Source organism: Centroberyx affinis, unplaced genomic scaffold (assembly GCF_046629955.1).
Source record: "Centroberyx affinis isolate AG114_WGS23_722 - 3 ecotype Tasmania unplaced genomic scaffold, CSIRO-AGI_Caff_v1 ptg004389l_1, whole genome shotgun sequence".
Lineage (NCBI taxonomy): Eukaryota > Metazoa > Chordata > Actinopteri > Beryciformes > Berycidae > Centroberyx > Centroberyx affinis.
In genome coordinates, this window is record NW_027282079.1 from 11,032 (window position 1) to 71,979 (window position 60,948).

At 40.8% G+C, this 60,948-nt stretch overlaps 1 protein-coding gene across 1 annotated transcript; it reads left to right on the forward strand.

Annotated features, from left to right (window-relative positions):
* Positions 1-32,030: 32,030 nt before the first annotated feature.
* Positions 32,031-59,726, forward strand: LOC139664882 (collagen alpha-1(II) chain). The gene is made up of 35 exons (XM_071543865.1): positions 32,031-32,086; positions 32,186-32,239; positions 34,391-34,444; positions 35,513-35,557; positions 36,607-36,660; positions 37,901-37,957; positions 41,174-41,227; positions 41,419-41,526; positions 42,260-42,313; positions 43,211-43,255; positions 43,371-43,416; positions 43,529-43,573; positions 44,728-44,781; positions 46,275-46,319; positions 47,268-47,375; positions 47,522-47,575; positions 48,088-48,141; positions 48,337-48,444; positions 48,820-48,927; positions 49,659-49,712; positions 51,234-51,287; positions 51,994-52,047; positions 52,232-52,329; positions 53,207-53,260; positions 53,392-53,445; positions 55,140-55,193; positions 55,313-55,340; positions 55,640-55,693; positions 55,798-55,851; positions 55,958-55,975; positions 56,228-56,290; positions 57,107-57,272; positions 58,295-58,311; positions 58,431-58,613; positions 59,571-59,726. The coding sequence occupies exons 1-35, from the start codon at positions 32,031-32,033 to the stop codon at positions 59,724-59,726; spliced, it is 2,364 nt and encodes a 787-aa protein (XP_071399966.1).
* Positions 59,727-60,948: the final 1,222 nt, after the last annotated feature.

A 60,948-nucleotide genomic window follows, 5' to 3' on the forward strand; every position in this document is an offset into this window, starting at 1 on the left:
ACGTGGGGTCCGGGGACCAACAGGGGTCCTTGAGGGGGTTCCAGGGGGTCCCCAGCAAATTGATGAATTGTTAAACTTCAGCATTATTTCATTTCCAAGAAGTTAACACAATTATAGAATGTAGAAGAATGACTGTTTTGATCATAGTTTCACTGTCTCATCTCTCTACCTGCAATACAGATAGTCATGGAATTCTGGACAAAATCATATCTAACAATACAAATATTCTGAGATTTGGGTAACTTTGCACGTAGCCGGCCCCAAATGGCAGTGAAAGGGTTTGGATTGTGAGGACTTCACTACCCAGAAATCCTGTAAGGTGACGTCAGCAATGTGTCTGGTGGGGCAGAGGTGGCGCTCACTCACTGCTGTTTTGGAGACTCTTTTGGATTTCGCTCTTCAGTTTGGATTGGTCACTTCCCAACAGTGACCGTACCTGACACCAGAAATTAATCTGGGCAAATCTACTCTATCTATCTAACTTTTGTTATCACCACCTCTAAGTATCAGATTGAAGCTGAATTACCCCAAAACGACAGTATATCCACACACATTTTTTTTTTTTTTTTAAGATTTATTTTAAGCATTTTTATGCTTTATTGGACAGAGATAGTGTGAGAGAGAGACAGGAAGGTATGGGAGAGAGAGAGGGGAGGACATGCAGCAAATAACTGCGGGCCGGATTCAAATCCGGTTTTTCGAATCCGGTTTTTAATCATATTTATTCATCTGTCTCTTTCAGTTGATGCAGGCACACTCTGAGCAAGATGAAAGATGAAAAAATGGTAGAAAAGTTGACATTCTGTCGATGGAGGTATTCCTAGTACTTTGATGAGAAATGGAAGAAAAGCTGACTTCATCTTGGTGGAAGTATTCCCACTACTTGGCGTTTATCAGCTAAAACTCTAACCACTAGCTGCCTACTTATTCAATATTATCTGCATATGAAACGAGTCCTCTGCTGATCTAAGGCTGTACCAATTTGGGTCAACTCACTTCCAGTTCACTCAGTTCAAAAAGTAAACTTAAACTGCAATAATAATAGAGACTGAGCCTTCATTCCCATTGGTTTCTAAGGAGATATAAGGTTTTCATACGGCAAAAGTTTGTAGTTTCTGAATTCTGAAGAAACTTAATGTCCTAAATTTAATGAATTGAGAATGAGTAAACCCCAACCCAGGTTTTTCCACTGTGTCAGACTGGCCAACAGGAAAACTTGCCTGCGGTTGCACTGACTGCACAATGCACTGTATGTATTTCTCACATGTATTTTAGAATGCGAAGCACAGATTCTTGAGAGTATTTCTGAATTAGGAGCTTTATGTGACACATCAGACTTTGCAAAGTCAGGTACGGCCATTTCTAAACCTATAATATCCTAGAAGTGTTGGGTTACTGTCACCTTGGGTCACCCCTTCGTACTTCAATATTATTCTTCTGGGAAGGGGGGAAATGAGGAAATATTTTAGGGTCACACTTAGTGAAGGTAGAGAATGCAGAGAATTTGAAACCAAATGCTCTTGTACCTGTATACGGGCCACGGGGTTAAACCTCTTGTCCAGTCTGAGTGAATTCGAAGGGCCTATAGGAAAGAAACTCCCCTGAACTTCAATATATTTAAATTATATATAATCAAATCTGCAAAAGCGCTACCATTTATCAAGTGGGGGACATCTCATTTTAGGAGAAAACTCTTATATCCATCAGGATGTTGACTGCAAATCTAAACACCGCAATCATACATGTAATACTTGATGTAGTGTAATCACAGAGTGAGGTTACCTGACTATCATTTTGCATGTTCTTCCACAAAGAGCTTTATGTGTAGCCTACAATATGTTTTCCCCAAGCAACGATGAGTAACAATTATGTCCTCAAGAGATAAGGCTATGCATAAGCTTACAGTGCTACATGACACTGAAAATACAGAACACGTCTTTAAGTTTGGAGTAGATGATTGTCCTTGTGACCGGCCGCCCTGTAAGTGTCTGTTTCCTTAATCTATGTTTGATTACCTTTATAGCCACAATTAGAGGTGGGAAAGAAAACAGCAGAGGAGTTTTATTCCCCTTTTATTTCCCAGGTCTATGTAATCACTCCCACTAGACTGAACCTCAGTTAGCTCCTCGTGTAAATGTAACACTAACTAGGGCAGGGGGGGCTAATTGTTCATTAAAAATAGAAACCTAACCCTAACGCTAACCCTAACCCTCTGCACCCGAGACACTGAACCCAAAAGGTTTGCTCAACCTCTTCACCTCAAATGGGAAGACATCACAGCTTGGTGCTAAACACTAACGGGAGCATATCTATGTTCCCAGGGTCCTATGTTCCCCAGATTTATATGGGACATAATGGGAACATGACAAAGGGTCCTATGTTCCCAGGGTCCTATGTTTAACCCTAACCCTAACCCTAAACCCTAACCCTAAATAACCATATTAAGCGAATACAGAGCTGGGGAACATCTTTTTCAGGTTCCCATGATGTGCGAGCTGGGGAACATAGGATCCTGGGAACATAGGACCCTGGGAGAGCACATATGTAGAACTGGGGAACATAGGACCCTGGGAACATAGGAATGACTCCACACTAATTTAGGGCTAATGCTGTATTCCATTTAAAGTTAAAGTTGGAAATGGGAAATTTGTAACTACAACCTGTGTTTCCAGTGGTCCAGTTCAGAAAAGCTAGGGAAGAAACATGAACGGACGCAAGATTTAATTTGCCCAACATAAAATATTGTTTCCGGTGCAACAGCTAATGTTATGTCAGTGATACTGTATATAGTAACGTTAGCTAGCTAGTTAGCATAGAACTTTAGCAACTGTAAGTGCAACTTTGCATTTCAAATTCATATGTTTAACCATTTACCTCACAGGTGTTTTGATAGATTTAAGGTCATGTGGTGTATTTTGAGGAAACTTGTTAAATGTAAGGCTGTGTTTACAGTGTAGGGCGCCATGTTGACGTGACGTCAGACTACTAAATCTTGTAAACCTCGGGGTTGACAAATCTTGCCTGAGTTTCCTACATGGAATTCTGACTTGAAGGGACGTTCCACTGCATTTCTCCTATTAGGAAATGGGAATTTGTGACTTTCCAACATCTCCGGAACACAGTTTAAGTATTTCCAACAATTAGCAACTCCAGAAGATACACTATGTTTTACTCAGCCATACTGCTACAGCCTTGGCCGTGGTTGACAAGACAGCTGAAGCGTCTGTATATGAGGGCCAGTGGTGGCGTAAATGTAAGAGAGGTAGACTTGTTACTGGCTCAAATTCCCTACCTGCTGGAAAACCTGGGATTTGGAACTTGAATAATAAACTAAGTTCTCCCTTCCCTCAACAACAATCATCAAAAGTGCCCTTTAGTAAGGTAGGTGGCAAATAACATCAGATCAGATGCAGGGACTTACCTGACTATCATATTTGCCATAACTTGAGGTTTAGTGAATCCACATTCAGAATGAAAACATGGAGAAATACCTTTATGTATTGCCTGCTTATTGCTGTTTTTAAACTTTATTTATCCACAGAATGTTCCCTGAGCAGTTGACTGAACTGTTTCACATTCACACCTGGGAGCTTCCTATAGTGCAAACAGTGTTCTACTGTTGACCACCGGGAGCTGGCCAGTACAAGACTGGCAGCTCCCACATGTGAATGTGAAACAGAGCGTTGCTGAGAATCAACACACATTCTCAGCCAGCCTTCCCTGGATGAATGAAGGTTAAAAATCAAGCAACAAGTAAGACATACTGGTATTTCTCCATGTGTTCTGTCTGCACTTCTATCAGCAGTAGAGGATTGCATTTGAATACACTGATAATGTTGCCTTCTGGCAGCTGCAGACGCACTTAGTCATGAAACTGTTGGGCCTTGGCTCTGTTACTGGGAGCGAGTTAAGTCAGAATTTACCTCTCATCTTCTCTTCTCTCAACACATGGACTCAAGATGCCTGTCTCTCTGTTTCCACCTGGATACATCAAGTCAGTCCGTCTGCTTTGAAGAGAAAAAGAACACCTCTCCATCTCTGTTTCTGTCTCTCTCTCTTTCTCAGTGTACACTATAACGGGGATTCTCAAACATTTTTGTGTCCCGGACCCCCAAATACACCCACATGGAACTGTCTACACCAGTGATTCTCAACCTTTTTCATATCAAGGACCCTACTTTAGTCCACATTAGAGCCACAGACCTCCATTTGATGAGATTTTGTCTCTCGGACCCAAATCTGAGAATATTTTTTTCATTAGATATGATTTTGTCCAGAATTCCATGACTATCTGTATTGTCGGTAGAGAGATAACAGTGAAACTATGATCAGAACAGTCATTCTTCTACATTCTCTAATTGTGATAACTTCTTGTAAATGAAATAAAAGTGAAGTTTAACAATTCATCAGTTTGCTGGGGACCCCCTGGAACCCCCTCAAGGACCCCTGGTGGTCCCCGGACCCCACGTTGAGAACCACTGGTCTACACTGTACATGGGGAGATAGTAGTGGTGAAAGTGAAACCTAGGATTTCACTAGGGTATGACATGAATGCCTCCATATAGGAATGCCACAGCCTCTTTTCAGCACTTCACTCAAGCTCACGCTGTAAAATATACAGCCCGCTGACTAGTGGAATGCAGTTCATGGTTCGTGGCCGGACCTTTCATCGCATTATCAGAGCTCAGTCATGTGCGACTGGAGGTCCAGTAGTGGAGGAAGAGAGGAAGGATGGGAAGGACAAGAGGACTGAGTGATGAAGTCGGTGTACAGCTAGACAGGTAGACAGGTAGACAGCCTGGTCTTTCACCACACATATGCAGAAAACCCCCCCCCAAAAAACGGCCTCATAGGAATGGGTCCCCTAAGCCGTATGAGCTCCTGGTAATGCATCCTGTAGGCACCAATACTAGACTAGATTAGATTAGATTAGATGAAAGTTTAATGATCCACATGGGGAAAATTGGGTCCTGGCAGTAGCAGAGAAGAGGATCCGGATTAGAATAAGACAAATAGAGATTACTGAAGATAATAGAGCAAGTAAATGGAAAAGTTATCACCATCACAACTTCGCTCGAGTCCCAAGTCAGTCTCAAGTCTTGAGGCAAAAGTGTCAAGTCAAGTCCTAAGTCTAAATGTAGATTACCAAGTCAAATCCATGTCATTAACGTCAAGTCTCAAGTCTAAATGTAGAACAGCAAGTCAACTTTTCAATGCAATATGGTTTTAATAGGATAAAAACTTGGTAAGAGCATCATGAGTTTGATTTCTAGAATCAGTTTCAACTTCAATAAATTCAATCATTCCATACAAATTCAGAAAACAGAATTTAAATTCAGTCGTCTCCTGGAACAAATCTCATCACTTTCAATCTAAGTCATTTACACAAACACAAGATCTCAAGTCAAGACTTTAGAAACCTTTTCAAGTCATCAAAGTACAAGTCAAAGTCAAGTCCCAAGTCACCAGACCCCAAGTCAAGTCTCAAGTCTTCTCTATGCATCAAGTCTCAAGTCTTCTCTATGCATCAAGTCTCAAGCAATTAAAATTGTGACTTGAATCTGACTCGAGTCCAAGTCATGTGACTCGAGTCCCCACCTCTCCAAACAACTCATTTCAGCTGAATTGTATCATCAGTCATGTTGTCTGCCCAGTCACTGCAATGAATGGTCAGCACAAAAAGCTAATCAGGAAGGTCACAACCCTGGCTATATGATAAATGAATTGTGTCACAGGAATTTCCCTTCATAACCATCCGTTATGATCCTGGCAGCAAGGTGAGGAAGATAGAAAGTAGCATGGTCAGGACAGAATAGAGATGTACACAAGGTCAGCTTATGGCTGATAGGCCTATTGTCTCTATATATATATATATATATATATATAGTGTTTTGAATAAAATTTGACACCACACACTTTGTAGATGCTTCACCAACCTAAATGATAGTGCCAGATACATGCTTGCCACTATCCAACACTAGCTTGTATGTGACAGAGCTGAGACTGCTGTACTACCTCGGTGGTGATGGTGCATGTGTTCCCTCCTGATCCTTCATCCACGGCTGTTACAATGCTGCCGAGCTCCAGCCCAACGAATGAGCGCTATTAGGACCCTCCACCCCCACTGTGGGAGTTGGGTTTCACTGCCGTACCGTGCCAAATGACTGCGTCGGCTTTGGCTGCGGCATGTTAAGGAAAGTTCAAGGGTTGGGTCAGGGGTCAAGGGAGGTGAGCTAACGGTGAGGCATTCTTGTAGCTCCTACCACAAACTCATGGCATTGTGAGATTGTATTCAGGTGCATTGGAGCATTTATTGCAGTCAAAAGTATGCACTACTGCTGTATTCTTTATATATTACATTATATCTTTTATTAGCTGCTTTAATTCAAAACACCATGGACCATGAGTGCATACATTTTTCATGTGTGTGGCTTCAGTGGGAATCAATACCCTAACCGCGCCACCAGTTTTCGCCTTATGGAGCTATTTTTCCCCCAAAACAAATCGTATATAAACCCAAGATTGTGAAATGGTTCAAGTCATAGAAAAGTAACTTGAAAACCAAAAGTCAGTTCTGTAAATCAGTCATTCTCAACGTGGGGTCCGGGGACCACCAGGGGTCCTTGAGGGAGTTCCCGAGGGTCCCCAGCAAATTGATGAAATGTTAAACTTCACCATTATCTCATTTACAAGAAGTTAACACCATTAGAGAATGTAGAAGAATGACTGTTTTGATCATAGTTTCTCTGTTATCTCTCTACCTACAATACAGATAGTCATGGGATTCTGGACAAAATCATATGGAACAGTAACAATATTGTCAGATTTGGGTCCGAGAGACAAAATCTCATCAAATGGGGGTCCATGGCCCTAAATTAGGGGTCCTTGATATGAGAAAGGTTGAGAATCACTGCTGTAAATCTATACACAGGAGTGTATATTTTGCTAATTCAATCCTACGAATAACTGTTTATGCTTTCAGTTCTCATTTTGCATCTCCATCCGTAAGTTGCCAAAATATTTGATTCTGTTCAGACTTTTGACTGTATCCTTGTAAAGCACCTAAAAGTGCCTTACATGTTACGTTTCTCTTTTGGCTGAGATATACCCGCTGAAATGTAATTGAGTGTTGAGTTGTAAAACACAATCTGTCTCTGGTCTGTCTTTATAGATGTAAATCAGGATTTGTAATCATGAGGACTGTACAAAATGTGGATTACAGTACTGTTTATAGATTACAGAACTGACTGGTTTTCAAATCACTTTTTCATGCTTGAAGCATTTCACAATGTTGAGCTTATGTACGATTTGTTTTGGGGGAAATATAACTCCATACCATTTAAAAAAAAAACATGCTATTGAGGTATGATATGGTATCCCATATTGACTTTTGGCATGAAGGTTAAGCACATTGTGGGATAGTATTGAAGTTATAGTGTGATTTTAAGACCTTTGCTTCTAACACAGTTCATTTTTTGAGGACAGAATCTTTTGTTTTTCAGATATTGCCAGGTGAAGTCCAGGTATCACAATTTTGGAATTAAACCTTTCTATTACAAGGGACCATAAGGTTCCAGCCTCTTAAGGACTGTCCATGCAGTCCTGTAACCCTGACAAAAGCTATTGGGTTCAAAACATGTTGGTTGTCAATATTAAAGCTGTGTCAATTGCAGATTGTCGTTTTAGTTCTACAAACATTTCTAGGAGCCAGAGCTGCTCTGGAGCAGTGATTCTCAATCTTTTTCTTATCAAGGACCCTAATTTAGTACACATTAGAGCCACGGACCCGAATTTGATGAGATTTTGTCTCTTGGACCCAAATCTGAGAATATTTTTATTGTCAGATAAGATTTTGTCCAGAACTCCATGACTATCTGTATTGTAAGTAGAGAGATAACAGTGAAACTATGATCAAAACAGTCATTATTCTACATTCTCTAATTGTGTTCACTTCTTGTAAATGAAATAATGCTGAAGTTTAACAATTCATCAGTTTGCTGGGGACCCACTGGAACTCCCTCAAGGACCCTTGGTGGTCCCGGACCCCACGTTGAGAACCACTGCTCTGGAGACAAACATAATCTCATTGGTTGAGCTAACACTCACAGCCAAAGAACCACAGTTTTTCTGTCTGAGAAACGTTAGGCTGAGGCCCAGTGAAAAAGGCAATTGGTAAGAGGAGGTAGCTAATATTACTAGCTCATACCTAGATAGCTAGCTAGTATGGCTAGTTTTCTAGCTTTGCTATTCAAGTTTACCAGTTAGCTAACTTGCGCTCTGAAAAACTGTGGTTCTTTGGCTCTGCCCAGTAAGGAGATTATTTCTGCCTTCGAGAAATGCTTGTAGAACTAAAACTAAAACTCTATCTGCTTGTCAATTGTTTTCCAAGAGTAGCTGTTTTTGTGCACCTTAGAGGAGCTGCAAGGTTTTTGTTCACCCTTTCTACCCATTGAGCTATGGGAGCATATCTATGTTCCCAGGGTCCTATGTTTAACCCTAACCCTATCTACAAGCAACCAACCTAACCCGAAGCCTAAACCCTAACCCTAACCCTAACTAAACATATTAAGCGAATACAGAGCTGGGGAACATCTTTTTCAGGTTCCCATTATGTGCTATATAGAGCTGGGGAACATAGGACCCTGGTAACATAGGATCTTGGGAACATAGGACCCTGGGAGAGCAGGACCCTGGGAACATAGGACGCTTTGTCATGTTCCCATTATGTGCCATATAAATCTGGGGAACATAGGACCCTGGGAACATAGGACCCTGGGAACATAGTACCATGGGAACATAGGACCATGGGAACATAGGACCCTGGGAACATAGGACCATGGGAACATAGGACCCTGGGAACATAGGAATGACTTCTGAGCAACGGCACCACTAACCCTGGCAGTGTTAGTGCCATGCTCTACCCACTGAACCACAGTTCACAGCTTCACAGAATCACAGCATTGTCTTAACTTTCTCCACAGAGAAGGTGGATCTGCTGCAGCATTTCTCCCAGATGGCAGTCGACTCCACCAACGTGTCCTTATCAGCGGACAGCCGGAGGTGTTCCACGCTCCATATCGGCCTTTATGCCAGCCTGACGATGGCCACAGAACAAGCATTTGGACCCAAGTACTATGTTTTTTTTTTTTTTTTATCATTTTGAATGCATGGATGTTTTTTTGAGTAAGTCTTGATGTATGTGTTGTACATGCATTTTTGTGTGGGTGTGTGTGTCTTTCCCTGCAGGTTTGCAGAGGAGTTCAGCGTGCTGATGGAGCTGCGCAGCTCTCAGGAGGAGGACAGCAGCCTGGTGACTCTGTTAGACTCCCAGCATCACATCCACCTGCAGCTCCGCCTCGGCCCCCATTCACTCACCTTCATCTCCACCCAGCACAGAGACTATGAGTACGTCCGACGCCCCAGAATACAGCTCTCTACTGTTCATGATAAACCACAGTTCATGCTTTAGACCAGGAGGGTCCAAACTATTGACATGGGCTTTTTAAATATAATCTTAACAATTTAGCTATACTTTTGGGTAGTCTAATCTATAACAATGCTATTTTATAGTTATTTTATAAAGATGATCAAATGTTCTGAAAAGTAACTAGTAACTATAGCTGTGAAATAAATGTAATGGAGTAAAAAGTACAATATTTCCCTCTAAAATGTAGTGGAGTATAAGTACAAAGTAACATAAAATGGAAATACTCAAGTAAAGTACAAGTACCTCAAAATTGTACTTCAGTACAGTACTTGAGTAAATGTACTTAGTTACTTTCCACCACTGCCCATATTTATGGAACCCCTTTTAGACATTGATAATTTAGAAAATGCCACATGAAAGCATTAACTTCTTAAGTCAAGAATGTAGTGGATGGTAAACCCACCTCCACTCAGTTTGCCCACCTTTTTATTTGCAGAGCAGAGTTTACCGCCTTTTTAGCCAGAAATAAATCTTCTTGACATAAAGTAGACATCCTTGTAAGTAGTTTTAAACAGATGTAAGACATATAAGGAAAGTCTGTTTTAGGGGGTATCCACCTTAGTTCAAACGGAACATTCATTCCCTCTCTTCCCTCAAACGCAGGTTTCCGGTGAGCTCCCTGTGTGACGGCCGGTGGCACCAGGTATCGGTGGGCGTCTCCCCGTTCTGGCTGGAGGTGTATGTGGACTGCGTTCTGGTGGAGAGGGTGGACTGGGCCCATCCCGGGCAGGACATCACCACTGAGGGCCTGCTGATGATGGGGGGCATCCTGGAGGGCTTTGAGACTCCTTTTGAAGTAAGGGTTTAACAGCGTAGTTTAATGTTTGCCTTGTAGTCAGTTAGCTGGTAAACTGCTGCAGATGGCTGGATTCACTTCACAGATGTTTCTGCCACTTGGTGGCAGTAGAGAGAGGTTGATTGTATCCTCTGTTTACCTCATTTCAGCTGTAAATAGTGGAATTGACTGTGTACACATTAGTTTCATTGTTTTCTATGGCACTGATTCTCAACCTTTTTCATATCAAGGACCCCTAATTTAGTCCACATTAGGGCCACGGACCCCCATTTGATAAGATTTTGTCTCTTCAACCCAAATAAACCCTTTTATTGTCCCATGACTATCTGTATTGTAGGTAGAGAGATAACAGTGAAACTATGATCAAAATAATCATTCTTCTTCAGTCTCTAATTGCGTTAACTTCTTGGAAATTAAATAACGCTGAAGTTTAACGATTCATCAATTTGCTGGGGACCCCCTGGAACCCCCTCAAGGACCCCTGGTGGTCCCCGGACCCCACGCTGAGAACCACGGTTTTATGGAAGATGGTTGATTCTTTACACTTTTTTTTTTTTTTTTACACTTTTACATTATATTTAAGGAATTTAGTCGACAATGAACAATGAGTGAGCAGGTAGAGGTTCAGTGTTTTGCTCAAGGACTGTTGGTTTGGGAATGCACCGCGACAATACACTTTTCTTTGTTTTTTCATTGCCATTGAATTGTGTTACAGAGACAAAATCTGTGACCTTTTGCTTAGGGGACAATCTCTCTAACCGCTAGGCCACTCACACTGAAAAATGTACCTGAGAGATGAGTCATTGAACAGATATAGTCCTGGGTTATCTTGCCACCCGCACCTCATGCTCATAAATCCTCCCCTGCAGTGATGACGGACTGCTCCTCTGCACCTTAATTGAATCCAGAGCGACTAACCCGAATGTTGCTTCAACAGTGACGGACAATCTGGACGCCACCCTCTGTCTTATTGGCTGAATCATGTCATATCCGTGAAATGTCTGTGGCAGAACAAAGTATGCCGCTTTTTCAGGCTCCAGGGTAAGACTTCAGGTCAAGACCATGGGAACGGAGTGGGAAGATCATCACAACAGTAGGGAATTTGCATGGGGACGGATCTATTTCCTTGTCAAGGGGAGATAAGAGTCTATATGATAGGAGGGGTGAAAGGTGGAGTTTCCTGCGGTTGACCTTTGACCTTTCGGCGGTGGCTCACCTTCCTGTCGGTGTCCCCAGGGTGCGGTGAGGCAGATGACCTTTGTGATGGGTGACCCAGACGCTGCCAGAGAACACTGTACGCTCCACCTGCCTGCCTGCAGTCTATCGGCCTCGGACACCTTCAGGGTAAGAGAGTTAGACTGAGTTACCGGTTTTGACAATTATCGATTAGTGTTGTATTTTTATCTGGGTTTCAGTGGAGAGTTTCCGTGTCCCATGATGTCTAAATGATGTTTCAGAAGCTTTTTTCACTCAAGTTCTGGGGGGAAACCTGGAATAGTTGTAAATATTTGGCAAGAAAATCAAACACTGAATTTCCAAAAACATCGGCATCAGCCTTCAAAAGCCTGTATCGGTCGAATCCAACAGACTAACACATTCACATCTGGCATAAAAGATGTACTCAAACACTCAGGATTGATTTTATAAAACAATTTTAATTTGTTTTATACTAGTTATAGTACTATAGTTTAAGGTTGTGGTTGTATTTGGTAGCACTTTACAACAGCTGTATTCCTGTGTTTTAACTGTTGTATTTTTCATATACTTTTTTAGGTGCTTTTTTTAGTGCTTTGTGTGGTCGTACCCTTGTAAATACAATATGTACTGTATTGGGAAGATTTTCAGGATGTACTTATGCAATATATTTTTCATACTCAGTACTCAGTGCCAGGATATTTCTAGGGATGTGATGAATCCACCTAAAATGAGTTAATCCATCTTTTTAGGTATGTAAATGATATAAATCTGTAGGACATTAATTCATAGAAAAAACTAGTAGTATCAAACTGATGTAAGGTAAATGAGAATAGGGCCTTTTCTGAGGGTATGATTGATTTTTGTTTATATTGGTGGTTGTTTATCTTATTATGGCTGGAGGTAATAGTTTACCCACATTTTCATTTACCACTCCATCACTGAGGATAAAATACACTGCAAGGGTTACCAGATATTTCCGTTATCTCCAGTCTTTTACTAAATACTACCAAATAATCTGAGGTTGGACGTGCTTCATTCATTGCTTCTTCTTCTCTCTTTTGGTTTAGAATTTAGACTCGTCTGCTGGCACGGGGGCCGAAGACGAGTCCAACAATGCAGAAGGATCCGCAGATGAGGAGGACGTCCATATGGTGAGTCCACAGTGAGGAGACTGTGTACTGTTACACTGCTGACAAGCGGTTGATGTAATGGATGTTTGGACTTCCTCCACATTTAGTCCAAAGACACTGATTTAGGTTGGAATTCTGTTATCCTGTCTGAGTGATGGCTCATATGGGGATAGCGGTGCTGTGTTTGCTCACATCGTGTGCGCTACAGTGTGGTAAAAATGGCTACATAATTGTTGTAACACAGTGTAGGTACAGAAGTGACGAATGGAGGGAGCTGATGAATGGCCTGAAGTGTCTGGGAAGTATATTAATGGAGGTGAAAGGGATTCTACGGATTTGTTGTTTGTCCTGATGAAGCTTTGTTTTTTATGGAAGCCCATTTCCGCCAATGTGATGAAAAAAAAAGATCGTGTAAGTCATTATAATGAGAAACTTTCTCAAAATAATGAGTTAGTTTCTCAAAATAATGAGTTAGTATCTCAAAATAATGACTTTTCTCATTATAATGACTTAGTTTCTCAAAATAATGAGTTAGTTTCTCAAAATAATGAGTTAGTATCTCAAAATAATGACTTTGTATCTCAAAATAATGAGTTAGTATCTCAAAATAATGACTTTTCTCATTATAATGACTTAGTTTCTCAAAATAATGAGTTAGTTTCTCAAAATAATGAATTAGTATCTCAAAATAATGACTTAGTATCTCAAAATAATGAGAAACTTTCTCAAAATAATGACTTGGTATCTCAAAATAATGACTTAGTATCTCAAAATAATGACTTAGTATCTCAAAATAATGAGAAACTTTCTCAAAATAATGACTTGGTATCTCAAAATAATGACTTGGTATCTCAAAATAATGACTTGGTATCTCAAAATAATGAGAAACTTTCTCAAAATAATGACTTAGTATCTCAAAATAATGAGAAACGTTCTCAAAATAATGACTTAGTATCTCAAAGATACTAACTCATTATTTTGAGAAAGTTTTTCATCACACTGGTGGAAATGGGCTTCCATAGTTTTTGTTAATGGGGAAGGACAGTGTTTTCTTAGCAGCATGGAAACAGGCATGTATCAGCGCTCACCACATCACAGCAGCATGTAGAGTGTGTGTCCACGTGTGTGTGTGTGTGTGTGTGTGTGTGTGTGCAAGCGCTGAAAGATGTGCTGGCTCTGATAAACGCCCCCCTTAGGGACCATTACGGTTTGGCCCGGGATTCATTCATTACAGCTCGTTAGCTGCATCCTCAGCGCTGCTACCATCCGGCCTGAAATGATATTAGCCAACTTTCCGTGCATAACAGTGGATCAACTCTTCAGGGTGGTGGTAGCCTAAAAGGTTAGCGGTTCGAATCCCTACGTGGTTTGGGAAAATCGGCACGGAAAAAGTGAAATTGAGAGACTTTTTTTTTTTTTTTTGTCGAAACAGCGCTTCTTTAACCGCAGTTTATGCTGATAATTTGAGAAAGCGGGTTATGCCAGAACAAGCAGCTGCCACCATACTGATGTCCAACTGTCAGACACTTAGAAACTCCACAACACAGCCAATGTGCTCCATACTGACTCTTTATGATCAGTCACAACCAAGGGTGGAAGTAACTAATTACATTTACTCACACTACTGTAAATGAATAGCTTTTTTGTGTACTTGCACTTTTTTCAGTATTTTTTAAAGTCAGCAATTTTATTTTTACTGAAGTATGTTTTTACTGACGTACTGTACTTCACTACATTTTAAATCACATCCGTTATAGAGTACAAATTTTGTGGCTCTCCATAAGCAATGGAAACTGGACAGCCGCAAATTGGCCAATTGTGGAGCCATTCACAGTGAACAGTCAGTCGCAAAGAAGAGTAATCTGGCCTTTATTCATGCACTTTATTTTGTAATATCCAATTTTTCCAGTTAAAAGAATCGAGTTTGAACTCTGTCCTCTTGTCCTTTCAGAATTGCATGGGAAAGATCACATCTAACAACATTCTCTTTTCCAAAAATGAACTCAGTAACTTTTACTCTGAGTACATTTTAAATGAGCTACTTTTTACTTTTACTCAAGTAGATTCATACACTAATACTTTTACTTCTACTTAAGTAAAATGTCAGTAAAGTAACAGTACTTCTTCTTGAGTAGGATGTTTTGGTACTCTGAAACCCCGCCTCTTCTTCCATGTGATTGGCCAGCTCACAAAAAAGCTCTTCCCATCATGTGGTCTCCTCTACAAAGTTATAAACATATTTAAATTGACTGATTTCATGTTGAGTTGAAGGCATATTCTATTTAGACCGGAATCCAAGCTCCACACTTTAAACCATGGTGTTTTGTTTTGTTTTTTCTGTACAGAAAATAAAAAAGGATGAGTATTTCCAGTAGTTTCTGTGATATACAGTATGCTTAATGTATTATTGTTATGTATGACTCTTTCTTTATGGGAGGTAGTTGTAAAAATTTGAATTTTGCAATGTCTTTAGTGCATCATCTGCTGCAAACACATACAACTCCGCAAGCCACTGCAGAATCAAGCACTTTTACTTGCAATAACCACTAAAATTGGTAATAAAAATCCTGGAGAAAGTAAAATTTACTCTTAAGTAGCATCAGAGCTTATGAGGGGTCAAGGTGCATGACCTATGTTTAGTGGTCTACATCCGTATCCTTGGTCCTGATTTGTGTCTCTAGAGTGTTGAGACTTGCACTAGCGCCCCTGGGCTCCACCCCACCTGCTCTTGAGGTCAGGCACAGTGTGACCGATCTGTTGTCAGGTCAGATCCTCCGGGCCACAGGATGTTTCTGACCGTCCCGTTCCAAGAGATTACGGCCTGGAGAAGAACCGACACATGCACAGCTGAGCACCCAGGGGTTCCTGCATAGCTCCAGAAATCCTCAAAAGCATGGGAAATAATCTGAATCATTTTCAGGTGTTGGTAAACTTTGGGAATTGTGACCTTACATCTTTTGAAGTTGCTGACTTTACTGGCATTTCCCATTAAGATATTTGTTGCTGTTCAGAACTATTTTCACATTCAAAAGAATGTGAAAAAATCATGAAATGGAACCAACACAAATGTGTTTGGTTTAATATCAACTAGTAATATCAACTAATATCAATGGAAACAGATAAAAGAACTGAAATTGCATTTTTCACTGTTATTGATCTATGTAACCCCATAACCTAAAATTGTATTATTTCAGTTTGATGGAAAGGTATTATTCAGATTCTAATAAGACACATTCAAATGCATTAGCACAATGTGCACAAATTGCACAAATTCAAATTCATTCCATTTATTTTAGCTCTACTTGAGTCAGTTTCATAAATGATATTGATGAAAATCTGTCTTACAATTGAGCAGAGCTATAAAGCGATAGCCTGTAATTTAACAGTCAAGTTAACAGTCATATTTCCCAACCACTGCCAGCATACATCATACTTAACATTGACCAGAAATCTTCAGATCTAGTCAAGAAGTTAAAGTCTGGAAAAAGAGTGGAATTTAAAAATGGAGAGTGTGTAGGAACCCTGGATAAGCAGCCGCTCCAGCTGTTAACATTAATTAAACCCATTTACTGTATGCTGAAGCGCCGTTGAAAAACACTGAACCATGATGCAATGTTCCAGCTGTCACTGACACACATTTGAACCCTGTGATGATGTGTTGGGGGTGGAGGGGCGATAGTATACACATTTAGGTGGGAGGTCAGAGTGGGGCTGTTTGCTGCGAGTTGAGGCGAATCTGCATCAAACATCAGCCCTCCAGATGTAGCCTTTCACAACAGCAACCCGTTTCATATCCAACGTAACTGTGAATGTGTTTCATTAACTGCAAAAATTGATTGTCTTGTCTCTCATGATTCTGTGGTCGAATTCATTCAGTCATTCAGGTGCAATTATCATCTATCATTCATGTTGCAAAGAGCTACCTTGCAATGTCTTAGGCTATTTTCACACTGCAGCTGAAAGTGTCCCATGTCTTTTTTCACTCACTTGTGACACAGATCTGATGTTTTTCTAATCTTTGTTAACCGCAAAAAGCTCCATGGAATCACAGTTTTTCAATTCCAATCTGAACCACATGTGGTATAAAATCGGCAGCGCAAATGTGTATGTATCTGCATCAGTTGTACCTAGTGTCCGAAATGAATTTAATTTTACCAGCCAAAATAATTTATATGCATTTTTCATAGAAATATGTCACCCTACCTCTTTTCAATGCCATTTCATGTACAGAGTCAGGTACTGTGTTAACTTGCTTACTCGGATACAACGGATTAAGTTTATAATTCATCATGAAGTGCAACAATTCAGACAGGGGCGGTCTTACCATTAGGCAAAGGTAGGCGACTGCTTTGGGCCCCGGGAGCCAGAGGGCCCCCAAAAACGACAAGTATAGAACTAATGTAAACTTACTTTTAATCAATATAGAATAAATGTACTTTTTGTTACAATAAATTATTTCGATCTTCAGTCATGGTCACCCACCCTAATCAGTCAGGCTATAGTGGGTTATTCGACTTCTAGTGCGATTTTGCTACTTACTATTTTGTTACTATTTCGGTACTTAAGCAAATTTTTCTTGCCACTGCATCAGTAGCTGAGAGAGAAGTAACACCCAAAACAAAAAAAGCAAGCTACACAAATAGGGCAGAAAAACAACAAAAAGTGCCCTTGCATGCATAGTTTTCTCAGCCCCAACTTGATGGGAATATGTAGAAAGGATGGATTAAAAAGGGAGGGTTGGGATTCAGGGGGCCCCATGCTTGCCTTTGCCTAGGGCTCCCAAATCACTAAGTCCGCCCCTGGATTCAGATGATAAAAGAGCATTTTGCTTTGGGAGTCAACACATGAACATTATTTCCCATGGTCCAAAAACATTGCTAGATTTGTTGCTAGTCAGGTTTTTAGATACAAAGTCCCTGGGCGGAATGAAAGCAGGTGATTGGTCAGTGTTACCATGCTGACAATACACAAATCTGAAGTCATTTGCTTCAGACAGTTATAATTTTGGCACCCATGGCAGCTTGACTGACCCAGCATTAGCATGGGGAGACGCTTCAATTCAGTCAAAACCGTTAACTGAGATGTGTTCAAAACGAGTATACATCTGAGAATAGATATGAACATACCCCCCCCAAAAAAAATCACAATTGAGCAGGAAGGTCTGCAGTGTGAACGTAGCCAAAGATCACAGAAATGTAAAAAAAAAAAAAAAACCCTGAGAGAAACCCCATGCACGTCTGCGAGCGTATACACACTGTAGCATGAGTCAAGTCTCCGGGCCTGGCTGCTTGTCACTGCTTGGCAGGGGGAGACAGGCAACAGAGCGTGGGTTTAAAGTGGGGCTTGTGCTCTGTACTTGTACCATATCCCAGATGTCTGTGCTCTTGTCTATTGGCAGCGCCTATCTATCATCTCTGACCTCAAGCCCATTTGAAATCATACTCTCTGGCCTGTAATTTACTGTAACCAACCTCAGCTGACTACAGAATACAGCGAAGAGGACAAGCAGTACGACCATGTTAGACATTCACCAATACACAGGATCTTACTGTAGCTGTGTCCTTTTCACACCCAACGCAAACCTTCCCTGAGAAAACCTATCATGTCTTGACCCCGTGTTGTAATAGAAACCACATGGCAGATATATTGGCCTTCCTATGGCTAGTGTTGACAGATATCCTATAGTCCAAGTTGGCTCTGTCATGGTTAGACTGTGTATATTTGCGATGGGACTTACATCTGCTTATTTGCTAAGGGATTTTCCCCTTTAGCACAACATATAGCCGAGTGATGAAAGCCCGGAGGAGATTTTTTCCCACTGTGTCAAGCGCTGAAAAAAAAGAGAGACTCTTAATGTGCTGGACCCCCACCCCAGCAGATGATGTTTGGTTTCTCCTTATTACCCATGATCCCACTGTTTAATGCCCCCTGAGGTTCCCCCCGCCACTCCTCGTGCTTTGATCCAGGCTGCTGTAGGTCTCCTCTGTAATTCTTCCATTTAAATCAAATTACCCTCAGTGAGATCATTAGCAGATCGTTGCTGCGGTTTTATGCTCGGAAGCCCCGTATTACATGAATGGGTACGGCTTCTGTGGGCCGTTCGCTATCACTCTGAAGTTGCATTTCCATGGTAATTGTCTTATTCTGTTTGACAACAGCCGATGCGGTGAAACCGGCTTAAAGCTTACAGCTGCAGCGTGGTTTGCAGCGATCCTGGGCAGGACTGGAAAATGAATGGAGGCTGAACTTGATCATTTACAGGTCTTGGGAAGTTTGGGAATTGCATCAAAAATGTCTGAAAATGTACACACTGTTCTCATGTTGTGATATTTGTTGCTGTGAAGACCAATGTGTAAACTATAAAACTTCAAATCCCACGAAGTTATGGTTCATCCAACAAGAAATTACATACAATTACATCAAGAGCTATATAAAGTCTTAGCTCCACCAGCATATGGAAGATAAAATAGAGCATATCAGATCATACTTTGTGATGCAGTGTCATAAATCTATTTTTGGTGTTTTTCATTTATTAACATCAATTGAAACTATATGTTATATGTGATTATTTATGTTCCTTTATGTATTAAGTTTTGTGACCTTAGGTCCTGTGGAATTCAGTCAAACCCCATGGTGTTTCACATTTTGTTTTCTTTTATATTCTCATGTTTTTCTCATATCGAGGGCTTGGAGCCAAAGGGGCGTAAGTGCGATTTTGGGCGAATATGAGTATTATATATCAATTGAAAGGTCTTAGTGAGATCTTTTCAGTGCCAAAATGACACAACTGAAAAAAACAAAAAACTTAAAGCCGTAACTGTAAAAGTAGGGTTTTGTTTGCTGCCAAAAGGGCGTAACTGCACTTACGCCCTTTTGACACCAAGCAAAACCCCACTTTTGACACTGAACAAGCATTGTGGGTAGAGGATTCTAACAGCTCTTAGGTCAGCTCAAAATGCATGCTGACATAAGTAATGCTAGCATGGCAGCATGATCACATAATTTTTAGTATCCTATTCATATCCTAATTAATATTCTAGGTTAATATTAAATGAATGTAAATATGTTAATATTCCCATGAAATACTTTGGCCTATAGATTCAAAATGTTATTTTATAATATTAGGAGTGTGAACTGGTCAAGATGAGCTCTGATAGTCAGACTGCTGGTAGCTGAAGTTCTCCCTCAGTGTTATGAGGAGTTTTACAGGTCTTTGAATGTGTCCCAGGACACATCAATAAGTGATGCGTCCTGGAGCACAGACAAAAATGTATTATAGTAGCAAAAGAAAAAAAAGTAGTAGTTTAGAATCAAAAGTAGTTTCTTATGTCTATAGAGACATGCGTTTGAATTTCAGACACAGTACAATCCTGTATTCAACTAACTGCAATTCTGCTGTGGGCTCATACAGAAAGGAGGCAGGCTGTATTGTGACACTGACATCTTGGTGTTATGCTCTTTGATCATGTTCACAAATTCACAATTTTAAAGTTTTATTAAGGGACCCCTTAGATTGTCATGTTAGATTTCCTCAAACCTGTATAGAGGTTTATTAAAAAGGTTTATTAATAGTTTTTAACCGAAAAAAATGTATCGATCAATTTGATATGTTCCATGTAGCCTACAATTTTAAAGGCCTTGGTGAAAGTTGCTGAGCATTACTTCAAGATAAAGATATTCATTCTGATTTTGATTTGATTTCAGTGTTGATTGAATTGTAATTGCTAGATTTGTATTAAAATGAATGTGTTTTACAATTGTTTACTTACATACGCCCATATTCTGCATGGCTGCATTGGGACAATGTTTGTGCCAAAAAGGCGTATTTCACTCTTTTGCCATTTTTAAAAAGTTAACAACTATAATTCAACTTAAACTGTAGCAGTATTGTTTTTATAGTAATGCTCAATCTGATAACACAAAAAGTTAAAATATTGTGCTTAGTATGTGGTAACGGCAGCTGATCCAAGTTTGATCAAAATTTGTTTTGGCTCTCCTGTAAAATCTACTATAACGCACTTACGCCCCTTTGGCTCCAAGCCCTCAATATACTTATAATTGTTGTATACTTTCACATCATACGCATCTACATTCATTTCTTTGCCTCAGTATGCTTTCCTGATACTTAATACATTCTAGTGTTCCTCTATATAGGAGGTAAGCATCCATCCTCAACAGGACTGGGTTAATAGCTTGGGGTGTGGCATTTAGTGGAGCAGGACTGTAGTTTTCTATGGCAGCAGAGACCTGGGTGTGTCCCTCTGTTCACTCCATGAGGGAAGTGCAGTGGAGGGGGAAAATCCTACAACCCCTGTTAGGATAGGACCAGTGAACTGCAGCATATGGTCTCTGGTTGACTTTAGTACAGCTGCAGTGAGTGTGGACATGCTGTAGCCATGTGGATTATGTTAACCTGGGTGCTGGGCAGCCTTTGGCTGCAGGATCCTCTCCACATGGGAATGACTGTGGATGGGCAAAGGACAGACAATCATATGGTATGTACTGTAAGGGATGGAATGGATTGTGGTGGTGTTACTGATGGTATCGTCAGCTTTAACAGAGCAGAAAGTGTTGAGATGCAGGTTAAGGAAGCGTTAACAGATCAGGAAGTGTTGAGATGCAGGTTAAGGTAGTATTACAGAGCAGAAAGTGGTGAGATGCAGGTTAAAGGAATAGTTCACCCAAAAATGAAAATTCTGTCATCATCTACTCCCCCTCATGCCAAATGAAACACAGGTGAAATTTGTTAGTCCATATAACACACAGGGAGGTTGCCAGCACAACTTGGTAGCAGCCTTCTCCAAAACAACTGAAGTCAATGGGGACCAGTTCTTTAGAGTTCCAAAACAAAAACAGCCAAACAATCACACTGTGAATAGAAAGACCTATACACCATTATTTGTTGCAAATCAATCAGCTGTAGTTCAGATTTGCACTAAATGATGGTGTAAATATACTGTAGGTCTTTTTGGAACTCTGAAGAACTGGTCCCCACTGACTTCAGTTGTTTTGGAGAAGGCTGCTATGGAGTTGTGCTGGCAGCCTCCCTGTGTGTTATATGGACAAACTTCACCTGTGTTTCAACTGGCATGAGGGGGAGGAGATGATGACAGGATTTTCATTTTTGGGTGAACTATTCCTTTAAGGTAGAGTTAACAGATCGGAAAGTGGCGAGATGCAGGTTAAGGCAGCGTTAACAGAGCAGACAGCGATGTATCCAGTGGTGACTGTCAGTGAAAATCGCAACATCCACCCTGTGATGTATGTTTCCTTGTTTTTTTTTATTCTGATTAGGCGGTGGATTGTGTTCAAGATCTATCCAAACTGACACACTTGTTCTTGCTGCATGTAAGAGTTCATTTAGCGATTTTGTCATGGTTCTTTTATAGTCCGGCCAGTAGTAAACGCCCTTTATTCATAGAGGCCCTCTTAAATCGATCCATATGAAGCGAGTTCCTCTCCGCCAGCACATATGGGCACTTGTAAGGCTTTTTTTTTTTTTTTTGTCTCTCATCAGATGTTCTCTGATGATATTAAACAGCATGTGCAAGAGCGAGAGCATGGGAGTCGAGCTGAAAAACTCGGCGCGGACGTTCTCGGTCCAAAGCGATACAACGCGAGGGCAACTCTTAGGCTTCAGATGCTTCCCACCTCCCTCTGTGTCGTGTGTACACATCTCCTCGCTCACCCCCCTTCGTCTCCTCCGGCCAAATCCCGGACACTGCGTTTTTCCCGCAAAACCCACCCCGGTCGTTATGTATAGCTCCGGATGATGGAATATGTTTGCCCAGCTGCATTTTGAGACGCATGGATCAGAGTTCATTTCCTTGCCCAGAGATATAGATTACTTAATTTATTGCAGCCCGCGCCTCTGTCACTCAGTCTTGATTTATGCAGCTCATCAGTGTTTACAGCCTCATTGGCCTGCTGGATACAGGTTACCCCCCTGCTAGAGGCCAGCCTATCATAGGGCTCGTATGATAATCAGTCATGCTAATGTCTCTGGGAGATGTGGTTTGGTTTACGTTTAAGTCCCAGTATGACCGATGGGAATAGGTTTGTCAGCTACATGTTTTACCTTTTATGAAACTTTTCCCCAGCTGCAGAATACACTACAGACATTGCATTCACTTCTCATCAGAAATTGTTCAATCAATCATGTACTGTACGATTGTTCGGCAAGGGATCTAAGGCCTTCTGTCACTTAAACAGAGCTGCCTTCCTTAAAAATCATGAAAATCCTAAATTAATCCTAAACTGCTACTCTATTAGCCTCCCAAAAATGCGTAATAACAGCTGAGTGCATGTTTTTCCATTTGTAATTTAAGTGCCATATAATTCAAGTATAGTAAGTATTAGGGCTGGGCGATATGGTTGAAATCAATATCACGATAATCATAAGGATTTTTCTCAATATCAGTATATATCACGATATGGTTCATGTATGCAAAATCACGTTAAATAATCAAATTAATGTTCATCTCATTGAACCGAATGGGAATGTTAGGTGTGATGTCAAACAAAACAGAAATATTCAAATAATATTCCTACCATACCTAATTTTATGAGTTTTTAAGTAAAATTTGCTTGTCATCATCAATTTAGACAGCAGAAATGTGTGTCACGATATTAAAATATCTTCATATCATCACGATATGATTCCACTGAAAGACGATAAACGATAATATTGAATTATCGCCCAGCCCTAGTATGGTATAGTTATATGACACAGTAATATTATGCATAATTGATGTCAGGTTGAAAAAGGGAATCATTTTATCATTCATATTTGTTACAGCTGGGGTAAAAATGTACATGTGGGCCAATTTTGTTACATAAGACCTGATAGGCTTTATCAATAATCTTCCACTTTACACTAATCCTACTCACATGTGTGCATATGCAGGAAATTCTCTCCATATTTTATTACATGCCTCGCCTTTCCATGGCCATCGTTGCATCCAGTGAGGATGAAACCTTCTCTGCCTCTTCTTTTTATATTCTCTCCCTCTCCCTTAGCGCTGCCTCCCATGTCTTTCTCTTTGTTTCCCTGGCATCTGGCCAGCAGACAGGGGCTTAAGAAACATTCGTAGCCCTGAATCCATCTAGCTAGCTAACATACACACACTGTATTCTGTTGTGACTGACTGACAGAGCAGTGAAAGATGCTGCTGGTTTGTATGGAGCCACTATGAAGTTCTCACCTCATCCAGCCTCTTCATTTCCTGAAGAGTTAGTTATTCTGTCATATCATTTCACGACCCGACAAAATATATTTTTTGATCACTGGCCAAAATCAATATTTACTGACCCAGAGTTCTTAGAAAACACCATTAGGCCAGCAGGCAAGTGGCAATGTCAAGCCCTGGTTCTAGTATAGGATGTTGTGTGAGTGCTTGATGCTTTGATTTACGACTTTTTCATTTTCTCTAAGATCGGAGAGCATTTAGAGTCCAGCCATATTTCCCTCACCGTGGCTGAATTGAATATGAAAGGTCTGTTACAGCCCAACTGCAGAGATCAAAGGCTCCGGTGCTATACTGTACTCCGAGCCACATGTTCACCTCCGCAACAGATTGTCGAGCGGAGCGCCGGGCCGAGCCAGACCCGCGGCTGCTTTCATATTGTCCTGCAGAACACGGGTCGGCGGGACAATTTTTTTTGTGTCCCTGCAACAGATGTACCTACGAAATGTCTGTCCCAGATGTGCTCAAGCATGACATGCATGGCCAAGGGCTGAGCGTACAGTAAGAGGGTTGCCAATTTAGAAATGTAATTAGGAATGTGATTGACTGAAAATGCAAAAAAGTCAGTGGGTTACTTTCTGAAGGCAGTGTGCCATCCTTCTGTCATTCGTGTTATCTCAAAATCACTCCTCAGATCTAATGAAATTGTATGAATGTAAAACAAATAAAATATCTTGACAGTCTCTGGAAGCTTTGAAGGGGACCAATAAGAACACTGTGGTGGGGCCAAAACTTTGGGGCGGTCACGGTCCGTATGGTAGTGTTGGTTTAACATTTACTGTGTTATTGATAGTCATTTTGTACCGCTATTCTAGTCTATGCGAGCAATAGTGATGAGCAGTTTGAGCAGATTAGCTGGACAAATAGGCTCAGGTGCAGAGCGATCAAGTGTCTGCTTATTGCCGGGAGAGCTGCAGCAACAATTGCCAGCTTGTCCGGGATAAAGGAGCATTGTGTGCCTCTGAAAAAGGGGGAATTTGTGTCTGTAGTGCGCCTGTATTCCGCCTCATCTTCGTGCCACTCAGCTGTGCACTACCATCTCTCCCATATTGTATCAGGTGGTCTTTGAAGTTTATCAGCTCCAGACTTTACATTATTGACCTACTTCTTTAGTAGCGATGCAGCCAGAGTCTTGAGTTACATCGGCACGCGTGCGTGATGCGTTACTTTCTACCACGCTATGCATGAGCCTGTTCTTTGAAGTTGGAGTTTCAACTGTATTTGTCCCAAACAAGCAATTAGTTTTGCAGCAAGTATTAAAAACCTTACATAAAAAAACATGCAACTGGCCTACAGGTTAGAGAAGCAGGCTTGTGACAGGAAGGTTCCCAGTTCAAATCCCTAGACTGCGTGGGAAAACATGGGCGGGAAAAGTCGACTGTCCCTGAATATAGATGAAAATATAAAATGCAGTGGCAGATGTCGATGCAGTGTCACGCAAGCAACATAAGACAAATCATCAACATCATAACTGACAAACAATCATGGCCTTCCTACCCCCAACATTTAGAAGCTCGAAGGCAGCATGGAATAAGAGTTCTCTACCAACATTTAGGAGGTCTAAGGCAGCAGGTATAAAAGAGTCCATTACCAACATTTAGGAGATCTAAAAGGGCAGTCACACCTAAATTTGCCCAATGTTTTCTCTTCGCTTATTGCAACGAAAAAGGATGTGACATATGCTCCTTGTCGGGCAGCATTTCAAACTTGTAGCAGAGGAGATCACTAGAATATAGCTACCATGGTTTCTACAATAAATTACAGTTTGTGAACAACCTCACATCAATTGGTTATTCATTGTTTAGTAGCTGGTTAAGTAGCTAACTAGCTATCAATCGGCTCCGATTCTATGCTATTTGGTTAGCAAGTTAACGTAGCTAAGTAGCAATCAATCTCAGAACCCATTGTCTATCGGTCTGACAACGATTAGACTCTGGGGGCGACGGACAATGTTTCGGGGTTTCCAGTGTAGCCAGCGGACATCCGGGCCAAGAATTCCTCTTCCGTGCGCCGGTCATTGTTTACAGTCCGATTAGCAACTTGAGACGCAGGAATGGAGTTGGAGTTGAGACACGACCGGATTGTTTCACAAGTTTTTTAGGTCCAGGCGACATTTCGGCTGATCTCTATAAACAGATATCTGCATATGAGACGTCGTCTCCCAACTCCAACCTCGCGTCTCAAGTTACTAATCAGACTGTAAACAAAACTTCCCTGTGCCGGTCGCACAGGGAAGAGGAAGTCTTGGCCCGGATGTCAGCTGGCTACACCGGAAACCCCGAAATATTGGCTGTCACCCCCAGAGTCTAATCATCGTCAGACCAATAGACGATGAGTTCCGAGATTGAGTAGCAATCAATCGACTCAGATGCTATGCTATGTGGTTAGCAAGCTAATGTTATTCACAGGTCAAATTTCACCAAATTTTAACTAATTTGTGTGAAATCACCTTGCAACAGGAAGGGATTGTTTTTATTCGGCCTTCACATGGTTTTCAATTGACGTCAATGGGAAGCAAAGTGAATTTATGCGTTGGTTTGTGCTGGTATGACCACACCTTTAAAGCAGCATGGGTGAAGGATTCCTCTACCAACATTTACGAGGTCTAAGGCAGCAGGGATAAAAGAGTCCTTATACTTGATTTTCCTGGCAGCAGCGAGACTTAAGCAGTGACCAGAGAGTAATACCTTAAAAACAGAATGTTAGGGATGTTAGACTACCTCCCTACTGCCCTATGCCACTGAGGCAACTGTGCTATCTCTTTTTCAGAATCATGTAATAAAAGTGGCATGCCGTCGAAGACAAAATTGTATGACTGCAATATGTTTTTTTCTGTCACCCTTCCCAGTATCCACCATTGGAAAGAAACCCTGTAGACTCTGCACAGACAGATGCTGCCGAACAGGGGAATGGCTTTGCACTTGTCGATGAACCTTACTTCCCGGGGGCCACTGTCCATGAAGGAAGAAGACACCGTGACATTAAATCCCCTCCGACGATCCAAACCTTAGATGAGAATATCACTGCGAAAAGAAGCGCAGCGGAGGACACAGCCTCATATAACATCGTCGATCTGGACTTTCACTCCCCCGAGTCCTCGAGACAAACATCTGAGGTGGAAACGATCTCTACCAACGGTAGTTTTCTCACGGAGGAGAACATGATACCATCGATGGCATCAAAGGAACATGGGAAGGCTACCAGAGGTTCCCCTAACAATGAGGAAGTCAGGCGTTCTAGTCTCCAGCGTAGAGACTCATTACCGTTGGTACCCAGAACAGGGAGCACCGTCATGGGATCTGACAAGAGGATGTACCGGCTCCTCAGAGGCCCTCCTGGTCCAATTGGGCCATGGGGAAAAAGAGTAAGCATTTCTTTAAGATGGAGTTCTCATGTTTTCATGTCTAGAACCTCCAAATAGATGCACAGTAGACCAAGGATCCACATTGGATAAGATTTAGTCCCAAGGACCGATATGGGAAGACACTTGCCGTTGTTGATTCTGTATTCAATTCTAGAACTGTCCTATGTACCTATGACTAGTCATGCTTACACATTCTCTAATAATTTCTAACAAATTGAATTATCGAGAAATGTAACTATTCCTCATTTTGTCGGAACCCCTTGAAGGACCCCTGGAACCCCCCTCAAGGACCATTGGGGGGTCCCCGAACCACTGCTTTAGGAAACCTCTAGTCCTCTTTGGGAAACCTCTAGAACACATATAGCTCTTGTCACTGGTGGTAAATCAGCAAAATATCAACAGTGGCATAAAGCTGTTTCTAATTTCAATACAGAACGTTTTCCCCCAGTGGCTTATGTAATTCCCCCAAACTACTTCTCTGTAATCGGCCCATATTTTGGTTGTAAGTGGAGGTTATGGTTTTGCTGTGCAAACAGTGCGGTTGTATTGTCCCACGTGACGCTGACTCACACTGGTTTGCGTCCAACCTGTGAAATTACAGGGCAGAAATGGCGCTTTCAAAATGTGTGGCATTAATGAGGTCCTGCAGAGACCACAGTGACCTTTTCTTTGTAGGATCCTCATGCTGTAGACGTTGCCAGACAGCGGTCCCCGCAGTTTGTGCCAGTAGGCTGTAAGCGTATGTTAAAAATGTCTCAATGGCTTATTGTTCTTACAGGGATGTGCTGGGAGAGAAGGCTATATTGGGTTTAAAGGTGACAAGGTAAGATTTGAATAAATGAATTGTTGAATGGTGTTTGATCATTGCTTTGATTCATTCTTGTAAGTGATTATGAGTAGATCTGTTCCAAAATGCTATATAGTCATTTAAGAAAAAAAAAAAAAATCATGTGCATCATTCACTGTATATGTAAAAGAGTCATGATTTTGTCGATTTTGACTTCTAATTATCATCATTTGTTTTAATTTTCAGTCATTTTGTAAGAGCAGGTGTCACTTTTTGAAAATGGTTGATATCTCATTTTCGGAACAAAACATCTGTGTGTAACTTATTGTCAGTTGTATCTTTTCCTCTCCAGGGCTCTCAAGGTATTCAAGGCTTGGATGGGAGGAGAGGGGCTCCGGGGCCTCCAGGGCCTCCAGGACTCCCCACTCTCTACCTATGGAGGAACTCTGAGGAAGACTGGGCTACATTTAGGGTAAGACTCAGTTTAAAAAACACCCAGCTCACTCCTCTAACACTATAATCTGTCTGGAACTCCTCTGAAACCTCGTTGGGTTTGGAACATATTATGCCACTTGGTCAAACAAACAGGCCTTTAAGTCCCAGCTCAACCAGGACCCGGCGCTGTCCAACGTCCTCTTGAGTTCATTTGTCCTCTTGAGGTCGTCCCGGGCCGACGTGCTCAGTGTCCTCGCCGCACTCTGTCTATTCCTGACTGCTAATTTCACCCTGCTTCAATACCACAATGCTCAGCTCCCAGCCAGGTTGCTATGATTCAAAACAGTCATTTCGCTAATATGCCGATGATGATTCCTAAATAAGTATGATTCAATGAACGCATACAAATTGGTACCATAATGCCCATGCCACGGTGGAGGGAAGCAACTAGAGAGACATTCCCATAGGTTACAGGTTCAAATCTATTATCATTGTAGGTTGGTTTCTATTTACAGCATCGGTGAAATGCTTAAAATGTATATTAAGAGTTTTGTTCCATAATTAGATATTGACCAAATTACATCTGCTCTTAAAAATGATGGATTGCATGTAATTGGAGCAAATTAAGTATAGTAGGTTACTTGCTTTTAGAGATACTGACAGATGAAGGTAAAGGATTTTTTTCCATCATAGATATATAGCAGTTTTGGAAATTAATACTTGGATCTGTGTATGTATTTATTATGATGTGTTCTGACTATTGTGAACTTCAGAGTGTAATGCTGTTTCGGCTTGTGATGTGTTTATTTTGTGACTTGGTCGCTGGTGTTTAGTATTGGGGACAGTGTGCAAGCTTTGAGACATGGATTTCATGTGGAATTTGATAGATTATTTATGTAATAACTGTTTTGTCACAATTAACCCTTCATTACAGCAATTTTCTGAGTACTTCAACATAGCTAATACGTTACTGAGTATGTTGTTGTGGTAGGCATCAACTGGAATGTGAAATTGTGACATGACATAAAAATTATATAGTCACACAGTATGGTGCCTGTATCTTGTTTTAAATTAGTTTGCGTTTAAACTAGATATTAGTCTTATTTATGTCTAGTGTAAATATATTTTAGAATTCCCCAGCATTTCTCACAGTGACAGAGATGCATAGCACTTTGATTAGATTATCCGATTGCCTCTGTGTACTTGCGTATTGTCGCACTGTAAAAACCTTGCATCTCCAAAATGTCAACTTTTAAAGAACTAAGAAAAACAGCCTTGCTTGCCCTTGATGACAACGCAGCTTTGAGTTTTGAAAGGGTTTTCCAAGGCGTCGGAGCATTTGCCTAACCCGCAGAGGACCGTATAATCCTTCAATTGATGTGAGAGCGTTTGGAGTTACGAGGTTTCCACACAACAGCGGCGATATGTAAATGCCGCTTGGTGGCGAGCGGCTCTGCGACCACACGGAGAGAAGTGGGCTTCTATTTCAGGCCGGGCTGAGTAATCCTCCTCGCTGTGTGTTTACAGTGTGTTTAGACGGGCCGCAGCTCGGGCCTCACAGCTCGCTGCGCTCTCATGTACAGTAATGAGAGTTGATGTATCTGCCAAGCATTGTAACCAGACCCCCCCCACCCCCCCACCCAACAGCCCCAGCCTCATGCCTGGGTCGGGTCCCGCGCTTTAGGTTTTTTCGAGCAGCCACGCGAGCGCGGGGTCGAGCTGGCTGTGAATGGCCTCAGTGTTGCCGGGCCACACGGAGCACACACTGAGGGGCTCTGACTGCTTGTTAACCCTCGCTCGGCTTCAACCGGGGGGGGGCCCGCAGAGACGCGGCGAGGGATCAGGGGAGGTCCGGACGTCCCCCCCCCCGCCCCTCCCCTCCCCGTCTGAGCTTCATCTCGACTGGGCCCGGGCCCTGCCTCCACCTCTTACCTCTGGAGCGGAGCCAGCGGAGCCACGGGGAGCCAAGACATATATTACCTGGAACGGCGGAGCTGGGTGGTTTAATAAGCCAGAGGGCCTCCTGTGTGCTTTAGTTGAGTTGACCGACGCTTTCTCCCCCCCCCTCCCCCGGCTCTCAGTGCAGTGCCATATCGCTTATCGGACCGATCGGACCGCGACAAGGCGCTCCGTGTGGGGCTCTCGGCACTTTGTCCCGGACTCATTTCTTTTGGCTCTGTCTGACCGTGCAATCTCAAGCGTTACAAGACATGAAGTGTGAGAGCCGAGTGGGCCGACCTTGAGCGAAAGAGGCTGTCTCTCACTGTGGCTTGTATGATCAATCTGGGAATTTAATTTTAAAGCTGCACTATGCAAGATTTGTATTGTAAAGATACAGCCATCTTAGCCTAAATCACAAATTAAGGCTACAGCAGAGAAGAGCGTCTCATCTCTGGTAACTGAGTTGCTGTAGATTCACCCGATTTTACCCAAATTAAATTCTGGTGTTGGTATGGTCACTGGTGGGAAGTCTTCTCCCACAGAAATCAAAAAACGCTCTGTCCAGAGAAAGCTGGCCTAGCCAACGATGGTTAAACCTGCCGCCAAATTTTTTTTTTGACTTTTCACCCCCCCCCCCCCCACACCAGCCATAATGAAGTGCTTCAAACTTTCAATTTTTTTTTGCTCTTTTTCGATTTAGGCGCAGTAGTCTACACACCCTTTCAAATTGTCTAGGTTTGATTTCCTTGAGGTGAGAAATGAAAGCCAGTTAAAACATTCTCATCAGAAATGAGTGGACTTTTGTTTGGACCTTGATTTGGCAGGCTGCTATGTCCAAATGAACCAAAAAAAGTCTGATTTAATGAATTTCAGGCCTTGAGGCAATGGAATATCATTGATATCCATTGTATGTATAGCCAATTGACTCCAGTGTCACATCTCTCATCTCTATGGATCTGTGCATATCAAATATATACTTTGCACTTTTAATGCCTGTTGCTTATTTTCCAGAAATCATCCTTCTATCATATGCTGAGAGCAGGCTGGCCGGTGAGTAGCTCAGCTTGTAAATTGGATCAGAGATGCTGAATCCGAGCGAGTCGCTAATTTATCTTCCCCTTGTATCTTAAGGTGGAGCCCGGCCCTCCTGGACCGATCGGCGAAATGGGAAAGCCTGGCCCTGCAGTGAGTTTTACATCCATTGCGCACACATATCAAGGCTTAAGTGATTTAAAATTAACTATTTTTTTATTTTAAATAATTATTGAAATTTGTGTGTGGGGTTTATTTCATTCTCTCTGCTTTTCTGTTCTCTTTCTTTTTTTGCTTTTTCATTCTTAATAGAAATGTCTGAAAAGAGATTTATTATCATTATCATTATCATTATCATTATGATTATTATTATTATCATTATTATTCTGCAGGGTATTCCCGGAAACCCAGGGAACAGAGGAATGCCAGGACAGAGAGGAGACATGGTACACGTTGAAACTGATTAATATCCTTTCTGCAACTTTCCTCTCATCCTGTAATTACACTTATAGACCTTGAATACTATGTGACCTTGTGTGTGTGTGTGTGTGTGTGTGTGTTAGGGTTACCACGGGCCAAAGGGTGTCCCTGGCCAGGCAGGGAAGTGGGGCAGTGATGGCAGCCAAGGGGTGGATGGGCATCGTGGGCCACCAGGGCTACGTGGGCTCCAGGTGAGAACACACTGGGACGTCCAGCTCTAGTCATTGGAACAGTGCTTTGCCAATACGCTACATCATTCTGTTAACATTGACAGGTCCTTTTTCCTCCAGGGTCCCAGAGGCTTTAAGGGAGAAGCGGCTCCAACAGGGGAGAAAGGTGACGAGGTGAGCGTTTCTTGTTAAAGGAATACACCAAGTTTTTAGGAGACGGTCCCATTGGTCAACTTAGTCCTTAAGTGCTAAGACAAAAACTGTGTTGAGTGATACTAGGCCGCTAGCATTGAGAAAATGAGAAATGAGCAGCTCTAATGCTAAACGTTAAGTCATTTTAAATGATATGCCGCTACATCTGGCAATTTTGGAATGGGAAAAATTTAAACTGAGCCTGATATGAAGATATCAGGCTTGGTTTCTGGTATCAGGGACTACTTTCCCTGTTTCCATAGTAAGTGAAGGTGGTGGGTGATGGGAGACTGTGTACAGCTAAATATCACTGCACAGTGGATGAATATGTGGTTTCTCGCATGAAATAACGCTAGTTCCAAAAATAAATCTGGCTTCATCAGCTATAGTGAGTTAATGATATTTAATTTATTAAATGTACTCAACATAGTGTTAGCATGGAGCCTACAATCACTGAACATAGTGTTAGCATGGAGCCTAACATTACTATCACTCAACATAGTGTTAGCATGGAGCCTATACTATCACTCAACATAGTGTGTGCTAAAGTGTTAGCATGGAGCCTAGTGTTAGCATGGAGCCTATACTAGCACTCAACATAGTGTGTGCTAAAGTGTTAGCATGGAGCCTACTATCACTCAACGTAGTGTTAGCATAGAGCCTATACTATCACTCAACATAGTGTGTGCTAAAGTGTTAGCATGGAGCCTAGTGTTAGCATGGAGCCTATACTATCACTCAACATAGTGTGTGCTAAAGTGTTAGCATGGAGCCTAGTGTTAGCATGGAGCCTATACTATCACTCAACATAGTGTGTGCTAAAGTGTTAGCATGGAGCCTAGTGTTAGCATGGAGCCTATACTATCACTCAACATAGTGTGTGCTAAAGTGTTAGCATAGAGCCTATATCACTCAACATAGTGTGTGCTAAAGTGTTAGCATGGAGCCTGCTATCACTCAACATAGTGTTAGCATGGAGCCTATACTATCACTCAACACAGTGTGTGCTAAAGTGTTAGCATGGAGCCTAGTGTTGGCATGGAGCCTATACTATCACTCAACATAGTGTTCGCTAAAGTGTTAGCATGGAGCCTAGTGTTAGCATGGAGCCTATACTATCTCTCAACATAGTGTTTGCTAAAGTGCTAGCATGGACCCTACTATCACTCAACATAGTGTTAGCATGGAGCCTATACTATCACTTATCATAGTGTGTGCTAAAGTGTTAGCATGGAGCCTAGTGTTAGCATGGAGCCTATACTATCACTTAACATAGTGTGTGCTAAAGTGTTAGCATAGAGCCTATATCACTCAACATAGTGTGTGCTAAAGTGTTAGCATGGAGCCTACTATCACTCAACATAGTGTTAGCATGGAGCCTATACTATCACTCGACACAGTGTGTGCTAAAGTGTTAGCATGGAGCCTAGTGTTGGCATGGAGCCTATACTATCACTCAACATAGTGTTCGCTAAAGTGTTAGCATGGAGCCTGCTATCACTCAACATAGTGGTTGCTAAAGTGTTAGCATGGAGCCTGCTATCACTCAACATAGTGTTCGCTAAAGTGTTAGCATGGAGCCTGCTATCACTCAACATAGTGTACGCTAAAGTGTTAGCATGGAGCACCAGAGCCAAAGATTGACTGGGAAGCCATAGATGATTTTGGTGTCTGTGTTCTCATCATTTAATGCGGAATCTAAAACCTTGGTGTATTCCTTTAAATGCATGGAGGTAAGGTCTGAGGTCAGGCTTAGCTACAGAACAGCACCCCTGGAGCTAGTAGGGATCCACTGCCTTGCTCAAGAACACTGCCCTCTCAGTTCCTCAGTGGAGTGCTACAGAGTTATATTAGCCTAATGGTTAAAGAAGTGAGTTTGTAGCCAAAGTTTGGTGGTGGAAAACCTGGCTGGGGGAAGCGACTGAGACACGCTCTCCCCTCACTCAGCCACTGCCAAGTTGCCCTACAGCAAGGCACTTAATTCCCAACAGTAGGAGACTGTGCACTGTGCACTCTCAGGTATGAAAGTTTGTGATGGAACGAGTGCAAAGAAGGGTGTTGCTGTAGAAAGTAAGAAAATAAAGGTTAAGAAGAAGAGTAATCGTTTTGTTTTCTCTGTGTGCCGAACGGCAGGGTTTCACCGGTGAGCCAGGACCATGTGGAGACAGAGGGAGGCCTGGGGAGAAGGTCAGTACATATATTTACATGTCAGAAAATAGATTCTGAAGAATAGGACCCTCTTCTGTACTGCTCTGTCCCTCTGTGTGAGCCGCACACACTTTACAGGCTTGACTGCATCGCCCTCTAGTGGCTGGAGAGGCTGATAGCTTTTAAACCTCAGCCAAAACTATTGAAACTACTACTGCTACTGCTACTACTACTACTACTACTGTTACTACCACTACTACTACTACTACTGTTACTACTACTACTACTATTACTACTACTACTACTACTACTGTTACTACCACTACTACTACTACTACTACTACCACTGTTACTACTACTACTACTACTGTTACTACTACTGCTACCACTACTAGTACTACTACTACTACTACTACTACTACTACCACTACTGTTACTACTACTACTACTACTACTGCTGCTACTACTACTACTACTGCTACTACTGTTACTACTGCTATTGTTACTACTACTACTACTATTAATAAAGTTACAAAGTGCTGTAAAACAAATAAAGGCATAAAACAAGCAAATGAACATACAGTCAGATATAATAAAAGGAAAATTTGCACTGCTGCACTGACAATACCCAAAACTCATATATACAATATAGAAAAAACATTTTGGACTCCCAGTAAATCCATTTCTTGTACTACTACAGTTGAATGATAAAAGAAAATACAGAGTCTGTGGATCATATTTCCTTATAGTACGTCACATTCATCTTACAACATTTCCCATTTGACATGCAAAAGTTTTCACAAGACATATATAACATTACATTTTCCTGACTGAGTGGTATATGCGATCAAGAGACACTCAAGACATTATCAACCTTCACTTCACTTGTTAAAAAATAATCAATTTGAAACAACAGGAATGACTGTTTCTTTGTTACCTGTTTTTCAAAAACAAGGAGATAAGGTGATGAGAAAAAAGTTTGATGTTAATGATACAATGCCACTTACTGTATGTCTCACAGTGATAACAGTGTCTCTAAAATGTGTTTGGAAATACAGTATAATACACCAACTGATGTCCACTGCATGTTGTTTGTGTGTTCTCCAGGGATTTAAAGGGGAACCAGGAGATGCTGGACCTGTCGGCCCTCCTGTAAGAGTGACATCTAGTCAACACCATTTTCATTTGATGTATCACACACAATAATCACTAGTAAACAACATCCACAGTGAACCTATTAGCCTGATCAGTCTTATAATGCCATGTCAGAAAGTCAAGTGGAAACTGTTCTGTTCTACAGCAATGAACAGCGCCAAAAAAAACTCACATTGCCTTCAAATGCTGTCGGAAATATCATAATTATGAGTTTAATTCACATTAAGTGGTAAAAATGAGTGGGAAAGTGGGATTTTCTGTGATAGCCAAGTTGCCAAGATGTGATGTTTAGAGGGTGGAGAGCATGGAAGCCGTTCCAACAACTGATGGAAAAAATGATATGATTATTATGTTATTGTTTGGCATTCTTTTTAGAAAATAAGTATTCATGTATGTTTCTATTTTCACTCTCTCTTTAACTTTTGGCATTTTCTCCCCTTTGTTCTTCCACTGTACAAAGTAACTCTTTTCTCACGCAAAACAGCAGCCAACAAAAAACGACTTTGTTACTGTGTCCATTTTGTTATTTCCTACCAAAAGTACTTGCATGTATGGCAAAAATGTATTAATGACTTGCGTGTTTACAAAAGCAGGAGCTTACAAGGAGACCCTGAAGGCGGCATCATAAAAACTCAAATGAGCTATGTGATGGATTTCATAAAAAAAAAAAAAAGTATATATGCATTTTGGAAAAAGGCTCCCTGTTGCTTAGAAACCAGCATTTCAAAATTAAAACGTACTGCAGCTTTAAAATGTTACTATTTTGTCATCAGTGGTCTGCTGTTCCACATGAATTAACTTTACCTTCAAGCCAGCAACAATTTTGAAAGAGCAAGTCTAATTCAAATAGTGAATTAGCTTACTTAGCATGAACAGAGTTTGCAATGCACTCTTCTAATCCATTTTGTTTTTTTCAGCAGAACCTTGTTTTATTGTTTCTTGTTTATATCTGTTATTGTGTTCTTTATTCTCTGAGTGTGTCGCTATGTAAAGCAATAGAAGTGTCTTATAAATCAGTTTGACTTCAATTTACTGTATTCTTTCAGGGTCCTCTTGGCAAAAAAGGCCTTCAGGGGCTTCCTGGACCATCGGGGCCACAGGTAAGATCTCTAATCCAAAGACTGTTCTACTTTATTTCTCTGATTAATTATCACTTGATTCTCTTGACTGAAATCTCTGCAAATGTGTTGATCAGGGAGACTCTGGACATGATGGATTGAGGGGTCCTACAGGACCAATGGTGAGCATGCAGTGATGTACAGTAGCTTCTTGACTCATTATGTTCATATTGCCTGTTAACTGCGGCTGACATGTCACTTGTGGCTAAGAGATGAGAAGAATACTCAAATTTGCAGTGTGAATTCACCAGGGTGCTCCAGGGGCCACCGGCATGATTGGACCACGGGGGGCCAATGGCTCTGAGGTGAGTTCTGGTCCAAAATGTAGTGGTGGAAAAAGTACTAAAATCCTTTACTTAAGTAAAAGTAGCAATACCATAATGGAAAAACACTTCAGTAACACTTTACAATAAGGGTCACTAAGTTAAGGGTTAACTAACCTTAATTAACAGTTAACTAATGTGTAATTTACTAATGGTGTTCATGTTAACTAAGGTATTAATTTATACATTATTTAATAATTTATAAAGATGACTATTAAATAATGTATAAATTAATACCTTAGTTAACATGAACACCATTAGTAAATGATTACCAGACAAATTAGTTAACTGTTAATTAAGGGTTAGTTAATGCTTATTAATTAATTAATTAATTATTGCATTAACTAACCCTTGACTTAGTGACCCTTATTGTAAAGTGTTACCAACACAAAAGTAGAAGTTCTGCATTCAAAAGTTTACTTCAGTAAAAGTATTAGCATTAAAATGTAAAGTATCAAAAGTAAAAGTCCTCATTCTTTCAGAGTGTTAAATTATTGAAGCATTAACCTGTAACACGTGTTGGTCTTATGCATACTGTTGGGGAGTTTAAACTCTAACAAGTCAACATATTTTATGCAAAGTAACTAGTAACTCCAGCTGTCAGATAAATGTAGTGGAGGAAAAAGTACAATATTTCCCTCTGAAATGTAGTGGAGGAAAAGTATAAAGTCTCACAAAATGAAAATACTCAAGTTAAGTGCCAGTACCTCACAATTGTACTGAAGTACAGTAGCCTACTTGAGTAAATGTACTTGCATAGTTTCCATCTCTGCCAAAATGAGATGGCCACCATTTCAAAAGTGTGATATCAGTCAAAAATGAGAGGAGAGGAGAGTCCACTGTGAAGCTCGTTTGATCCTTCCTAAGTGCTTGACTGTGTTTTGCCTTGTTCTTCACAGGGGGATCCAGGTCCAGCTGGTCTACGAGGTCGTAAAGGCCCTCCAGTATGTCCTCCAGTACAATTAATTAGACTTAGCAATGCTGACACTCACTGATGGAGAATCGACAAGGCAACCTAGGTATTTATTCTCATTGTGTGTCCAACAGGGCCCTTTGGGATTAGCAGGAGAGAGAGGCTCACCTGGACCTCGAGGGCCCCAGGTAAATTTAATCTGGGAACCGCACCAACCACAAACTTCTGGGATTATTCACAGTCAATGTCATTTAATATCAACAGAGAGAATGACCGCAGTTAGTAGGCTTTTTAATAGTTTTTCATAAAGAAGAGTTGCGTTGGTACCTTTCTTGAATATGCATGTTTTCCTCAACCAAATTTTTGTGAGTAGCCATTGGAACATTTTTTTTTTCTTTATTGATGTTTTGTAAATTATGGCTTCGCCACACCCTTGTCTCTGGCTAAGTAAGTGAAAGCCAGTTTAGCCCTAGCTACATGCTTGGTGTGATCTTTTTGGCTAACAACATGTCTAGATCAGTGATTCTCAACCTTTTTCATACCAATGACCGCAAATTCAGTACACATTAGGGCCACGGACCCCCATTTGATGAGATTTTGTCTCTCGGACCCAAATCTGAGACTATTTTTATTGTTAGATATGATTTTGTCCAGAATTCCAAGACTATCTGTATTGTAGGTAGAGAGATAACAGAGAAGCTATGATCAAAACAGTCATTCTCCTACATTCTATAACTGTGTTCACTTCTTGTAAATTAAATAATGGTGAAGTTTAACAATTCATCCATTTTCTGGGGACCCCCTGGAACCTCCTCAAGGACCCCTGGTGGTCCCCGGACCCCACGTTGAGAACCACTGGTCTAGATTGCTACCAAACCAAGGCAGCCACACATGGTGCAGCTTCAGCTTATGAGAAGCTGAACACACAAAAAGCACTCGTTACATTCTCAAGTTTTAAAAAGCGACCTGAAATGTTACTGCTAACATACACTTGGCAAGGCCTGCTACGCTAACTTTACATCTTCAACAAAGAATGAAATAAGCCAACTTAAAATGAAGAAGTTCAACAAACAATATGCAAAAACTAAATCAAACAATCTAATGCTGTACAGTGACACTGCTTACCATATCAGGAAACCAGGGAGGTTGAAGTGATCGGGAGCGTATCTATGTTCCCAGGGTCCTATGTTCCCAGGGTCCTAAGTTTCCAGGGTCCTGTGTTCCCAGGGCCCTATGTTCCCAGGGTCCTAAGTTTCCAGGGTCCTATGTTCCCATGGTCCTAAGTTTCCAGGGTCCTATGTTCCCAGGGTCCTATGTTCCCATGGTCCTAAGTTTCCAGGGTCCTATGTTCCCAGGGTCTTATGTTCCTAGGGTCCTATGTTCCCCAGTTCAATATTCTGTTAACACACATTAACCCTCCTATTGTGTTCAGGTCAAATTTGACCCGTTTCAAGTTAAAATATTTCATAAATATTATCCAGTTTTTTTATTGGAACAAGGCTTCAAAACAGCTATATCAACACAACAAAACCAATGGTTATCATTTTATTTGATTTTGAAGGTCTTTAACCCTAAACCCTAACCCTAACCCTAGAACTGGGGAACATAGGACCCTGGGAACATAGGAATGACTTCCACAAGCAATTAGAATTATAGAGAAATGTGAAATAGAAAAAGCAATCTTCCAGTGCAACTGCAGTGAAAACTAGCGACAGCAGGAGCAGTAACTTACGGTCCATCAACTGGTCTGCTACCACAGACATTTCAGACATGGCAGTTCAAGGACCTAATGAAAATACTACATTCTTGCCGACACATCAGTATATGAAAACATAAAAACAACTGGTCCATACGGCCCAATGAAAAGCCACTACCATTTGGTTATTGCTTGTCCAGTACTCACATGAATTGTTATTCAATTGTTTTACTTTTTTTTGTAAAGTATTTATGTTTTTGCCTGCTCTCAGGGACATGCAGGAATTGATGGCCCTCCTGGTTCAAAAGGGGATGTGGTAAGTTTTCATACAGTAATCTCCAAAATAATTTTTGTCACCCGCAATGAAATCGGGGGAGGGACTATGGATTGGTGGCCCCCGGTCCGTCTATCTGTCCGTCCATCTCACACAATATCAGATAACCATTGATCGGATTTTGGCAAAAATTTGGGTAAAGATTCATCTCACCGCTGCATTCCAGCACTCCAAATTTCTCTGATTGGCCGAAGGGGGGAACTACAATTACAGCTCAGAAAGGTGACATACATGTTACTGATTGGCCCAGATGAGGACTTAATCATTTGTAGGGAACTGATTGCACTGATATTGATCTTCTTGGTTTCTCTGATAGGGTGAAATAGGGCCTATGGGAACAAAGGGATTGCCTGGCATTGAAGGAGCCATGGTGAGTCTATTATGAATCCCCCTTGCCCATGCCATGATCTCCTATGTGCATCTGCTGTGTTAAGTGACTAAGAAAGATCTGATGGATTGCTTACGTTATTTAACTAGGAGTGCCTCCGATAAGTATCTTTGTTTTTGTATCTGGATCATCGGAATGAAAAACAAGCTATGTTGTTTGAATTATGGCCTTTCTGGAGCAATGAAGACTGTCTCTATGGATTCTTCAAATCTCCATATGGCTCACATCTGACTGGGCCACTCCCCCTTTTAATACACAAGGGTCTATTTCTCATCCCCTTCTCATCCACCATGCTGCCAGCTGCTATTTCCCCTCCATGTTCAAAGGCCTGGTTCTGTTGGAGGCCCCAGAACAACCCAAATTCTGGAAATATTAATTGCTTTCTTGGGGGTTTTCCATATTCTGATGAGGTCACCCTTGAGTCCAAACATAGCGAGAGAAGTTTGGCTTCATTTTATCTTCCAAAAATGGTAAATAATAAGCAAGCTATCGCATCTACTTCTGGAGACAGTCTCCATCTGCGTATTGTTAGGATGGAATCACATTTATGTTTCAGCATCTCCACCTTTCTTCTAGGGGATGACTGGAATTCCTGGTCCAAAAGGGTTTCCAGGTGGCACAGTAAGAACTGTATTCTTCTGTTTTTAATTAGATTTAACATTCTGGGTTGGGGTCAGTTTGCTTTCAGTTCACTGAAACTGGGAGCCTTCATTCTATTCTTTGTTTATGGGGTTTTGGTAGGAAATAAGCTTATAAGGAGCCTCCTTATGGCCCAAACCCTGGTAGCATCACAGAGGAAACCCATGCTATTTTAACTATGTGATATGGTATTTATGTCTAGGGCCTTAGAGGACTGGATGGTGACAAAGGGCACGCTGGACCCCAAGGAGGCAAGGTAAGAAGAAGAGATCATTAGTGATGAAATGTAAAATGAAACTAACCCCATATGTTTTAGGTACATCTGAACAATTTCATTCCAATGTGACATGTGCAATTTAAAGCATTTTGAAAAAACTGACAGAATGAAATGAGATGAAACACATGATCCCAATGCAGACTAAACCTCTTCACATATTGTTTCCTCAGGGCCCACCCGGGGCGGCGGGGATCCAGGGTCGTCAGGGGGAGAGGGGTGACCGTGGCCCTACAGGTCTCCCGGGGGTCAGAGGTCAACCTGGGCCCCGAGGAAAAGCGGTACAGATCATTATATCATCTGAATGTCCGATGTTTTAGCATGAAACTACTGTTGACACTATTGTATGTATACTGTATATCACTGCTGTGGTGGAGACACTTCATAAATACTGATGTTTTCATGTTTGCTACTATAATATACACTTCCTCAACTGGAGCTTTATACTGTATGATTCCTTATATGAAATTTCCAAAGCACACGGGCATCAATCTGAATTTGTGAAAATAGGTTTTCATCCCACAGGAGCAATATTTTAGAATTCTACACTGTGCATTTCTTATCTTGTGCACTTTTTGAGTTGTTTTAGACTGTGCAGTGGCTTGGCTCCAAGACAAATTCCTCCTCTGGGAGATAAACCATAACCTTAACCATAACGATCTGAAATTTATTGAAGTGATGAAGGCTCCTTGTTGTTTCTGGCATAGAAATTGGAGGAACGTGGTATTAAGGGGAAGAGGAAGATAAACTTTATTGATCCCCTCGAGGATATTGGGTCATTGCCGCAGCACTAAATAGGATAAAGATAGAACATTCAGTGTGATAATCGTGCTAATAAAGGGTTGCTTTTTGAAAGAAAGAACTCTCACTCAGTTGACTATCGAAAGATTTAAAGATATACAGATTTTTGCTGTTTACGGATTTACAAATTTACAAATGTATAGCCTAGTGCAAGAGCAAATATGTACTGTATGTTAGTCCTTATTAGTTTCTCTGTCATTTGTCCTCTCCCAGGGTGAAGCAGGGGAGGCTGGCCTCCAAGGAGTGGTTGGGAAAGAAGGGCCAAAGGTCAGTGGTTTTTATTACTGTCTGGTCAAGCACTGCCTATAAACTAGAGCTATTACCTGTCACACAGTACTGACCACATGCCCCTTTGTTATGTTGTATGGTCACTGTGCCAAGCATGAAGAAGCCTCTGAAACAAATGCAGAAAGACAATAACAATAGACTACTACTATTACTATACTATTACTGCTACTGCTACTACTAGAACTACTTCTACTACTATTACTACTGCTACTATTATTACTACTACTAATACTGCTGCTACTACTACTACTACTACTACTACTACTAGAACTACTTCTACTACTATTACTACTGCTACTATTATTACTACTACTAATACTGCTACTACTATTGTTACTACGACTGCTACTACTTCTACTAGAACTACTTATACGACTATTGCTACTGCTACTCTTAACAAAATTACAAGTGCTGTAAACTAAAAGGAACAAAACAAACATTAACAAACATGAACAATCAGCTGTAATAAGACCAGTGACATCATCAACAGCCATAGCTTGTTAAGGCTTATTCAGACTGTCAACACACAAATTAACAATACTACTAGAGCATAAAGAGAGCAAAAGCAAGCTATAAGGTAAATGCTTTTATAAAAATAAGATTATAAAAATGAGTTTTCACTTGTGTTTTAAAAGAAGATAGAGACTTTGCTCTTTTACTGCATGGTTATATAGTATAATACTGACTGTCATTTTTTGGTCATATTCTAGGGCAACCGGGGCACTCCGGGACAAAATGGGAAGCTAGGACCCAAAGGACTTAGGGTAACTGCCACTTAAACAGTAGATACTTGAAATAATTGATACCTGACACTTGCAGTGAATGATTAGCAAATGATTTTCTCCCTTTTCTTATCTGCTTTCCCTCCATTTGCAGGGTCGCACTGGACTCCCCGGCCTGTTCGGCCTACCTGGCACGCCGGTAAGAACGGGGGCAAAAGCCTCACAACAAACAGGCACATCAGGGTTGACAGTCACCAGTGTAACGGACATACATCAGACCGTGTTTGTGGCTTTGTCTGTGTGTATTGCTGCAGGGGTTTAGAGGCCATGTTGGGATTGAGGGACCAGAAGGAAAGCCCGGTACACAGGTTCCCATTTTATAACTTTTAATCTGATTTCATCCAGCCATCTCAATATTTTTGCTTGTTTTTAACATGTGATACAATTGTAATGTTATGTGTCTGACTTCTAGGGTGGTCCTGGTTCAGTTGGCGTCTCCGGGCAGAAAGGAGACAGAGTGAGTCTGTTCTGTGATCTCTGTGTAACAGTATTATCACACTTGTTTCCCTATGCAAGCCCGTAAATGTAACACAAGACATGAGAGGCCCCCGTTAAAATGTTTACAGGGTCGGAAGCAATTTACAGGCTGTACGGCCTTAGTCAACATTGTCTTGACTGACGTTAATTGCATAATTTATGTAAATATCCCATGCTTTCAAGCTAGTGCTACATGTAAAACATGTGGGTGGGATGTCTGTCTGTCTTTGTATTTTGAAGCTGTATTGTCTCTGTTCACATTAAGGGATTTCCAGGTATGGCTGGTGATCCAGGGCAGGCGGGTGCTCCAGGTTCTCCAGTATGTCAACCTTTTAACCCTTACTCATGATAGTCCCAATGTAGTAGATAGTGCCACTTGACAACTTAACAACATGTTGATTTGAGTTATTTGCCACTCCATCAGGGGCCACTGGGAAAGCCAGGCCAAAATGGGATTCCTGGGCCAAACGGTGAGATGGTGAGTGGATCCTAAACGTATTTAAATGATTTTCATAGGGTTTTTATGGAGATATGGAAAAGTATTGAAAATTAATTTGAATTGCCAGGAAAAGTTTGGGAATTAGACAAAAATTCTTTAAAAGTAGAGGGAAAAAATTACACATTTGTGGTAGGGCTGGGTGATAATTCAATATTATCGTTTATCGTCTTTCAGTGGAATCATATCGTGATGATATGAAGATATTTTGATATTGTGACACACATTTCTGCTGTCTGAATTGATGATGACAAGCAAATTTTACTTAAAAACTGATAAAATATGGTATGGTAGGAATATTATTTGAAAATTTCAGTTTTGTTTGACATCACACCTAACATCACCATTCGGTTCAATGAGATGAACATTCATTTGCATATTTAACGTGATTTTGCATACATGAACCATATCGTGATATATATTGATATTGAGAAAAATCCATATGATTATCATGATATTGATTTCAACCATATCGCCCAGCCCTAATTTATGGTCATATGTAGGTGTTATTGCTTTTTATTCACTGCAAATCAATCTGTGACTACAATAAATATTGAACTGAACTGAAATGAACAAAGTGAACTTGTGGTTTTGAAGTTTAGCAAGTTTCGTAATTGATTTTAATGTCTCCTGTTAAGGGCTTCACAGGGAAACCAGGAGTGGTGGGGCCCCAGGGGCCAGTGGGCATGTATGTAAGTGACCTTTATGTACACGGTTGTATATTGTTTCTCTGCAACTTTTAGTATGTTGACAGGTCTGTCTTGAAAAATTGATTTTTAGTATCAGTGGGATAACCTGGTTAAAATAAAGGCTAAGTAATAATAATTATGAAAAAGTATGTCTTATGCCTCCCATTCTGACAAGGAGTTAGACGGTTTGGAGAAATCATGAATTAGATTTTTCTCCTTTAATGTGACTTGGATATGTTTTTGTTTTTGAAACCATAATGTGAGAGTTCATTTATTGTAGATTTTGCAAAGGTAGTTCTCCAGTCAGTGTCTGAAGGCGAACCAAAGTGAAGTGTGATTACATTGTGTAGATGTTAGTATCGATGCATTACATGTTTTTTTTCAACGTAACCAACAAACCTGGGCTAAATAGTATTGTACAATATACAGCAAAGAAGGAAAGGACCAAGGCAACTCTTCTGCAGTTAAAAAGTTAAAAGCCTTTGTTGCATGGAATTTAACTCAATTAGCCTTGGTCCTTTCCTCTTTTTTGTATAATTTTGATATTCCCTTATCAAAGAACACCTTTTTTTTAATATACAAATTCCCACAGAAGCGCTTTTTCTGCTCTCTTCTTTTAACATTTTTACAATGCCACAACAGGTGCCACAACAAAAAAATGAGCACCAGAAGTTTAGACCATCACAGAAACGTATTTGAAAGTCAATTTCACTTTCAAATAATTCCCTTACTCTTACTTTTTTTTTATACATATCCCATATGAGTCCATATGAGATATTTTTTCTAAAGTCTGAACAGCAATAAACGCAGAATAAATGCAAATTCCAAATCTCAACTGATCCACAGGGTTACCCAGGAGCACTGGGTTTGATTGGGAGACCAGGCCACATGGGGCAAAGGGTAAGGCATGATGGTTCCTGTTCACATCTTACACATCAGAATCAGTATCACAATCACAATCATTTCATTTATCAAGTATAATGAATAATGGATTAGTCTTGGTGACATAAGTGCAAGGACATATTGTTCATCAACCAATACAGTAACACATATAAGCACACATGGCACAGGAACAACAGGACCTCACATATATGGATAATAACACAATTTAGGCTTAGACTGATATATCCGGCTGATATTGCCCACTTATTTTTGTATATTACACTGAAATGTGATTGGTTTGCTATGGTTTATGTCGTCTGTTTTCTGGAAGGGAGATGCTGGTGTCAGAGGCCTTTACTGGCACCCCAGGAAAGGCAGGGCCTCCAGTGAGTATGCATTAATGCCTAAAAACATATTGGTGGATATTGCTTGTGGTTTGCCTTTTCTGAGACGTTGGTTTTACAGGGCTTGCAGGGCCCTCCTGGTGAGAGAGGGGCTCCTGGACCACAGGTGAGAATGATTGTTCAAGAGACTTTAATGATCAGTCACCCTTAACCACAGTAATGCAAGAGGATAACCTGACAATATTGTTTTCTCTCATTTCTCCCCTTCAGGGTCGTCAAGGAGAGATAGGACCCAAAGGCGTTCAGGGACTACCAGTGAGTAGCTGGTGAAGTCATTTTAATGTCATATTGAGTCCGGCACCCACACTGTTTGATTGACAGGCGAGCTGATAGGCTGGGCGATATGGTTGAAATCAATATCATGATAATCATAAGGATTTTTCTCGATATCAATATATATCACGATATGGTTCATGTATGCAAAATCACGTTAAATAATCAAATTAATGTTCATCTCATTGAACCGAATGGTAATGTTAGGTGTGATGTCAAACAAAACAAAATATTCGGTAGCACTTTATAATAACCATTATTAATAAATGGTAAATTGATAGTTAATTAAACTTTAGTTAATAGTTATTTTTACTGTTAACAAACAATGAAATGATCATTAATAATGTTTACTAATTATTAGTAATGCTATAATTTATGTTATTTTATCATTCGTTTGTGTAATATAAAATCATTTGTTTATAAATTATATATTGTATCAAAGCTTTTTACCCTTTTTACCGTCTCTTATCAGCTATGATACAATATATAATTTATAAACAAATTAGTTTATATTACACAAACGAATGATAAAATAACATAAATTATAGCATTACTAATAATTAGTAAACATTATTAATGATCATTTCATTGTTTGTTAACAGTAAAATAACTATTAACTAAAGTTTAATTAACTATCAATTTACCATTTATTAATGGTGGTTATTATAAAGTGTTACCAAATATTCAAATAATATTCCTACCATACCTCATTTTATAGAGTTTTTAAGTAAAATTTGCTCGTCATCATCAATTTAGACAGCAGAAATGTGTGTTACAATATTAAAATATCTTCATATCATCACGATATGATTCCACTGAAAGACGATAAACGATAATATTGAATTATAGGCCCAGCCCTACAATCTGATGTACTATAGTTTCACTCATCTTTTCCATTATTCTCTCATTCCCCATTACAAATCATTCCAGGGCCCACCTGGCCAACCGGGACCAGAGGGCAGCATGGGGAGCCCCGGTCCCCCAGGGAGTCTGGGGCCTCCGGGGCTACTAGGTCTGGCCGGACCCAGAGGGTTTCCAGTGAGTGGGTACTTTTCACCTTTCTCTCTGTTACACTACAATATAAATCAAACATAACGTCCTCTGTGATGTTGTGCTCGATAACGCATGTATGCCGATGATAGCACCATGTATATTTGGTGTGAAATCAATGTTTTCTTCAACAGGGAACGCCGGGATTGATGGATCGATGGGTCCAGGCTGGACAGAAAGGAGAGCAGGTAACAGATTGACATGCATACCTTGTGTCAATACATGTCCTCCTAGTCAATATGTTTTTATTCTGATTATTTTTACATCAGATATCTGACCAGAGAAATCATTCCAGTGTGGTGTGGGAGGATTTTACTCAACGGTCTGTCAAACCTGTAATGAAACCTGCCTCACTTTGCTTTTAAGGAGCTGCTAACCCACCTAAAAGAATTTCCTTAGTCTGGCTTTCAATGGAGAGTTTTAGTGTCCCATGATGGTCTAAATGCAGTGCAAAAATAATGGTATTAGCCTTCAAAAACCCATTTCAGTCAAAGCCCAGGCAGAACCATTGAAGTGGTCTTGGTATTGAGGTGTATTTGTTTTCTCTAGGGAACACTGGGTCCTGCTGGACGTCGGTCCACTAGGACTGGATGGGCAACAGGTCAGTCAGAGACACAACTGATCGTCTAGTCTAAAATGTTACTGTTAACACCACTATATCTTTTATTATTGATGTGTATAATCCTGTGTGTCATATTAGGGTGCTCCGGGTCCAGCAGGTGAAGAGGGGCCTCCTGGAACAAAAGGTGACCAGGTCTGTGACATTATTGCAGCATTTTACAAAAATAAACCCTTCTCCATGAATGTACTTTACTTTTAGTATAGACTAGGATTAGACTAGTACATTGGTTTAATGAAATAACTTGAGCGATAGAATAACTCACAAGCAGACAGACGCAGCAGCCGATGTCAAACAACTGTCAAACAATTTACCGTCCCGGTAAGACAGGGAGCTCCGGGCCCCCAGGGACGACCAGGGCCCGAGGGACCGAAGGGAGAGCTAGGACCCGAGGGCTCCCAGGGGCTGCAGGGTGAGCCTGGGCAGAGGGGCAAAGAGGTCAGCTGACTTGTCGTTTCTATGCATTTTATTCAGCCGCTGTTCTGGTAGAAGGTGTCACGGTGGTGCCGTCCTTCCTTACTTTCTTTGTTTTTTTTATGCAGGGAGATGTTGGAGAGCTCGGCATTGTGGGGAATCCAGGTGCCAAAGGGTCAAAGGTCATTGCCATGTTATAATTTCGCTGTAAACGTTGTTAAAGGTGCTACGTGTAGCATTTTTAGCTTAGCTCTGTTTGCTCTGGAAGAACAGCGTCCTTTTCCTGTTTTGTGCCGTAAAGCAATCCAGCAGATTTCCCGTCAAATCTGACTGTGATATGTTTTTTTTAACCTTTTATTTAAGCTCTCAAGTCACTCAAGAACAAATTGTTTTTCATAGGGAGATCTGGGAAATCGTGGAGTGTCGGGGTCAGAGGGGCCTCCAGGGGTCCGGGGCGCCCAGGGACCAAGAGGGTCAAAAGGAGAAAAGGGTTATGCAGGGCTGATGGTAAGGAACCCTATCTATCTATCTATCTATCTATCACCCATTCTCATCATCATGTATCTATTTATTTATTTGTGTTTATTTATGCTGCATATAATCCTTTGCTATTGGCTGATGTGATACTATAGTTTAGCTGTGATTTTTTTCCTCAGGGCCAAGGGGGCTTGGTGGGTAAAGTTGGACCATCAGGCTTATTAGGACTACAGGTAAGCACCCATTGCTGTAGATCCATTTTGATAAAATAAGAAATTAAACATTATCCGATGTTCATCATTGGGAAATCTAAAATCTAGAGTATCCAATCTCAGCCAAGGACTAAAAACAGCAAAAAATAACCATCATAAAAAGTCATTCAATGTAGTATTTTACTTAAAACAAGTGGGAAAATTATGCCAATGGGGTGAGATAACAGGTAACAAAGAATTTTCTTGAATCAAGTGTCATTTTCTTGACACTAGTGGAGTGATCTGCCTTATTCTGCCCTTGTTTTAAGATACTGACTGTATTGGAAACAAGTGAAATGATGTCACCCACAATGGCAGTTATTCACTTATTTTAAGAATAATAAAACTAAGTATAAATATAAATAACTTGTTAAAATGGATATTTTGCAGTGAAGTTACCTACTGTCCATTAAAAAGTATCAGAATCTTTCATTTTGTGGCTTGTATCTCATTTTGAAATGAAGGTTCAGTTGTTATAACTGGTATTTCCTGTGAATCTTTTTTTTCCAGGGTTTTCCAGGTATTTCTGGAATGGCAGGGCCTGATGGACCACCGGGACAGAAGGTAGACAATCTCACAGGTCTTCTGTCAGAGAAAACACATTCAGGTCCAATTTGGTGTTTTTCATAGGGATGGAACGATATATGGAAATTCAATATATTGCGATACAAAACTGTGACAATACGTATCATGGGGCAGAAAAATGAATCCTGATATTAGCTCCATGTTATTCTGCTGTAGTAATCACAAATGAGACGCTTGACCATCACAATTTCACAAGCTCTCCATCCACATTATATTACTGTCACTTTGTAATGACATTTTTAAATTGTTGTTTACATTGTAGCAAGCCAATTCCATCTCTAGAAAGACCTTTGTCTCAGAAATAAACATAATTCTGCACAGTCAGACTTTGTTGTCAATGAACTTATATATATCACATTGTAGCATAGTTGAATCCTGAACCCCATATTGCGGATCGAATCGTATCATGAGATAAGCATATCGTCCCATCTCTACTTTTTCACGATTTTACCCAAGGTTGATGTGGTCCTTTATACTTTATACTGTAGATAGGGAAAGTGCCATGCCCCTAGCACTACCATCATCCCCATTCCCAAAACAGCAAAAAAAATCTGACCTCAATGACTACAGGCCTGTGGCCCTGACTCAGTCACATCCCCTCTGATGGACCCACTACAATTTTCATATTGCCCAAACCGGTCCACAGATGATGCAGTCAACCTGGTACTGCACTTCACTCTCCAACATCTGGAGTCCAAACATACCTATGCAAGAATTCTGTTCTTCGATTTCAGTAGTGCTTTTAATACCATCAACCCTCTCAAGCTGTTCAGGAAATTCCAGGACATGAATATTAACACCTCACTGCCTCTGGATCCTGGATTTTTTGAAGGACAGGAGCCAAGTTGTCAGATTTAACAACATCACCTCCCACCCCCTTACCACCAGCACCTCAACGCCAACCCTCATATGAAAAAAGCCCAACAGAGACTCTACTTCCTGAGATAACTCAAAAAACACAGTCAAGCAGGGTCTACTGGTCCAATTTTACACAGCCATAATCCAAAGCATGCTGTCATTATCGATTACTGTCTGGTATGGAATTACATCTAAGCACACAATAAAGAAAATGGACAGAATTATCACCAGAGTATCAAAGATCATAGGCTGCAAACTCCCCACACTGGACTCCATATACACACAACGCACCATCTCACGAGCAATCAAGATCATTCTTGTTGCACTTAGGTCCTTATGGTTGTACTGGTGTTGTATGTGGTGTATTGTTACAGCTATTCCATCTGTACTGTGATTAATTCCACCAGCCTAGCCATGTGGTAATAAAAGACACTTGAACTTGAACCCATGAAACCTATTCAAAAACAATTCGAAATTTAAAATGCGTTATTGTCTGGGGTTTTTTTTTTACCCTCAATTCTTGAAAAACAGCCATTTTTGAAAATACATGTTCATTCAACATCTGTAATGGAATCCTGTACAATAAAATATAATGTGAAAATGTTATTGCCTTTTCCTAAACTGTGCCTGTCCTCTCTCCAGGGAGAAAAAGGGCCTGCTGGTTTGACTGGGATCTCTGGGACTCCAGGTCCTAAGGTAGAGCACTGCTGCTGATTAGAGTCATAAATCACACTTGGTAATTATGGAGGGTTTTAAGGGCCGAAACTAAATATATAAATACATAAATAATTATATAATGAAATGCTTAAATAAATGAATAAATAAATAATTATATAATTGAATGCTTAATAAATATATAATTATATAATAAAATGCTTAAATAAATGAATAAATAAATAATTATGTGACTTAATGCTTAATTGTCACCATAAATAAATAAATCCCAAATTAAATGAGACATTAAATATATAAATGTTAAATTTATTTGTGTATTTATTTATTTATTTATTAATTTATATATATTTATATATTTACACATTTGTATATTATTTATTCATTCGTATATTAATTTATTTATTTACTTATTCATTAATTCACACATTTATTTATCTATTTATAATTGTATTTATTTATTTATATATGCTTTCATTTATCCATAGTGTAACTTGCTTCAGCGAAATAAATCTGTCAACTTCATCCATCAAAAGTCAGGGGGCGGACTCACTATTTAAGCATTTTATTATATAATTATATATTTATTCATTTATTTAAGCATTTAATTATATAACTATTTATGTATTTATATATTTAGTTTCGGCCCTTAAAACCCTCCATAGGTAATAACCCATCTGACACTAATATTAGTTTGACTGTCTTCACATTGTGCTCTGTGTAACGGCAGGGCGTGGCGGGGAGCCGAGGTGTGAAAGGTGACATAGGAAAACCTGGACCAGTGGTAAGAAGAATTCAGTACAATACCATCAGTGTGTTGTTATTGAGGGAAACAATGTGCATGACAGACAGCAGAGGGCAGCATGGAGCTTGGTCGACTTTCCCTGGATAAATAAAGGTAACAGCACTCATCTTGCCCATTTAGAAAACCAAACGTGTTTATATGTTTATGTCCAAGGCGTCTGCAGGGGCCGTGGGAAGACCGGGTGACACTGGTCCCAAGGGTTTTTCTGGACCCGAGGGGCCAAGAGGAGGGCCTGGAGAGAAAGGAGAGCCAGGAGAGCTGGTGGGTATCGCCAATGGTTTTTGACTGCTTTGTCAAAAAGAGATATTCATAACCTGAGATTGTAGATGCTCTGGGCACAGCTGTGTTTTTTATATGTACTGTACAATGCTTATGGCATACTGGAAGGCTTCAGACAGATTCCATTGCTTTATGAATGACTGATGGGGATGATTCCTCTTCCTGTTTGCAGGGTCCCGATGGGCTGCCAGGTGATAAAGGACCTACAGGATTACTAGGATCAGAAGTAAGAGCAGACCACTAAAAAACGCCTCACTTTATGATCGGTGTACCATGCTATGGATACACAAACTGAAAACTAGGGCTGCTCGATATCAAAATCGGACTTTTTACTCTGCAAGTATCAAATTGCAATAGGCTACAGTTTTTTCATAAAAGAAAACGTTACAAAAATTCCCAGCCTGCACAAATCAGCTTTCATCAAGTCAGAGAGAATCTTTCATTTTTATTCAAACCTGGGCACATTCTAAATTCATCCAGTACCCATTTTTGACCAGGAAGCAACAGGGTTTATGGGAAATGTAGTCTTAATTTTAAGAAACACTAGCACTAACAACACCACTGGTGTGAGATAGAGGTTACCAATCGTCTCCACCATGGTCTCATTTGTTTACGGTAATTACACCAAGGTATCACAATTAATCTGAGAAGGATATATTAATGCTTAAAATGACACGCATAGCACCTTCAATACCAACATTATGTAGCACTAACAAAAAGATATTCATAATATATAGACATATTGCCTGCTCTGACTCACCCCTAGACATTTCATCATTGCTTTTGTGTAAATGTAATGTGACATGAGTCAGTTGGACTTACATCAGTGGATGTCTTGTGCTTTCATCCCGTCCTCCAGGGGCTGGAGGGTGAGATGGGACTTTCAGGGGTTGTTGGCCCACCAGGACCACAGGTCAGTGATGCCTCTTATTATATCAAAGCGCACGTTCCCACACGCCGACAATTCCCGGATAAGTTTGTTGTATGTGTATTCTGAATACCTTGAAATAAGATGCTCCATGCCCTCTACCTTACTCTCTTTAGGGGCCAAAAGGTAGACCTGGGCCAGAGGGAAGGCAAGGACAGAAAGGTCAAAAGGTCAGATCAAACTTCTCTGTCTGTTCATATGTACCTCCTACTTTTTCCGTCATACAATTTGCTCTTGGATAAAAACCTTGCATCTCCACAGAAAAAAACAACACCACTTTTCAGGGATTAAGTATAAGAGCCTTTCAAATTGAAGCCCACACTGCAAAAATATCCATTTTAAGAAGCCATTTAGTCTAGTATTATACAAGAAAAATCATATTTTTTCTTTTGAAAGTAAACAAAAATTGAACATATAAACATAAAACATAAAAAACATACATGCAATGCAAAATACATCCATCTTAAAAGGTCATTTAGTGTTGTATTGAGTGTTAAACGCTTGTTTTCCTTCTAAACAAGTGGAAAAAACTGCCACGGAGGTGAGATAATTTCACTCAAATGACAATGACAGTTTCAAATGAGAATCAGCTTGCTTCACACACTTCCCTGAATCAAGTAACATTATGTTGATACTAAGAGTGATCTACCTTATTTTAAGAAAATTCTCAAAACAGGTGAAACTGCATTGGAAACAAGTGAAATTACCTCTCCGTTTTAAAAGAAAACAAATGGGTTTCAAATGTGTTTCATGGGTCCCAAAGTCATGAATAATACTCAACGCAAACCTTCAATTCAAGTAAAAAGAGATATACTATAATTGGACTTCACATCACTTCATCATGAATTGTAGTTTCAATTGGACCGGAGTCTTACATTAGATCTCACTGGATTGCACTTCAGGGGGACGACGGTCGAAGCGGAAGACCGGGGAAGACCGGACGCGGCGGGAAGAGGGTAGGAAGACACCACCGGCTTTTGAACCGAATACGAACTCGATGTGATAACTAAAATCTAATGTTGTTCCTTTGCAAAAGGGGAAAAGAGGAAAAGCTGGAAGCAGAGGCTTAAGAGGAAAACGAGGGGAAACGGTCAGTTGTTGTTTTTTTGTTTTTTTTAAAGCATTTGTTTATTGGGATTTTTGATGAAAATTAAATCAAGGATACAATGTAAAGGTTAACATACAATGTAGACAATGTTGCCCCTTCCCTCCCCCCCCAAACATCTCATCCAGGAAAGATAAACAAACAAACAAAAGAAAAACAGGAGTGACAGCTATGGTAATGAGATAAAAGATACAGTGCATTTCCATTTAGACATATAAAGTACAGCGAATGTCATACAAATGTAGAGCATCGCGAAAGAATAATAGATATTTTCAATACAAATGTACATACTATAGTATCAAACGTCTATATAGGACTAGCCAGGAGAGGATTCTTCGCTTTCAAGAAGATGCAGAAAAAGGCCCCAAATTTTGTAGAATTCACAGAGCTTACGTTTGAGACTATATGTTAGTTTTTCCAGTGCAAGACAGGATGATAGCTCTTTAAGCCAGTGGCTGATGTGAGGGCATGACACATTTTTCCAGTAGATGGCGATCAGACGTTTTGTGTGAATGAAGCAGAGATCAACCATTTCAATTTCATGCCTTCCCAAAGATAGATTTTCAGGGTATAGGCCCAAGACGCAGAGTTTAGGACTAGAAAAGGTCAGTTGTGACCATCTGCAAATCTGGCCATTACAAGTACAAAGCTTAACCTTTAACATAATGCTAATGTTTGTCAGCTGTGAAATGTCTTTAAGGTTAATGGGGGGGGGGTATCGCATTTAATCAAGTCTTGACCTTCTCTCTGGCCTTGCAGGGAGAGAGGGGAGATATCGGTCCATTCGGTCTTCAAGGGAGACAAGGGGCTCATGTGAGTTATATTTAGCTTCTCATCTCATCTGGTGTTTGGAACGACTGTTTTCCCTCTGTTGGGAGTAGTCACACGACTCAATTCAAATTCTCTTCCATCTCACAATCATGTCTCCAAAGGGTGAACGTGGCCCACGTGGAGGAAAAGGTGAAACGGGTGGACCGGGCTTGAAGGTACGATTCCTATCTACTAACTGGACATCGCAGACGCGAAGATGCTGAAGGGAGTGTACGATACGATGCGATCATATTCTTTTTTTTCCCATGATGCAGGGGGAAACTGGAATTCTAGGATTGCTCGGCCCTCATGGAGGAGAGGGGTTGAAGGTACTCCCTTTGTCAGAAACATTTATGGCTCAGTGTAGTATTCCATGTCATTCACTGATAGACAAAGACTTCATGATCGTACGTATGTGCCGAGTTAAGTGTACCCTCTCGCCGTTTCAGGGGGTGCAAGGCCCTGTTGGAGAGCTGGGGAGAGCCGGTCCAAAGGGAGAGCAGGTGAACTAATGCTGTGTTCGCATCATATGGGAAAGACAGTAGATACGAGCTTCCAAATACAGCAGATACATAATAATAATACGGTATCGGTCGTTTCTCCTCAGGGGGACATCGGTCCACCTGGGGGATGGGGTGCTCCAGGCCTACCTGGCTTGCCTGTAAGTCATCTCCATTGATCAATGTTTTCGGCCAAGAATGACAACTGCGCTGATGTTGGGACGGAATAAGCAATACTCTAACATCTGTCCATTTTTCTCTCTTCAGGGTTTGTTCGGACAGAAGGTGGGTATAAGCAAAACAAAGCCAGGCTGTGTGACATGGAGGCTGTTGAAAGCCACGTTTACCGATTTTTCTAATTCAATGGTATTTGTGATCACCAGGGCCTTAAAGGATTTACTGGACAAACAGGTGCTGCTGGAGAGAGAGGCTTACCCGTGAGTATATGTCCTCAAATTCAAGTGATTGAATTCAGTATTAAGTGTGTGCTGTGTCCTCGGGGGCGATCGTACTCACGAGTTGCCTTCTGTTTGTCAGGGTCCACCTGGTCTACCTGGGCCACCAGGAACCTCACTGAACCTCACACTAACTCAGCTGAAGGTAAGTGTAACTGGTAACTGGATAGCCCGCTGGTGAGAGAGACAGTCCTGTGACCCAAAGGTCAAAGGTTCAGAATCCCAGTGAAAACTAGCTAAGTGCTAGTTTCAAGCTCCTGTTTTGTCTGTGAAGCTGACCAATATAACCGATTAAAGTCTTAAACCCAAGTAAATCAATTGTACATCCAAAATTTCCAATAATTCCCAACATCTAGGCTAAGCTGATGATAATATCACACAAACAATAAAAAACAAGAAGAGCCAAAGCAACCTACTTGATGGCCTATGATTTGTCGCTCAGTCATTTCTCTTGTTTTGGTTTTTCTGCCACTCAAAGCGGAGAGAGATGTGCAGTGGGAATATGGGCTTTGATTGGTCGATTGACAGCCAGTCCCACTGCTGGACAACTTTGCCCCCCAAAAGGGCGACTCTACACCAAACCTAACACATAGAAGTTAGAAATATATCCATCAAGTCATTCAATCTAGTACTACGAGTCATAAAATCATATTTTTCTTAGACCAAGTGGAAAAATCTATCAGTAGTGTGAGATAATGTCACTTGTTTCCAATGCAAATCAACTTGTTTCAAATATTTTCTTGAACCAAGTGTCATTATCAGCCATGCGTCCTGTCCTGTCACATGCGTCCTGTTACATGACCTAAACTCATCTTTTTTACCCAGGCTCCTGTAATTATACTAATGTATCAAAATGAATGTGGAATGATTATTGATGTTAAAATGCTTCATGTAGCATCTTTTATGTATCTGGTCTGGACATCTGAGAGCATTCCTCTATGTTTTCTATCCAATATCTCAGGACCTCATGTACCTGTCGGACAAGCCCAATTACGTCCTGGTCCAGACTCTGTTGGACTCCCTTCAGAGAGAGCTACGCTGGTTCATAGATCCACCAGACGGCACCAAGCAACACCCAGCCACCACATGCCTGGAGCTCTGGCTAGCCCACCCCAACTCCTCTGACGGTGAGACTGTCATAGGATTGTTCATCACTGCTCTGAGAAGGATATTTACATACCATGCTGATTATTTGTTTATGTCGGTGTTTGGGATGCCTTTTGATCATCGCTGAATGGAGGTCCTTGTTTATTACCAGAGAGTTTTCCCTACCTGTAGCTGCTGGGCTGCGGTGTCTCATGTTTCACTCTTGAAACAGTTAGCCAATTGGAACAGAGGGGTTGTTAATATTAATGAGCCTTAAAGACACAGCGACAGAAACAGGATGTTCTTGGTAAGGCTCAGAGAGATGCTGGAAAATGAACGTGAACAGCTTTGAATGGACCTCAAGACACAAAATAAAACACTGGAAGGTGGAGAATATGGGACCTTTAATATGTTACTGGTGTATTTTATTTTATTGATGGATTATACTTATTATAATTTTTCAGGGATGTATTACATTGATCCTAACCAGGGAAGCCCAGCCGATGCTTTTCTGGTCTACTGCGACTTCACAGCCGAGCCAAAGACCTGCCTGTCTCCACTCCGGCCTCAGGTATCAGCAACACACACTCAGAACATTTTAAACATCCATATATCACTGTCAAATAAATTGGGATACTTTAGTATAATTACATTAAACAAATGAGACCATGGTGGAGACGATTGGTAGCCTCTATCTCACGGCAGCAATATTGTTAGTGCTTCTCAGAATTAAGACCAAATTTCCCGTAAAATTTGTTCTGAAAACAAAACCAACAAATCCAACCGGTGGCACAGAATGTAAAATGCAAATGTGTTGATGCCAGTAGAGGCTGCCAGTCTTCTCGCTGATGGTCATGCTTGTTTACAGTAATTATACTAATCTCTCAAAATTAATGTGTATGATTTATTTAAGTTAAAAGGCTACACATTGCATCTTTTAATAGTTGGTAATAACATGATATCAAACCATTATTATTATTATTATTATTATTATCACAGGTTCCAGTAAAAGCTTGGCTGAAGGATTCTGGCACCAATAACTCATTTCATTGGTTGAGTGCAGTTGCAGAGGGCTTCCAGGTGAGTGTCTGAACCCCAAATTGCTCTCTCTCTCTCCTTTATTTCACAGTTTTTCTTGATTTCTTTCTCCAAATCACATCTCCTTATGCAACCCCCCCCCCCTCCCCACCCACCGCCAGTTTGAGTATCCGGGTGCAGGCGTGGTGCAGATGAGGTTTCTGAGGCTGAACAGCAGATTCTCCGCCCAGAACATCACCTACTCCTGCCAGCCAGGGAGCAGGCAGGGCCTCGGGGAGAGGGAGGTCAAGTTCCTGGCTGACACACGGAGGCAGAGTTACTTGGGGGCGCTGCGAGACTGTGTGGTGAGTGGATAGTGATGATGACAGATGTGGTGAGGTGGGAGCTGTACAATGTGCACACGAGAAATTAAAAGTAAAAGTACAAAGCCATGTGCATTTTCAGCGGTGAGAGTTGGCCAATAATTTTTGCCATGCTTAAGTTGCTGGATTCTGCCATTTCAACTTAATAAAGATTCTTTTAAAAAAAGCTTTTCTAGACACAACTGTGCGTTATACTCATAAAATGTCTTTATTCAGAGCACAAAGGGTCCCACTGAGCAATTTTACGTTGATTAGACGTTTAAAACACGTCTAAATGGCCTATAGCTGTCTAGGCTAAATTAAGTTTAAATGGGGTTGAAAAGTGAAAGTTTATTAGATGTCTATACATAGACAAAATTATCCTGGACTATATGAGAGCTACGCATAGACGCAATGTTGAAATTACTTCTCAGATAATTATCTTGTAGGCTAGTCTACAGGACTTCTCTGGTGCATATTTCTGGTATTTACAGATGTTTATTCATTGTAATAATGTATTTATTGCTTGGTCTAAAATAGGTCTATACATAGCCGTAATGATCCTGGGCTATATGAGAGCTAAAGCATAGACGTGACGTTGAAATCACGTCTTTTGCTCAGTGGGGTTAGACAGATATGGTTCTTTGTAGGCTGATACCAATTTTGAGTGAAGCTGACATATCCTAATTTTATTCTTGTCAGGGTGGAAAAGCCTATAAAACAGCATTTAGACCATGGGATACTAAAACTCTCCATTGAAACCAATAACAATAATAACAACAACAACATATTAATGCATACTTGCATGGAAGAGGTGAATATCAGGCTTTTACATAAGCAAACTGACACACATTGGTCTCACCCCAGAACACAGAAACAGAATAAAGGTAACACCCATGTAGGAACTGGTATAAAATCACTGGATTCAGTTGTTAATTTCAAACATCTCCTTTCCCACAGCCCTCGGAGGAGCTGGAGTCAGGATCCCGGGAGTCTGTCTTCCAGTTTGAGAGTGAAGACCTCCAGCTGCTGCCCCTCAGGGACCTGGCAGTGTTCGGCAGCAATGAAGTAACCCAGGAGTTTGGCTTCACCGTAGGGCCTGTGTGCTTCAGCTAGACGCGGGAGGCCCGGTGTCTCTTAACCGTGCGTTCATACTGCAAGCAGCCTGGCTGATGGGTCGCTCTGTTCTGACCAACTGTGGGTGGTGTGACAGGCTCTGACTGCATCTATGTAGAATGAAGTTTTGCGCTAATTAAGTAGCATTGATTGAAAATAAAACAAAACATCTTTACAATGACTTCAGAGCTTACCATGGACCCCAACGATGGATGCAACTGTTCTCCAAACCTCATTTTTGAAACATTTATACCTGTAGTCTCTACACCCATCTCTATAGGAAATGAATGGACTTCTGACTCGTTGATCATGTTGCTTGCAGTGTGAACGCTGGGTCAGGAATGACCAAGCACAGCCTCTCTGAGAGAGGAAAGAGACTACAAAGCAGGCCGAAGATCCTCCGGGAGCAAAGTGTGTCTTTCCCCTTTTATGAAGGTTTTTCCTCTTCGAAGACAAACTGTTGGCATGTCCACTTTTCAGACCAGGGATAATTTGAACCTGAAGTTCTTGAGATGAAGATGATGTCTTTTTGTACATTCTGTTTACGTGTTATTTGTGTCGTTTAAAACCGGTGCTTATTTATGTAATTGCTTGAACTGACATTTCATTCAGTCGTTTTGATTTTTGATTCAGGTATGTTTTGACTCAGATCACTGTGGGTAAGCGGTAGTCTGTATTGTTCTATGGGGTGTCTGAAAAGGCTGGAATCACAGGGACAACTTCCAAACATATATACAAAAGTCAAACCATGTTACATTGTATGTGACACAACATATTGAGCTCAACGACTGTACTAGTACTACAGTACCATTTGTTTGTATCCAACAAAGCATATCAAGAGTGACATCAGTGATGCAGGCATCAGTGATTCGCTGCTGCATCGAGCTACTGCTGGTTCTGGACGTTCAGAATAAACTTTTCTCCTTCAGGTAGCCCTAGAAAGCAAAATTGATATGTAACAAACAGACTGCTGTCACCCTAAAGGATTTCAGGTTTTCAAGCAGTTACTTCTTGCTGCCAGTGTTCAAAGTTGCCCATATCATGGCTCAAACTTAAACCTCCAACATGAAAAAAATATAAAAAAGGTGCTTATCCCTATGATTCCAGTGTTTTTGAACACTCTGTTTTAATTAACAGTGTGTCCACATTGGAGACATAGCCAAAATCTATTCACTGTGTTCACTCCACCTCATTGCCTTCAGCGGTGCTACAAGGAATTGTG

Coding starts and splice junctions, on each gene's coding strand:
- LOC139664882 (XM_071543865.1), top strand. CDS start 32,031: ATGGCAGCCAAGGGGTGGATGGGCATCGTGGGCCACCAGGGCTACGTG. Junction 43,417..43,528: donor GGGACCAGAAGGAAAGCCCG/GTACACAGGTTC, acceptor TCTGACTTCTAG/GGTGGTCCTGGTTCAGTTGG. Junction 47,576..48,087: donor CTGGACAGAAAGGAGAGCAG/GTAACAGATTGA, acceptor GTGTCATATTAG/GGTGCTCCGGGTCCAGCAGG.